General features: G+C 39.6%; 1 protein-coding gene across 1 annotated transcript; it reads right to left on the reverse strand.

Annotated features, from left to right (window-relative positions):
• Positions 1-11,364: 11,364 nt before the first annotated feature.
• On the reverse strand, positions 11,365-56,685 carry LOC119141585 (regulator of G protein signaling 7 binding protein). The gene is given in 7 exon segments (XM_037374044.1): positions 11,365-12,378; positions 16,605-16,662; positions 16,664-16,676; positions 17,364-17,511; positions 27,277-27,407; positions 53,164-53,330; positions 56,002-56,685. Coding segments are annotated over 7 exon segments (768 nt in total). The 5' UTR covers positions 56,161-56,685; the 3' UTR covers positions 11,365-12,286.
• Between the last annotated feature and the right edge of the window lie 15,404 nt (positions 56,686-72,089).

A 72,089-nucleotide genomic window follows, 5' to 3' on the forward strand; every position in this document is an offset into this window, starting at 1 on the left:
CTAAAAAATAATTTTCTAAGTTAATGCAGGGAATACAGGAGCTAAGCAAACTAAAGGAAGAAAAAGTAGAGACTACATGTTTATCTTCCATTGTGAAATGAACATATGTGTAGAGTACTTTTTGTTTAATAGATATAAACAAATAAGCTACTCCTAATAAGAGCGGGGAAAAAAATCACACACTTCACATTATTAAAGGATGGGTTTGTTCTGTGCTGGATGCTTTAAACAGTTCTTTTCTATTCCTAAACAAAGCCTTCATATACTGATTTTTTTCCCTCTTAAATTTTATAAGGGCATTGTATTAAGTCTGTTTCAGTAAAATGTTACTAAGGGAACTCAAAACCAGAAGAAAATTGGTATTTATGCAGTCTTTGAGGAAGAAAGCATTTTCACTCTAACAGGAAACTAGAAAAACTTGACTTTTCAATTAACAAAATGCAAGTTTATAAGGGTATAGACCTCACTAAATATTAGAGGATAAGATGTAAATAGAAGAAAAGGGAGCACTTAGAAGATAATATAAGTACAACAAATTTATATTGATTGTCCAGGAGCAGATTTAGGCTGGAAATTGGCAGACACTTTCTATACATCAAAGAACTGCAGTTCCAGAAGAGCAAGAAATACAACTTCGGAAAGACGGAGCTTGGTACATAAAATGGGTCAAATGAAGATGCAGTTGCATGAGACAGCAACAGACTGGCCAAAGAGAACCAGGTGGTCTTTTGGACTCAAGTCCCATTACTACTGGTACTTAAATACATTTAAAAAGAATGGAAGAAATAAAAATATCACACCACAGATGTTTGCAGATAATAGGAAATAAAGTGAAGTCTCAAGTAATAGTGAGGAGGAGACAGATAGTTCAAAGCTAAATGAGTTCAGACACAAAACCAAAAAATGTCCTAAGACTGGAAACGTGAAGCTAGATCTGGACAGCAGATTATGCATACGCTGGGAGCAGGTTAAATTGGAAAAAAAAAACAACAACACATTAGAGGATACAACCACCAACCAAGGAGTAAAGGCATACCTCTTACTTGAGATACGACTAAGGCAGTAACTAAGATTTTAAAAATACTACAAGGAAATAGAATCTCAAGCAAAAGATTTCTAGATTTAATATAAAAGAACTCAGCTGTGGAACAGTTTAAAGTCAGTGTTTCAACCTTTGCCACACTGTGATCCCTAGAAAGTATCTCCTGTCCACCTGCATTTAGCCTGGCTCAGCTCTTTTTGATGCAGAAAAGGAAGGTTCTGCTAGTAAAGGATATGTTTTGCTACCTGTCATTCAGTACCTTCAAGGTCCTGGAACTTAAAGAGGACCACAAACTTCCCAAAATAACGGTACAAATCTCTTCAGTGACTGAAGCAGCTCAGGACGGAGCGGGAGCAGAAACAGATATCTCCTTAGCTTCTCTTGCTTTGTGTCCATGAAGTTGGACGATAGGTAGGATACCTCTTACATAGGTAATAAGGAATGTCACCTTTATAAGACCAGTAGGCATTTTAAAAAGAGAAATCAGCGCATCACTGCGCTTTTATTCCTGAAATGGGATAAAAGTTGGTTACTGTAGTTTTCCCATTTTCTGACAAGATTTTAACATTAAATCAAGCTACAAGTGTAATTTGAAATTGTAATTTAAAACTTTCCTTACGATGGCATGATGTACGGGTTTTGCCTGGGACAGTTCATTTTCTTCCTAGTAGCTCATATGGTTTCCACATCTGAGATCTGTGACCACAAGCAGTTGTTTTTTGGCACCTTGTGGGGGGCTTGAAGGATAACAACAGGTGTGGTTGGGTACACACCACCACACCTAGTTCTGGATATGTTACACTGGTGTTTTTAAATCTAAACAGAAAAAGCCCAAACAGCAGCAATGCAATGGTGCTGCAGTCCCCAGCAGCCCTGTGTGAACTGCTTCAGTGAAGAGGCCTCCCCCCGGCTAGGCCAGAGGCAACACTGTGATTCTGCCTTGCAAAGAAGCACTTAGGTAAGTTGCAGAGGTAATCTCCGTGTACAGGCTGTGGCTGAACGACCTGGCTCTAGAGTATGGCCTGCAGAACGTATAGGTATATACTAACAGCATGTCCTAGCTCCCAGCCTTCTGCAGCCTGCAGTGAGCTTGCCAGCGTTCATGCTGTTTGCAGCCTCTGCGTGTCTTGCAACACACAAGCCCACCAAGGCCCCTAAATTCAATCGCTACGGAAAGCTGTTCCTGTTGCATTTCTCTAATCGCACCAAGTCTGTTACAGCCTCATCCCTGTTGTGAAAGGCTTACGCACACCCAATGCAGGGAGGGAAAAGCAGCGGCAACGGGCGGGCACCGAGAGGGAGGCGAGGGTCCGCGGCAGCAGCGCCGACCCCGCCGGCTGCAGCCCGCCCCTCCCGCCAGCTCTTCCCGCCTCCCGCGGGCCGCCACAGGGACAGGGGAGGTGCTGGTGCTGAGGCCCTTTCGGTGTGTTTCCCGCTGAAAGTGCGACTGGGTCTTCGGTTACTCTTCATCCTGAGGCGGGTTTATTCGCGTGGAAGCTGTGACTGGGGGAAAGTTTGTTCTGTATCTGTGCGTTCTGCTTCTTTGCTGTAGGATCCTATGCTTTATCATAGGGTGCAATCACACACAGAGTCACGGGGTGGTCAGGGTTGGAAAGGACCTCTGGAGATCACCTAGTCCAAGCTCTTGCTAAAGCAGGTTCACCTAGAACTGGTTGCACAGGTTCAAAACCCACATCCAGGTGGGTTTTGAATGTCTCCAGAGAAGGAGACTCCACTGCCTGTTCCAGGACACTCCACACCTGTTCCAGGACACTCTGGGCAGCCTGTTCCAGGGCACGGTCACCCTCAAAGTAAAGAATTTTTGCCTTATATTACGGTGGAACTTCCTGTGTTGTGGTTTGTGCCCGTGTCCCCTTGTCCTGTTACTGGGCACCATTAACAAGCGCCTGGCCCCATCCTCTTGACTCTCATCCTTCAGATATTTGTAAACATTGATAAGATCCTCTCTCAGCCTTGCCCAGGCTAAGCAGGCCCAGGTCCCTCAGCCTTTCCTCAGAAGGGAGATGCTCCAGCCCCCTCACCATCTTTGTAGCCCTCCGCTGGACCCTCTCCAGTAGTTCCTTGTCATAAGTTACTTATATTACTGTCATAGTTGATTAGGGGGTGCTGTCCCTCTTTATAAGGAAGCCGGTGGAGCAACTGGTTGCTGTTCTGGTGCCAAACCTCCTCTTGGCTGTGCCTGAGCGGCATGGTGATTCTCAGTGCAATGAATGTGTCCCTCAGGTATCCGAAGACAGGTTCAGATCCTGACAGTATACAAGATTTTGTCCATTTGCTTGTTCTAGAGAAATCTGGTGTTACTAAGAGTTCTGCAATGTGATTGCTGAAACAAAGTATTTCACCAATTGTTTCTGCTACTCACTGTTCGTCATAATTTGCACTACTATTATTTGGATATTTCTCTTCCACAAAAATGCATTTGTAATAGTTTTTATTTTAAAGCTTTTTCAGGTTCACACAAAACAGAATTCTGTGTCAGTCTAAAAGGATGTACCAGGGTGGCAGTGAGGTTGGTTCATAATATATCTGTTCTCATTCCTTCTGTGATCCAAGGAAAGTGTAAAAATGGTGGAATAGTGATGTGATCTGGGCTAGATAAAAGAAGAGTATCACACTTGAACTGTTTCTATTCTATGCAAGATAAGATCTGATCCCAGATACTAAGGATGATGCAGTATACTACATGTCTTTGGTGTGTTCCTTTTTAAAACCAAAATATCTAGCTGAATTCTGTATCTGGAATAAGGTTGTCTTGATTAGAAGAAAAGAATGCTAGAACAGACAATCTTTATAGAGAATGATAAAAATCCTGGGGTTTTGGAACACAGAAATACTCAAATGGCAGAAGACTGCTCTTTGCCACACCAACCAGCATGTACATCAAATGTTGTGATTCCACTAGGAACAGAAATTTTGAACAAGTCATCAGCAGACATGATTCCTGCAGTCTTTTTTAGTAGAAGGGGTTAAAATGTTTCATCTATAGGAAATCAGATGATAGTCTTCCTTAGAAATTACCAAAAACCGTCGAGTTGGTAGGAACTTTACACAGAAATACCTCTGAAATCTCTAAAACCCTGTTGTCTTCTTGTGGAAGCTGTATGACAGTCAAATGGAAAGACCTTCCTTCAATCACAGCAATGCTTAAATTGTAACACAGAAATGAAACATGGGAAATGAGCAATAAGGATTATAGTATAATTTACTAACAAGTATGGGGGTGATGTTCATATTGTGGCTGCCTATTACCGTGCACTTGCACTGAAAGAAGAGAATTCATGTAAGATTTTTTTGCATGAACACTGATGAGGCTAAAAGTATTGAGAAATAATATAGCAAATTTAACATTACATGTTGTTCTTGAGAGATGACACATTAGAAATCCTTCATATTTGATAGTTCACTAGGGAAGTATAGCAGTACTAGGACAGTTTGTCCACGGAGGCTGTGGTATTTTCCATCTTGGGAGGTTTTCAGGACTCAGCTAGAAAAAGCCACTTGGAATGGGAGGGAAGATTAGGTGATGAGGGTCTACAAACACCTAGTTCCAACCTTTAGCTAATCCCTCTTTCTATCTCTGAAAGGGAGCAGTGTTTGTGTTTCACAGCCACCCTGAAAAATCATTGAGTGATGCCAATTTGAATATTTCTTCTATTCAGTTCAGAAGCTTTAGGACTAAGAGAGAGGGCAAAATTATGTTTTATTTTTTAATGCAGGTAAACCGAGCTGTTACATTTGGGTGGTATTCTTTTTGTAATGAATTTACACATCAACAGCATATTCTACCTTCTAATAGTCAGGATCCCTGCAATATTAAAGGGTTAAGCTGTTTCTCCTGGTCAAGTAATCAAATACTTCAGTAAAATTCAGTGTGCTGCCACACTGTCATGACCAGGAAAAGCTAATACTACATTCTTGCTTAGGACTTGACAAAGATTTAGAATCTGTTGCAGTTACATTTCCCCATTCTTAAGCTCAATACAGGTTAAAAGGCCACTTCCTGGAGGGATTTTTTGTAATACCCTTATCAACCTCATCTGGGATATGGATAATCAGGTACCAAATGGCAGAGCTGAGCACTGCTTAAAGTTCCTTTGCAAATTATTTCTAATTTAGAAGTGACTAAGAGTCCCAAATCAGAGCATAAAATAGTTGCTCCATTCTTTGGTGTCCAGAGCAGACCCAAAATAAAATTTAGTGAGTCTTAGGCAAATTTAGGTGCCACAGACCAAAACTTTAATTCTGAAAATGATCGCTGATCAGGCACCTGAATCTGCGGTATTAAATCAGTTTCCATGTGTCTTATGTTCTGCTTCTGTCCATGACTATGAGTGATATGATTAAGCCGCTCAGTTCCTGTTTCATGCTGCCTTCAGGCTTTGAAGCTCAGCATATTTTCTAGGGCACCTAAGGACCTATTACTAGGATTCCAATTTCTACTTTGGGAGCCAAAGGTCTTAAGTTAGGCACTGCAATACTCAGTGCTGTGAGAAACGCATCTATTTTTGTCTTTAGTCCTGTGGAAGAACAGTCAGGTTAATTGCTTTTAAAAAGGAGACAAATTAAGGTTTCACTGACTCCTTTTGAAAACAGTCGCTTGTTCTTAGCTTTCTTAAAGGCTTCAACTCACCTGCCCTTGAAGTCAATGGTTTATTTCCATTAACTGAATTGGATTTTAAGTAGACATGCACAGAACTGTCAGTGATTCCGTATCAGCTGCTTTTGCTCTATCAACTATAGTAAATCAGTCGAAATCACTTTGGTGATAAAACTGTTTTATCATTGAGAATTGAAGAATGCTACTGTTCTCTCAAGCCATCTGAGTAACCCCAGGCTGTTAACAGAAGAGTTTGTCCAACATTCCTCAACTGCTTCTTCTCCTCTTTGCTATTCCCCAGTCTGTAGCTGGGATTCCACGACGCTTCGTATTTGAAGAGCCCATGTATAGGCACTTCTATACTAGCACAATGTTTTTCATGAAATGTTTGTGGAAGGTGTTCCTGCCCATGGCAGTGAGGTTGGAACTAGATGATCTGCAAGTCCCTTCCAAACCAATGATTCCATGATTCTGTGAACTACTAATACCAATTAATGCTGTGACATTTACCTGACACTGGTTCTAGTTACAGTGTAAACCCTATCAAGACTTTGAAATTTACTTAGGGCTTTATTAAGCCAATATGCACTTGACACAGACTTTGTGTACTGTTTCAAAAGCATCTATACATTTTATGCTTCCAGTCATGAATAATTCTGTGAAGTGTTTCTGGAATATATGTCCCCCTCATAAATGACATGTAAATAAATTTAGACTCAATTGTACCTGCATTTATAGAATACTGATACAAAAGCTAGTATAGTTCTACTTCTAGAGATACCTTGCATGAAAAATATGTTGTATTTAGAATTTCCTTGAAGAACATCATTAGGTACTTCTAAATCAAAGTATTTACCTCTTGGTGACTAATGCTTGTTGCTGGCAAAGTGGGAAAGTAGAAGCATTATTTCTTTAAAGTATGAAAATTATTTGGATCTCATCAAGGCCTCACAGCTTTTTCTTTTTTTTTCCTGCTGTTGCCCACTTCTCCATTATATTCTCACTAAATTCAAAGCCCTGACCCTTTTATGATCATGATGCTTGTTCATGTGTGAAGAAACTAGTGCACAACATAGTGTCATTGCACAACACAGGTTGAATTTTCTTTGCTTGCATATTTACACATTACCCCCAGGGTTTAAACAAGCATGATGTGGGTGCTTGTACTGCATTTATGTGGCAAGGTTTTGGTAGCAGGAGGGTTAGAAGGTGGCTTCTGTGAGAAGATGCCAGGAGCTGCCCCCGTACTGGACACAGCCGATGCAAACTGACTCCAAGATGGACCCACTGCTGGCCAAGGCTGAGCCCGTCAACAACGGTGGTAGTGACTCTGTGATGTCAAGTTTAAGAAAGGGTAAAAACTACTTTGCAACTGCAGCTGGAGAGAGAAGTGCAACTACACGAGAGCAACAACTCTGCAGACACCAAGGTCAGTGAAGAAGGAGGGGCAAGAAGTGCTCCAGGTGTACAGATTTCCCTGCAGCCTGTGGCAAAGGCCATGGTGAGCCAGGCTGTGCCCCTGCAGACCAGGGAGGTCCACAGTGGAGCTGATATCCACCTGCAGGCCATGAAGTACCCCATGCTGGAGCAGGTGGATGTGCCCTGAAGGAGGCTGTGACCCTGCGGACAGCCCGCATTACAGCAGGCTCCTGGCAGGACCTGTGATCTCATGGAGAGGGGCCAACACTGCAGCAGGTTTTCTAGCAGAACCTGCAGCAGGGGACAGGGGACCCACACTGGAGCAGTCTGTTCCTGAAGGGCCACGTGTGGAAGGGACCCACGCTGGAGAAGTTAATGAAGAACTGCAGCCCCATGGGAAGGACTCATGTTGGTGAAGTTCACGGCAGACTGTCTCCCATGGGAGGGACTCCAAGCTGGAGCAGGGGAAGAGTGTGAAGAGGAAGGAGCGGCAGTGACAAAGTGTGATGAACTGATCATAACCCCCATTCCCGACCCCCCTGCACCACACAGGTGGAGTAGGTAGAGAAACTTGGAGTAAAGTTGACCCTGGGAAGAAGGTGGAGGAAGGTGGTTTTAGATTTCTTGTTTCTTATTCCTTATTCCCTGTTATCCTACACTGCTGTTAATTTGCAATAAATCAAATTAATTTCCCTGAGTGGAGTCTGTTTTGCCCATGATGTAATTGAATTGTTATCTCCCTGTCCTTATCTCAGCCAATGGGCCTTTTGTCATTTTTTCTTCCCCTGTCAAGTTGATAAGGGGAGTGATATAGCAGCTTGGTCAGCACCTGGCATCCAGACAAGGTCAACCCACCACAGTGCTCAACAAAAAGCTCCATTAAGTTTGTTGTTGTGTTTTTTTAGTATTTCTCTTGTCTCTTCATTTTCATTTAGTTTACCATACTCCCACTGATTTTCTGTCTTCACATCTGTAGAGTCTTTATATCTGCTTCAAAGGAAATAAATTTTGGGCTATGTAATAAACATCTCCTACAGCAGTTTTAGCCTTACCACAGTCTATACAGCTCTTCAGACTCTTGAAAGTCCTTTAATTTATAGTTATGTATTTACCTTATATTGAAAATATAATGTATTTATGTTGTATCCCATCCCAAGTATGCCTGCTATGGGATGAATAGTTAATAAGTCACAGGAACAATCTTTTATTTATTGCATAAGTTAACATGCAGATTTTGCATGCCAGCTTTTGCATATTGGGTAAGTTAACAGGCACCCTGCAATATGGATTTACTCTCTACTTCTATATAGTGGCATTTTGCTTCTGCTCTGAAAACTTTACACTGTACATATATAACCAACTTTTTAAACAGGTATTTTTTGTGACATTAAATATGCATGAAAAGAAGAAAGGTACCAGAAACAAATGGTGGTTATAAAGAACTTGGTTTTGTTCTGAAAAGCTAGAGCTGAACAAAGTTTATGAAAAAAGAGTTGGGGGAACCTAACGTATTTGGTGGGTACAGAAATTTTGCTTCATGTTTCTCACCCTGCAAAAGAGTTTTGGTGCCTTTAACCTATAACATTTTTAACTAAAATGTTCAAACCCCATTAAGGATTTACAAAGCAAGTACTGTTTTCCTTGGTATTTTCCCTAAACTGTTTGCTTCCATGCATTCAGGCATTTATCAATGCCAGCTTGTCTTATTTTGTAATACTTGAAAATACAGAAATAAAAGAATGGTTTTAAATCATCTCTAAGTGATTTGTATACCATTTTGATGTGTTAACTTTTTAACTTCTGTCCCACATTTCACTGTTCCATTAAACTAAAAGGTAGTAATATCATCGGCATTTATCTTTCATGAACCTACACAACGTTCTGGGGCTTAAAAAGGTTCTTTTGTTTCTTTTTGAATTCTAGGGGAAGATAATCCTCTGCATTCCTAACTAAGCCAATCTATCCCTTAACACCTCTTCAGTTCAGATACTTACCAGGCCTTGGTTCATGGCCACTATCTATTAAAAGATAACTGGAGGACATTTCATTCACCTTTGATCATGAATATTCCTTAAGTGGCCATAAAGCCTGGGAATTACAGCATGTGTCCATTAGGACTAGTAAAAGGTATCATAAATGCAAGGGGTTTGAGAGAAGCTGCAAATTTCATTAGAGGTATGGCAAGGTTTCAAAATGAGTAAAGACTGAAATTTTAGTAGTCTTTGGTTCAGGAAGGAGAGACACAACTAAAGTTTCCAGAATAACAAAAGGTACAAGGATGTACATATGACGGTACATTTTAAAACACTGCAATCAAAAAGGACGTTAACGAGAACATAGGTAAATCTGTTTCCATCACAGAATATGCTGAAGTTGTGGAACTCATTGTGCTGAGATACGACTGATGTAAAAACCTTGCATATTAATTGACATGTATACATTTGTCTCACATATATTGCATTCCAATAGATGTGGTAAAAATACAGAGGTAGGAGCTGTCATGTAACTTGGCATGTTAACTTCTGTCTGATGATGTGGGCAGGTACTGCACTGGACATGCTTACTACTTAATCTGTCCATCTTCCTTTGAAAGCAGCTGTTCAAAAAAGACATCACATTGACCTGATACAGTACTTTCTGTGTGTGTACCAATATAATAAGATTTTAGAAGAATCACAGTTTGCTTGTGTGAAATTTTCTTTCTCCCTGTCTCTCTCATAGCATCACTGCATATTCAGCCTTGCATTCATGCACTGTTTTATTGGCACTCATGTCTACAGCATTAATAAAACAGTACCAGTCTGTCTTTTTAACTTACGCTGAACCAGAATTAATTGGTTAACTCTAATTACAGATAATCTCCCCAGACAATATTTTTTAATAGCCATTAGGCATCAGGAGTTGTTTTTCCAAAGTTTTAACAATTGCAAAACGTAGTGGACTCGTAGAGCCAGTCTGTTGTAGACTTCTACTGAAAACATGTCAGTGCTGCCATCTTTTGGACATTCTTTAACTACTTATTACAGAAAACTAGGATTTGATTAAGGAGGACATTGTTCATGGGGGATGGGGGGAAAATGTCAAAGAATTAACTTTGAAAAAAAGTCCTGCTGTGGATTTTGGTTCCATTCTTCTTAAAATGCATTCATGCTCACAAGCACAGAGCTTTGTGAGTGTGTAGGGATGTCCCCACATTAAATGCTATGTATGCTGAAGAATACTGTGTGACCTGAAATCTTAAAACGCATTGCAGTTACCTTTTTCTGTGCTAATTAAAGAATTCAGTCATGCATTCCTTAGCTGGAATTAATTTCGCTTATGGAAACACAGTTTCAATGAAGGCATTTTAGATTTATTGGTCCTCATTGCATTTGAAGTATTTATTGGGGGCCTGATTATTCAAAAATGTATTTTTTGTCTGGGAGACTGAAGTATGAAATGTGATCAGATCAGTCCAACCTGAAAAAAAACACAACACTGCTTTATCTGAGTGAAAAGAAAAATACCCTTCCAGAGAAATGCTGGACACTCAGTTACATAAATGTCTAAACCAGGAGTGGTATGGCTCTTCAAGAAAAAATCCTGCTTTCCCTTCCTGGGAATTAGATCTGAATTTTTATTCCTTGCTATAGAGTACACTAATATTTCTGACAATGCGAGTGTTTCCATCCTTTCTCAGGGAACAGCATTCTGGGAGAAAAACTGGCAGAAAAATCGGCCAGATCAAACTTTGTAGGTGCCAGATACAGTTCAGTGAATAGCAGTCTCTAACAAACTGCTTTGGGGAGCATGCTAATATTCTATCAAAAAGCCACAGAGAATTTAACTGTGTGGGTGTTTTCTGTGACAATGCGACAGCACCCCTTCACCCACCACTAAACCCTTATGCAGTAAACGGGAATTTGGTTCCTGTTGACATGCTGCATCATGGTGGAATGGCAGAAGGGCTCGTCACCTTCCTCATTTATTACTGACTACAAGGGTATGGTGACCTGCTCTCTACAGCAGTTACAGATGGTTATGGATTTCATAGTGTTGCAGTCTAGCACGAGTTTAGTTCTGGTGTCTTGCCTATCATCCTGAAATGATCAGTACCGTGAGTCTGACTCATTCATATCTACTGCTGCTACTAGCTGCCATTTTAGCATTTATATATTCATCCTGATTTTTTATCTTTTTAAACAAGCTCCTTGAAATGGAAAAATTATCAAAACCTTGCGTACTATTCAGAAAAAAAATCAGAAAAAAAGAGACATATTCCAGCAATACAACTAGAAACAAGACATTTAATTTAAATAAAAAACTTTATTAACAATGTAAAACTTTTAATATCTTACAGTCTCAGATAATTCTGGCATGCCCTATAAGAGTTAATACTTAGTGATATGCAGACAGCATGCTTTGAATTGTACTGGAAACAAAATGGGTTGGTGTTGTGTTTTACATTGTTTATTTTAATACACCTTCTTTTAATAAATTCTTTATTTTTCCAAAAAGCTTGTAGAGATACTATCTGCTTAAAAGGAAATCTGTTGCTTCTATGCATTGTACAGTATGTAGATATTATGATTCCTCTGTATTTACAAGTTCTAAGTATTTTCATATATGGTTTGTGTATCATAAATTAAGATATTTTTCTATGAAGCTTTTAAATTGAGATATAGTGGAAGACTAAATATGAATGAGAGCACAAAAAGCAACTGGAGATTTTGTGCAAATTCTGTTACAATATTGTTTAAATGTTTTAGAACTTTAATACTTTTGCTGTTAAATAGTTTTCTGTGCTTAAAGACTGTTAGAATATGATCCAAGTTATTTACTATGATACTAGTAAGAGTACTGTACTATGCACGAACTTTTAGCTGCAGTTCAAACAATAAAAAAAACTTCAAAATTATCAATTAACCATAATTCATGTGTCTTTTCTCCAAGTGGTTAAAAGTAAGCATGCAAAACATACTTTAAAAAGTTTTAAAAACATTCTTAGTTATGCTAGATCTATTCCACAGCTGGTTTTTGACCACCGCAACTTTAAACTATTAAAACCCTTATTCGGAAAAGGGGGATGGAGCAGAAGAGAAAAAGGAATAGGCTAGTGTAGAAAATGTACTTTATAATCAAGAATAGCAACGTTCATCTTTTCAGTGGTCAAATAATAGTGATTTAATCAAAGTTATGATTTTCCTGGTGCTTCTGTGATTAATCTTCTAACTTGAGACAAGACAACACAGTCCAAAGAATCTTCGCTTCCGTCTTCTTACCAATGGATACGGTGTCAAGTTTAGGAGGCTGCTATCATCTGTGATGAAAAAACCCACATTTTAATACAAGCATGTATGCATACAAAACAGTTTATATAATTTATGTGTCCTAAAAGCACCTGCTTGATTAAATAATAGATCCCATTGTTCTATGCAGAGAATCATGGAATGGTGTGGGTTGAAAGGGACCTTAAAGATCTAGTTCCAACCCCCCTTCCATGGGCAGGGACACCTTCCAGTAGACCAGGTTGCTCAGAGCCACATCCAATGTGGCCTTGAATACTTCCAGGGAGAGGGCATCCACTTCTCTGGGCAAACTCTTCCAGTGTCTTATCACCATCACAGTAAAGAATTTCTTCCTTCTATCTAATCTAAATCTACCCCCTTTTGGTTTAAAACCAGCACCCCTTGTCCTGTCACTACATGCCATTGGAAAAAGTCCCTCTCCAGCTTTCCTGTAGGCCCCCTTTAGGTACTGGAAGGCAGCTATAAGGTCTCCCTGGAGCCTTCTCTTCTCCAGGCTGAACAATCCCAGCTGTCTCAGCTTTTCTTCACAGGAGAGCTGCTGCAGCCCCCTGATAACTTTGCAGCCCTCCTCTGGACTAGCTCCAACAGGTTCATGTCCTTTTTTTGCTGGGGGCTCCAGAACTGAATGCAGTACTCCAGGTGGGGTCTCACCAGAGTGGAGTAGAGGGGAGAATCACCTCCCTTGATTGTGATCAAAGCCACGCTTCTTTTGATGCAGCCTAGGATAGAGTTGGCTTTCTGGGCTGCAAGTGCACATTGTCAGGTCATGTTGAGTATTTTGTCCACCAACAGCGCCCAACATGATCCTTCTCCTCAGGGTGGCTCTGAGTCCATTCTCCACCCAGACTGTATTGTTTCTGGGATTTGCCCCAATCCAGGCGCAAGACGTTGCACTTGGCGTTGTTGAACTTCATGAGGTTCACTTGGGCCCACCTCTCAAGCCCTTCAAGGTCCCTCTGGATGGCATCCCTTCCCTCCAGCATGTTGACCACACTGCACAGCTTGGTGGTGTTGGCAAACTTTTGGGGGGTGCACTCAATCCCACTGCACATGTCGCTGACAGATACTGAACAGTACTAGTCCCAGTAAGGATCCCTGAGGAACAGCACTCATCACCAGTCAACACTTGGGACATTGAGCCATTGACCACAACTCTTTGAGTGTGACCATCCAGCCAATTCCTTATTGAGTGAGTGGTCTGCCCAACCATGTCTCTCTGGTTTAGAGACAAGGATGTTATGCGAGATAGCTTTGCACAAGTCCAGGTAGATGATGTCCGTCACTTTTCCCTCATCCATCAATGCTGTAACCCTGTCATAGAAGGCCACCAAATTTGTTAGACACATCTTGCCCTTAGTGATGCCATGTTGGCTGTCACCAATTACCTCCTTATTTCCCATGTGCCTCAGCATAGTTGCCAGGAAGATCTGTTCCATGCTCTTCCTAGGCATGAAATGAGACTGACTGGCTTGTAGTTTCCCGAGGCTTCCTTATTTCGCTTTTTAAAAATGGGGGTTAATGTGTCCACTTTTCCAATCTGTGGGAACTTCAATGGACTTCCACAGCTTCTCAGATATGATGGATAGTGGCGTAGCCACTTCACTTGCCAGTTCCCTCAGGACCAGTGGATGCATCTTATCAGGTCTCATGGACTTGTGCACCTTCACGTTCCTCAGATGGTCTCGAACCTTATCTTCTCCTGCAGTGTGTGGTTCTTCATTACCCAGTCCCTGTCTTTGCCTTCTGCAACTTGGGTGGTATGGCTGGAGCACTTGCAGGTGAAGAGCGGGGCAAAAAAGTCATTGACTACCTCAGCCTTCTCCTAGAGCAAATAATAACCTGAATTTTGTATAGAAGAGTCTTACAATGCTAATTATCAGGATCTCCATGATAAGGTAATAGAAATTTTGGCAGGAAGAATACCAGTTTCATGATGAAATCTAAATGAAATGACACCTCCAGTACTGGGACACCTAAGCCACAATATTCTTGCATGGATGAATAATGTTAGGGTCCCAAAGAAACCTAAACATAAGTAGCTTGAGAACTTGTAGATACACAAGTTTGGGAATAGTGATCCTAAGGTTAAATTCTGGCTTAATTTAAACATTAAAAAAACAAACCAAAAGACACCCAGATGTTATTGGGTGGCTGTCTGTGCACATTAGGGAGATTTTCCATTTAAAACTGCAACACTGGAACATCTTGGAACATCAAGAGAAAAAGCACTTGTCTGGGAAAGTTAGCACAATATGCTCATCCTGTTTCTGGTTAGCCTTCTGCATTTCATATAAAAACTTTTAAAATTCCTACAAAACATGTATATTAGTGTCTATACTTATGTTACCTCAGGCACTATCAGCAAGCTACCTTGCAAAATCTTTAGAATTCACTTTGAATTTGAGCCATCTTCAGGCATGGTTTCAGGCCAGGAGCTATGCCTCATTATGTTCCTATTCTGGTTACATCAGAGGCCTAGTTTTGATTGTAGGTTCTAAACACTACTGTAATACAAATACTTAACTATAAGAACATACATAAGAGACCATTTAACACTGTGACTCAAGCTTACAAACCACATCAACTAAATTTCCTAGCATAGTAACTCCTGCTGTCACTTAAGAGAATTCCATACAAAAATCAGGTCTGTGAGCAGTCAGTAACATTATGTAAAGCTTTTGTGGACTTGCAATCTTAACTCTGTGCCAGCTGTTCCTGAAATCAACAGCAAAACAGTCATTCATTTGCTGAAAGCAGGATCAGGTCTTGTAAAGATCAGCTTATTCAATGGCATTCATTCACCTCATAATCATTCTCTTAAACAGTGCCTGTAATTCAAATACATGTCAAAATTACAGTCCAGACCATATTAATTACCTATAATGATGTTTGTTTGTTCTATATAATGTTATTTAGCTTTAACTAATTAAAGGTCTTGGAACATTCTGAAAATTTGAAGTGCTGTATGAATGATGATTATGACTGTCCATTCCTGAGACATCCATTCTCAGAGGTCATCTATAAACTATGATCACAGTTGGAGTCTGTTGGAGCTGCAAAACACCATTTATGATTACCTGATCCTGGGGCATGTCTCAGAGCTTTTAAACTCTGGCTGACATACTTCCCATTCTGGTGCACAGGTGACCAGTGATTTTCTGGCCAATGCTGAAGGGCAGCGTAGACACCAGACAGCAAAGAAAAATTCTGCACACATAGATACTGAATACATCTATGTTCTGAATTCAAGTATCTATATGCTTTATATCTTCCAAATTTGTCTTTTTGTTCCTTATTTCACCACATCATGCTTCTTCCTTCTAGGCTAGGCACAGACTTTATGGCATTTTTCCAGTCTCTGCAACGGCACATCTGTACCATAAGCAATCCCCTTTCTCCTTTCATAGTTTTCCATCAAGCCATCCTTCCATAAACTGTTAATTGTGTAATGAATTAATCCATTCTGTCTTAATCTCTTACGATATTATGATGAATGCTAGACTACTTAGTTACTTGGGACAAGATCTAGGACATACCAGCCATACTTAGCTGCCACTGTGCAAAGACTAGAGAGCATTTAAGAAATACACATTATTAAGAAAAAAATCAAAAAGGAAATATTGTTTTAATGCTGTTTACATGAAGAAAAGAGAGTCCCTGTAGATGTAGAATATTTAACGTCGCTGGGCCACAAAATGAAGGCCTATTGCTAAATACATGCATAGGATGGAGATACTACCCCTCTGTGCATTTGTATGAGATGCCTTATAGCTGGCTACTGGCCAGGAAAAGCAGGCTGTTAGCAAACTCAAGACACGTATCTTCTCTGCATAGAGTCAGTGTCATGTCACAGAAGCTACAAGCCTTGTAGGGGCAAAGCAAACCCCATCGCTCAGTAGGATCCCTATCATAGACTGTGCAATTTACACCTTCTTACCTTTGAAAAAGCAAGCGTCCTGACACAGGAATTAGTTGTGCTGCTGCCTTCATGTCACCAGGGAAAAGTCTATTATTTTATCTATAGACATTATATCTATAAAAGTCCAGAATACCTGATGTGAAACCTTGAGAGGCCAAAGTTCAGATACTAAATTCTGTCTAATGAATCACTAGGGAAGAGATTTCACTTATATTTTCCTTTTTGTAACTTCCATAAAAAAAAACCTCTAGATTTTCAGAATGGAAGGAAAACCTTAATTATCTAATTTTCCTTACATGAAGAAAATACAAAACCTACCTTGATTTTTCAGTGGTAAAGGCATAGTCTCCCTGAGTTTACTTAAAAGGTTTTTCACTTTCCCTCATATCTCTGTGGAAGCAAAAGTTGAAAGAGATACAATAGAACAGCAGTTGAAGACTGATGGGGAATGGGTCACAGTATAGCTTTATGTGCTGAAATACTGGTGGAATAAATACAAGATCTATTGGGCAAGTATTTGGTTTACATCCATGTATCAGATGAGGCATACCAAAATAAGGGCAGTAGATTTTAGCAAGGGGAACTTTCAACTTAATAAAGGAGTCTTTCAACTGCACAGTTAAGAGGTAAGAGAAGTCCACCTTCAGAAACCTGTGGATGATGTTCCCCTCCCCTCCTAAGGCTTCCACATTTGTAACTACAGGCAGAAACAAGTGAATGAACTATATTCTATGCTTCAATTTAGGAATGCAGAACCAGACAGCCCGCAGATTTCAGGAACAAAATCAGAAACAATCAATGTAGACAAAAGCTGCCTCTTCTAGAGAATGTGGCCCGCTGCACAATAAGTTTTCCACCCTTTGTTTTTGACAATTACCCTCTGGTAATTAGCCTACTTAAGAATGACACTTCTCTCTTGTCCTTCTTTTAGAAGTGGTTCTCAGATAGGTTAAATGTAACCTATGTAAATGTAAAGGTAATACCTTTTATAGTAGCACACTGGCTGTCTAATTGGAAAAGACCAAATAAACCTGAGACAGAAGCTTGTTTTATTTAGGGATGAAGTGCTACACATACCTTTCAGTGTTTTCAATATCTGTGGAAACCTGCCATAAATGCTGTTGAATATCTGTTGGTGATGATGATGTGTCTTCTAAAATAGGTACTTCAGAACTCTCCTCCACTTTAGTATCTAGGATCTTGGGTGGAGCACAAGGATCTTTTCCTTTAAAATATTTAAACAAAACATACATTCCCATTATTTATCAATTAAAATTATACTTAGATTCTATCACTGATGTTTTGATCTTGATCTTGCACAGTATAAATGAAGAGACTGATGAATGCAAACTCTGAATAAGAACTGTTCAGAAAGACAGCAGACCACACCGATCTGCTAATCAGAGTGCTGCTATATGTTACTCTTACCAAACAAAACTAAGTGAACTCCCACACAGTATGTGTGGACCTTAGAATTTTACGTAGTGAGTATTATGAAGGGTTTCAGTTAAACTCCAGTGGCTTACACGTGACATGAAATAAGAGTCAGAGAGGGCAAACCAGAACAAAGGAAGCAAATAAACTACAGCATACATTCTGAAAGCAACTTCAAAAACTCTGATGCTGAACAAACACGCAACCCATGCCTCCTAGTACTACAGCAATACTAAGGGAAAACACAAAACGTGCAGTTCTTTACTTGGTGATTTTAAAAGTGCTACATAGCTGCCACTACCACAACCCAATATGCATTATATTCTGAATTTTCATGCTTACACTTGCTTAATTCATGCTCACTATATGAAATGAGTGCAGTGTCAGACTTGAATGGGGTCTTCACAGATATGCCAGGGCTTTTGTCAGGAAGAGAACTGGAATAAAGGATGTGGACCATGACAGTAGAGCATGCAAGAGTTAAGTATTGGTGGGATTTTTTTGGTGTCCTTGCAAACCTCCTGTGGAGCTGTCTGACAGTATTCCTTTTCTGTAGTGACAAGTACAGTCCTGGCACCAAATAAATTTAAATGAGAAAATTCAAACTGGAGCGCATCCCAGATGCGTTATTGAGAAGTTAATTTTTTTCCCTTTCTGACTTATGAAATGGAGTGAAAAATCTCAGAAAGAAACAAACTTTCTAAAAATGGAGAAAAAAAGGTCAATGTTTAGCCAGTGGTATGAAGAGTGAGTAGCAAAATGTTTTTTCATCTGACAATTTTTGCAATTTGAAAAATTTTCACATTGGGATGAACCTGAGTAGTTCCTATAAGGTTTGACAAAAGAACAGAAAGACAAAGAACAGCTAATACAGTAGTGGTCACTTAGCCCATTTTTCTGGGACACTAGAGACCAAGGCTGTCAACAATGCTATATTACTTTTCCACAACACATAAAAGTATCCCACTATCAGGCTTGTAACCCTGTGTTTTTTTTTTAAACTAGGTCTTAAAATTCCTGGATCTTAAGAAACTCCTTTTGGGCACATTCTCTAGCTATTGTATTCTGGTAAATTATTCTTTGCCTGAAAAAAACCCCATATTCTTAGCTACTTGTCTGAATGCCAAACTAGACATTACTTACACTACAGAAACATAACTTTCTTAATGTTTTCATTACTCTTTGAGCCAGTAGCAAGCCCTTTTCCTTGCTTTGCCCCCAGCTAAGTCATCTATGATCCCAAGAGGTTGCATGACCTGACATAACAAGTTTGTCATCTATAAAAGAATGATGTTCAGCATCCTTCTCTGCTGCTTACTTTGGCACCCACTGCTAAATTCTGCTTTGCCAGATCTCTGTGAGCCACTTTAACTCATCAAATGGTAGAAGATTAGGCCAATAAAAGGAAAAGTAAAAATGTGACGTTTTCTGATGTTGCATTGATTTAAGTCAGGTCAGCAAAGCACCCTACATGTGTGAGAGCAAGAGCCGCAGGAGGATGAGGATCCTGTGGCCAGAATCAGTGGAAGGGGGAAAGAAAGTGAAGGCGTGATAAGGAAGGGGAGACAGAGAGGAAGGGTCCGAGATCTTTCTGGTGGTAACAGCTATTATGCTAACTCAATTGCTTGTGGAACAGCAGCCTAAACCTACTTTCTAGATTATATGTTTTTACTCAGTAGCACCTTGTAGGTATAACTTTTAATTTTTCTAGTTCTTAACTGCAGCTTATGCTGTTATTTGAAGGCAGCTCATATTGTTCAATTTTAATTGTTAATTTCTGTAAGTTTCATTATTTATTACTTCTTCCATTACAAAAAGCACACAACACACATACTGTTACCAATATATCTCAAAGACCACTTCTTTGTAAAAGAGGTTGCCCCAGGGAAACGATCTAATTTGCAACTAATATCTGAAGGTGTTACTGCTGGACTAGGTATTAGTTAATTCTCCCATTATTTTGAACTGTTATGTTGGAACTCTGACCTGACCTTCGGTGACATGCTGTCAAGAACAACCCTGTCTATAGATGCATCCTTCAGGGATGTGAAAGGTGTTTCAATGGAAACAATAAAAATGCTAGATGAAATAACAGTAAAGGTTCTTTTTTGCAACTTGAAAGCAGAAGCACTGAGGCTTAATGTTCTTTTGTTAGCACAAAGGCAAGGTCTTGCAGATTTTAGCAGAATGAATGGTGCAGATTTCAACAGAAGAGTTCTTTACCAGTAATTCCTGTTGTATATGAACAATTCATGAAGCCTTTCTTGAATTTCAGAGCATCTGCTCCAATCACTCGGAAAACTGTTTAAAGAATCACCTAGTCATAAAGGCTTTGCCTGACTAATGTATATGACTCAGACTTAACATTTCTACATGGTATAGCATGTAGGGAAACAAGCTTTTAATCTTCTCATCCTGTAGTGGCAGTAACGGGTAGCTTTTGTATCACACATTCTTAAAGTAGGGATATGAACCCTAAAATTTACTTTCAACTTACTCACAGACTTTCATTAATTTCAGTTGGAGTTTGATCATGCATGCAGTGTTGTCCGAAGTATCCACATACACTTGCTGTTCTTGCCAGTTGACTAGACAGAGTACTGTCTTCTAGCCTATGCTATATGCTATAAATCATCATATATTTTTTATTTAAAGGAGCAGAAAATGCCTTTGGTATGAAATTAATTTAATTAAATAATGCTGAAGATCAAGCTTGAGTGAGGATAAATATAAGGGCAGAAAATTGTCAGTTCAGTAAGGTTACATACATCATCTGTGACCACTACGCTTTTTGTGTCTCACCTGTTGTGCTCCTTACTGTTTCTGTGGCTCTGTGTTTGCTTCAGTTGTGCTACCTATGCGCCTACTTTTAGTAATCACCTACTTCGCAGAGAACACAATGAAAAAACCATCTATTATAGGTGCCTCAGAGCTAGTCAGATTTCACTGCAGATGAATTGAAAACATCTTTGAGGGGTAGTAACAGAATTAACAAAGCTGAGAGAAGCCCTCTCTCAAAAAGAAGGCAGCATTTGCATCAGATTCTAACTTGGCAATTAAGGATAAATGCACAGCTATAGATCACAGCTCAGGTAAATGAAAAGGAGAACATAAGAAGGGGAGTAGGAAAGAATTGTGCAGAAAGTAAAAAAGAGATGTGGCAAATACGGCTAACAGCCTGATCAACATTCCTGACTTATGCTTGGGACCTTCAGAACTCATAGACTGTCTCACTGGAAATATATTAAGGAAAATGCAACAGGAGCAACCACTCTGTGATATAAATTGTTTTCCTCCTTCCATGCCTGTTTTTGTTCTATTTAGTTTGGCCTCTTCACGGTGTCCACATGACAATGGGTGGTTCTCCGGATTTTTTCAATGCTTGTTTCTCCACACCTGTGTGCTTCTCTGCTCTCCCATATCTTATCCCTCTTGGTAATATGTGTAAGTGATTACACACATCTTCCAGTCTTTAAATAGAATTGAGATTGTAGTACATCCATTAAACAATCCTGCCTTTCTGCTTCAAAATTCTGAATAGCATGTAATTTAAACAAAGTCAAATAAAACAAAAATTCCTTATTGAATGTAGGGTCTATTTTTGTAATCTCCAATATAAGCTATCACAGGCTCTTACACACTATTTTAGGGAAATACATGTTATCGCCAAAACATATTGGAAAAACAGCAGTTATGCTCTGAACCTCTCATATGGCACATGATACACTGTTATCTGTGATTTGGTATCATTCTGATGTGCCAACAATGCAGGAATGAGTTCAGTCTGAATTTACATCACAAAGCCTAATGATTTTCCCATAAGACTCAATTCTCCCTTTCTTACTTAAGTATTCAGCTGGTATGATTCTGCCCCTCAGCTACATTTATTTAAGTCCACATGGGGACCACCCATCACAATTACAGTAACGGAACTGTGATTTTTTCTTCAAGGCTTCCAAATAGGCTTATGGTAAGAATAAACATATATAGGTTATAAGGTGTTTAAAGTATTTTGGCATCTTGTTCTGAGAAATTATTAAAGTATAAACATTAAGAAAAAACACACAGAAAAAAAGAAAACACTCTGAGGCCAAGAAACTGTAACATTCTCGGAATCTAATGTATCCTGGACTCATTTTTTCCCATAGATATTCAAATTCTACTAAAATGACTAGAGCTATGTGCAAATAACTGGCAGCAGGAATTACCTCTCCATGTGTGTACGGTTTTTTTCAGCAAGTTACAAACAATATAACAGGTTGAACTGATTCTGGACCATAATAATGATATCTTATAACTACGGTGAGCAGTGACTTATTTTGTTCAAACTCAGCCTAAATGACAACCAGTTTCAAACCTTGTCCTTCTCTGACAAGGTAGCTTTAACTAATTTTACAGCATGTTTTCAGCTCTGGAAAACACCTCCAGCTAATTTTAACTGTCCCCTCTTGCCTTTGAATTGTTATATGGGCTTATTCCCTTAACTACTACAATGAGTGCCTTGTGCATAGCTAGCTAATAGAATGATGGCAATCTCCAGTTTAGGGTTTTTTAAGACATTTTCTAATATATGTATTGATATAACCAAACAAGTCAATTGTATCTGTAAAGCATCCTAAGAAATGAATAGTTTCTATATAAACATTTATAGACATTAGATTTCCATAATGTACACTTTCACAGTGACATGCCATAATGATCCAATTATAATAATAATATTTTACAGTTTCTAACAATGAAAGGAATATGTCATTATTGTGGAAACACGAATCCGCAAAGCTCTTTTATCTGTTATGTTTACATACTAAAAATGCAATGAAGTTCTTTATAAGGTATCAGTGAAAACCTTTGACCCCAAAATATTTGTGGCTGAATACAGCAATGTATGCTGAAGTGTACTTAAGAACTCTGAGGTAGTTCTAAGTTTTCTCAGTGTGGGACCTTGACAACCTCTGTATTAATCTGGAAAAAGCATAATCACATTCAGCAGCTTCCATGGACAGAAATTATGCCAACTACTTCCTCTAAGACTTTGCTAGCTAAGCCACATTTTGATTATTTAATCCAAAGAATAGTCAATGTTGGGAACATGCAATGGCAATAAAGTAGACATATAACATTTAAAGGAATTGGAGCTGAATTTTGTAAACACTTCAGAGGGGTACCTAAGCTCCTTCGGAGTATCTTACTTTCCATGAAACTCTTAATTCAAATTTTAGTAAGTATTACTAGGTTTAAGAACTGTGACAGTGCTCCCCAAGGCACAAAGCTATGTAATTCAAATGATGCAGGGGAACAAATAAAAGCAAAACCAAAATTATGAAAGAAGCTGCAGGCCCATCTGTTGCTTGACAAAGTCTAAGATGATTCTATTTAGTGAAGTTCTGCCAGAGTGTGATAATGATGCAGAAGAAAACTAGGTGAACAAATGCAGTGAGAAGTTTCAGAAGATTGTCTGGAAGAGCTGGGACATGAGCTACCATTTCCCGTATCTGCCACTCCCCACCCCCCAATAGGTCTTTGCTGTAGTTATCTCCAGCAGGTATTTGCTATGTCAAAAGGGACAGCAAGATCCTTAAAACCATCATATTAGGGACTGCAGGAAGAGACAGGAGAGTTTCTCAGAGTGCTACTCTGAAAAATGGACTCTATATGTACCCAAAGTTCTCATGGGATCCTATCCAAGTTGTTTAAACTCAGAACCTCAAAATAGTTACTGACAAAGTATTTCTAATTGTCTGGTTGCTCAACCCAGAGACTCTTCGTGCTCAGCTGCTACTGAAAAATTATTCTATGAACACACAGCACTGCAATCTCAGATTCTAAATTAGCAATCCTAATCTCTCTTTGTTCCTTCCTTACAATGGGAAAAATTGCTACTACCTCACTACTCAAGGCTGTTCTGAAGACACTCCCATCAGTGTATGAGTTACTGAGAAAGGTCTGAGGAAGAGAAGGATTTTGCCTTTAGCACAGAACTGTGTGCAATAAATACATGACACTGAACAATTAGGATAAAAGAAAGATGTATGCACAAGTAAATGTTGCCAAATTAGTTAGCCAAGTTAGTTAGCTAGACTCTTGGGATTGTGGAAAAAGTAATAAAATACATGATTAGGTAACAAAAGTCTTGGTAACTACAAAAAGCTTGAATTAAAGCTACTTGAGCACATTTCACTGTGTTCTCTGCAAACTTTCTGAATGTTGAACTTTGCAATCATAACATATTTTCAGCATTGGGTTTTTGTGGTGTATGTGTCTTAGAAAAAATTTATTAGAGAGCACTTACCTCTGTTTACTTACTGCATAACACAGCTGGAAATATTAATGGCTTTTGGCCCCGCTATGACTGTTATATCTCAAAGAAATAAAACTATCAGACTTTTCTAGCAGAGGTTGTATGACAGCAGTAAATTAATCTAAACCACTGTAAATGTGCAAGGCCTTTCTGTACAGGAAGCTTGATATATACTATACAGTATATATAGGAATGTTTGTTCAGTAGAACAGAAAGATAAGAAAATATGAGAAGATCAGTGATGTGAAAGTGAAAATATTCAAAGCCCAGCCCTTCAGATCATCGTGTAGCATTTCAGGGAGCACTGGCTGAGTTTCTCTCGGGAAAAGAGCATCAGCATCAGTCCACTGCCTTAACTTTATCAGTTCTATAGTATGGTTCAATATGTCTGGTCAAGATACCAGTATCCACGTTACTATCTATTAGCTGCAAGTTGCTGAGAACAGCCTGCATGTCATTCTACCTGAATCTCTGCTGGCTCCCAAGTGAAAACATAAATAGGTGAAATCTCATGGAAGATTTAAAAAACTAACAAACCACTTACCCAACAGGTAAGAGGATTAGAAAATGGAAAATATTACATCCAAATGGAAAATACCTTCAAAAATGAGCTTTAAGACACAGGAAGAACATCATACACAATAATTTATGAATTAAGCAAATTTTCTAAGGGTAGTACTCTTCATACACAAGGAAAAGAATATTTTTTTAATATGGTCACTTGGTGAAAAACTAGACAGGTGAAAAAATAAAAAAGCTATATATGAACAGCAACACCATATATTTTATAATGGTGAAATTATCATTCCTTTCATTCCTAGAGATAAATTTCTGCATTTTGCCTACACTGCAGTTCCATTTGCCCTAAGTAAAGGAATTAAAGAAAGGTATGGGTTCATTCTACTCCTTGGAAAATAATATGTTTTGGCAGAACACAGAATAACTACGTTTCAAGGTCACCTAGTCTAATACCCTAGTGATAGCATGGCCAACTTGCATCAGATTGCTCAAGGCTCTTAGTGTTACCAGTATCTCCAAGGATGGAGATTACACAGCCTCTTTGGGTGCCTATTCTAGTATATGACTACCTTCACTGTGAAAAAATATTTAACACATAACTGGAATTTCCCTTGTTGCATGATGCTTTTACAATACTTCTAGGTGTTGTAAATACCAAGTATTTAATATACAAGAGCAATGTTCTATTGGTTCAGTTCCAAAATTAAAAATATTTGAATCTCTGTGATTATAGAATTTTTGCCTATTATGATTTTTTTTCAAAGAATGTCAGAAAAACTTGGAGCCAAGTCTCTATATGGATATAGGCCAAAAATTACTCTATTTAGCAATGGCAGAACAGCTACTATGACTTCTTCTATGGTAAGATGATGAACCAGTGTATATCAAAAGTACTGCCAGATAGGAACTAAGCTGGCCCATAGTGTAATGCTGTAATTCATCTTATTCAAGTTTAGACATCTAGTTGGTGTTTAGTTTAAGTTATTAATGTAGTCTCCATCCAGAGGTAAAAAGGAGAAAGAAGACATATCAGGGTTACTCAGGTCACTTCAGGCTACTTTCTTTTCTGCAATTACAGATAGTGGTTTGACAACTGTAGCCAATGCTAGGAAATGTAGCACAATAAAAAATTATGATTAATTTTAGCAGCTATTGGGATCTTGTTATACAATGTCTCTGTTACTTCTGTCTCTTCCTATTTTATAGATTTCTTTCCAACTTGAGAAAATCACTGAGAAGCTCAGTTGAGCAGTTAAAAAGCTCCAGTTCTTAACTTCATATCAAAAATACCAGTGGCTTTAGCTGTATCCTATAGCTAGATGTGAAAAAAACATTATGGGATCTTTCAACATGACAGGAAGTACGTAAGGTTCATTACAAAATCATCATCACAGTTCACTACAGAACTTTGTCTTGTCTTTAACTAGTATATTCTGCTGAGATATTATCTGGGGAAAAAGTAGTTAGAATCAGCACAGATATAGTTCCAATCAGTGTATGCCACCACTGAGTAACAGAGGTTACAATGCCCCTATTTAGTAAATTATCTGCATTTCTACATCTTCCTTTCAGTAGGTGGCTAATCATATATATAATCATTAGAAAGATGCATTTTCACTAAAGCAAGGACATCTCCTTTGTGTGTAAAAATACTGTATGAGGTAGATATTAGTTCTGAATCTAGCATCTAGTTTTATAAAGGTGGGCTGATTTTAGCTGTATTTATCTGTCTTATGCTATAAGCTGGCATTGCTGGGTAGTAAGGGATCAATTTAGTACTAAACCCATACCATATTGCTCCACAAAACACCTTCCCTCAAATATCATACCCAACAAATACCTCTAATAAAATGACTAAGATAGTTTGCCCACCAGTCTGACTAATGACAACTAAAACGTTTGGGACCACTCTTTTAAAAACTCAGACTTCTAAACTGTCAGGACATTAGTGATATGTACCTGATATGATATACCTCTGTAAGAATGATGATAATGAAACAGAAATACAGCTTTTCTTCAGTAGCTGAAAAGCTTCAGTGGTATAGTTCATTTTACAGTTTGGTGCTTGCTGTGGTTAATTGTGGCTGGCAACTAAGCCCCACACAGCTCCTTGGTCACTTCCCCCCGGTTGGGATGAGGGAGAGAATCAGAAGGGTAAAAGTAGGAAAACTCATGGGTTGAGATAAAGACAGTTTAACAAGTAAAGTAAAAGCTGCGTGGGCAAGCAAAGTAAGGAATTCATTCACCATTCCCCATCGGCAGGCAGGGGTTCACCCACCTCCAGGAAAGCCGGGCTCCATCACCTGTAACAGTTATTTGGGAAGAAAAATGCCATCACTCCCAAGTCCCTCCCTTCCTTCTTCTCCCAGCTTTAAATGCTGAGCATGACATCATATGGTATGGAACAGCCCTGTGGTCAGTTGGGGTCAGCTGTCCTGGCTGTGTCCCCTCCCAGCTTCTTGTGCACCCCCAGCCTGCTCGCTGGTGGGGTGGTGGGAGAAGCAGAAAAGGCCCTGGCTCTGTGTAAGCACTGATCAGCAGTGACAGAAACATCTCCGTATTATCAGCACTGTTTTCAGCACAAACACAAAACATAGCCCCATACTAGCTACTATGAAGAAAAGTAAATCTATCGCAGCCAAAACCAGCACAGTGCTTTGTCTTTCATGAATACCAGTGCCTGCCCCAAAGACTGTAATTTTTTAAAACGAGTGTCTGTATATTTGTGCAATTCAATACCTTTCCGATGAAACTGCAGTGATCCTAGCAGACATATGGACTTCAGCATTTCTGTTGTGTACATTTCTAAGCAACACTGCAACTGGATGTATAGTCTACAGATTTCAGGATGAATTTCACCATCTTCTGGGCTGCAGTAAAGGAGAAAAAAAAGTAGTTAAGAATAGGACTGGAAGTATGTTTTTCATAAACTTAACTGTTTCTGTAAGTGCTAACCAAGGATTTACCCAGTCTTACCTGAGAATTAGGTTTTCAATGCTTCTTCCAAAGGTACTGTCAATAGGGAAGCATATGGTAAGACTGAAGATTTAGGATTTCAGCCATTACATGCTCAGACATTCTTGTTATTGGTTTGCTACATAGTGGTGTTAAATGGTAAGATAACCCTCAAAACTATATTTTGTAACTAGAGGAACCTGCTTTTCTAAATAAGCTGAATCTAATGGTACTTCTGAATATTACTGCTAAGAAATGAAAAAACATTTTCAGCATGTTTTCAGATTTCTAGCCTATGAATAATATAAATGAAGCTTTCACAATAAAAAGATTGCTAACGTTCTTTACAGTGATTGACCTTCCTATGGTTAAACTGATGCTTCAAAAGACCCTCCTGCATATGAAGTAGAAGTAGACTTGTGGATTTCCACACAGGAACAAAAGCAATTTATCTGACAAATTATGTGCAGCAACACTAGATTGGGCTGCTATGGTCAAATAATTCCTTAACACCAGTCTAGGCCAAAGGCTTTGAGACCTACAGCAGACAATGTCTACTTTAACCAGTAAAATAGGTTCTTTCTGACCAAAGGTAAGAGGTGATTATTTGCATCTAGATCCAGGGTCCAGTCAAAATGTTAAGTCCAGGTCTTTTGTTAAGAACAAAGCTTAAAGACTCAATTTTAAGGAAAATCCTATCAGTTTGTGTTGATACAGTCCTACTGAAGTTCGGTTCAAATGAATACTGAATAGCTAAACATTTTAATTCCTCTGTTTGAGATTCACCATTATTTCTAATGAAGGAGACCACACATTGCCTAGAAAGCATGCATCTTCTGCCACCAATTTCAGTGACACCAAGACTAGACTTAGTCATATCCCAGGGTAAGAAAATAGGTTCGGTATAAGGTAGGCCATGATGCATCTGACTCGGTGAGTAGGAGAAAGGAGCAATCTTAAGGAACATTTGATGCAAGGACTTGCCATAATCTACTCCCAGTGAGTAAGAAACTGTGGTTTTCCAAGGCTCTCAAGGGTCCTCAAGGACAGGAGTCCCCCCAAGTGGCATCAGAACCTAAATGTGACCATGAAGGTTTCACAGAATTGGGAAGAACCTTCCTAAAAGGAAAAAGCAACCCTAGCACTTCCACAGCACATGAAGGAGGACTACTGGTGTTTGTACATGCCAATGAGACCTGCTAAGAACCACAGTAGTGGTAAGACGTACAATCAAGAATGTTTAAACAAGGAAAAAATGAAGTCAAAAAAGGAGAAAAAAAAAAAAAGACAAGGTTGGAAAAGACTGAAGATTGAAAAGAAATCATGCTAGACTTACATCAGGAGGAACGAAGGAAGATTGGTCCCACCTGCTAATTCATTACAAAACTGACTGGAGTACAAATTACAATTGCTGTGGTCCGTGTTACCTCAGGAGCAATAACATACACCTGCCCACCCCAGCAGCTTTATTTCTTTTGGCCAGACTATAATATGTGCACTTCTCTTAAGCCACATCTACATCTCTACTTTTAAAGTGAAGTCTCTTTTTGTTGACAAATTATACCATGCATGATATGCCATTTCCTGCATCTTGTCATAAATACAGAATAAAGCTATGGTGGCAGAACAAACAGCAATCACACTCGAGGATGTCTTTTCAGCTGCTTCCTATAATATCTATTCCTATCCTCAGTGATTCCAACTCTGAAAACATTTAATAACCTTAAGACCCTGAATAACTTTCCTGAAAAATTAAGATACCTGACAGATTTTGTTTATTCAGAATCAAGTCCTGTGCTGCGTATGAAAACACATATTTCCTAGAAATGGATCCATGTTGAAATCTCACATTCTTTTCAAAGGATAGGAATAACATAGATATTTTTTTAGTGAGTGCACAAGCAGTAGTGTAACAAAATAAAGAATTATAGTTCTCAAATGCTGAAAATTATGCTTAGAAGACACACAGCATTATAACACACATACATGCAAACAAAATGGCTTTGGGATAAACGGAACTTAATTTTTTCAAGACTGTACTTACCTGCAAATTCCTCAAGACACTTAGAAGCTCTATTTATTACAATGTTTTACACTTTTTTACCTTGCATCAAGTATCTAGTACTTTTTATCTTGCATTGATACACAGTATCTAGTCCTGGTTTCACAAGAGTTAAATCTTAACTTTCTCTGCAGTTGCGTGTGCTGTTTCTTTCATTTGTAACCTACCTATTTGCTGTATGAACTCAATCTGTCATCACTTTGCTGATTAGAAATGGACTGTTATAAACAATAACCATAAATTTAATAGCATTTATTTTCAAATTGGCAGATGGCAAGAAGGGGCTTTAATGTAATCATATTGGTGTTAACCAAAGCAGATGAAACACATAATGCTTAGATATAAATTTGGTTTAGTATAAATCAGGAGCAATTTTTCAGCAGCAGACTGTTATTTCTAAATTGTACCAGCATTTTCAAGGCCAGATCTAGTCCTTTGTTTTGCATGTACTGCTCCTAATGATTTCAACATTTTTGGTAAAAGAGTTACTACAAAACTGGATGAATCTAGAGCAGAACAGGATTCTGATGTAAAAGGCAGTTTCAGGAATTAATGTAACCTTACAGAATACATCTGACCAAACACAGCATAAACAAGCAACTAGCCAATTACAGCAAAAGTACAGTATATAAGGTTTTCTTCCTCTGGAATAGTATTTTAACTTTCTGAACTTTCGGTCTTATATACCCAGTTTTATTTCTCTGGTAGCTAAATCTAAGAACCATGCAATACATATTTAAATAATACATGGCCTCTTGGTGGCTTTTACTATCCTGATTTGTCCTACCTTTTAGCTTACAGGTAAGATTTTTTAATATTTTTTAGTGTCATGTATTCTTACATGTGCATTTAACACTGTTCTCAAGTTCAGCACCATGGAATTAAAGCAGTCGATGGAGGTAACAGCTTTAATTTCCCTCCATTGTCTGCATCACTTACTGTTGCAGCTTATTTCCCAATGAGCACACATAACAGTCATCTTTATCCTTACCAACAGAAGGATTACTAAAAGATTTAGAAGTGCAGAATTCCATTTTTTAAATTTTTCTTTCTTTCCATTTTTTTCTTTTTTTTTTTTTTTTTTTTCTTTCTTTCCATTTCCACTTTCCACATTTAGCACCCAGGCCCAAAATATAGCTCTTCAGACTTACTGCTTATTTCATGTAATACCCAAGTCTTGAGGTCCCACCAATATACAACCAAGCACACTCAGTTTCTGCATATTTCCTAGCTGCCTAAACTTTTCTTTCTGAGCAGGATTTCCTCTTTCCTGCAGATGAACTACTAGCAATGGATAAATGAATCACTGATTTGCCTATTCCACCTGCAGGGCATTGCCCCATCAATGTTCACACACTAAGTGGAAATAAAGCCACCACAGATGGTAATAATAACCTTTTTCTGCTCAGTGATGAGACCTCTTTCTGATAGGGAGATACAGATCTACTCCACTCTTTCATGCAAGTAAAGCTGAATCTGTGAAACTCCTCTGAAAGCTAGGATTCTCTAACCACAAGTCTATCACTAAAAGGACATGTATCATGGAAATATAATTTCCTTGTATCACAATCAGATAACACTGGATTATGGTTGTCCTATTTTTCTCTGCATCGTTTCAAGTGTTAGAAATACTTTGATTTTTTAGAAGTCATGGCCATTACATGAACTTTGTTTACGATGTTGAATCTACTTCTTCCCTTCTGGATGTCACTGGCAAAAAGACTGAGGGTCTGCACACAGCTGCAAGAAAATGGTATTGTCCTCATACAGCTATCTGATTTCTAAGAAGCAAAAATGGTGAAAACCTTTCTTTAAAATGTCTTTGGTCTTATTGACCACATTTTTAATTGTGCAGACTAAGAAAGCAGATATTATACACAAGATGATTGGCTCATAAGCCAATTAAAATTTATCAGTGACTTCCTATTCACAAATGAGCTGGAAAAGTAATTGGAAAGCACAGTAATAGGTATTTTAATTAAGGTTTTTTTGCTGCTGTAAATCTGATTTATTTTTCTTGTAGGCTATATTAATGAATATCATGAGAATAAGAACTAGAAATGTCTATGATTGCAGGAGGGGGCCTGGAAATCAGGACCATGGGTGGCAATCAGTTAGCTGAGGGGAATGTGCTCGAGCTCGTAGGTCAGGAACCCTGGGAGGACGCGGAGTGTGAATAGGTAACAATTAACAGGGTGAGTCATGCCGAGAGAGGATAGGGGAGTGGGGGATGGATGGTGCCAAGGAGAGGTAACACCTTGCTGTTAATTGATGACTGTAAACACTTACTTAAAGTGTCCTTTGTTTGTAGTTAACCGCCAATCGGGGATTGCCTAGTATGTAATGCCTAGCTTAAAGAACCAATCTGTTTAAAGCGCGCAGCTTCTGAAAACATATATAAACTCGTGATTGTGTACAATAAATCGACATTTGCTTGCATCAAGCAGCCCTGTCTCTCCATCGCAGCATATGATAGATGTATTTTCCCACCCATTCTTGTTTTTTCAAGAATATGGAGCATCTGTAATTGAACTGCAAGCAAAATTCTTCTCTTGTATGCAAATTCAGAGTAACAGCAGTGTTATCCAAGCAAAATATTTTTAATTATCCACAGTTTATACAATAAGAATTATTTCCAGGCTACTACCCTCACTGATTGTCTCAAACTGTTTAATTAGTGCTTAATTACAGTAATGACCACAAGAATTCCGTTAGCTTGCAACTGAACAATGTTCTTCTATGCATGCATACAGGCCTCATTTTCATTTCTGAAAGACACATGCTCTGATGACGATGAACATAAAGACTTCTATAATCCCTGAAGTACATTCTGTGTAGTGGTCTTAAAATTTCCCTTACAAGTGTCAACAATTCCCCTCCACTCGGTAATTTTTTACTTCAATACGTTCAGTCTCATGCCACGAGCAATGCTGAACAGGGGACTAGTGGGACTAGAACGCTGATTATGGTATGTTTCTTATTAAATAGCTTATACCCAATTTGTATTTATTTACCAAAAAAAAAAAGTTAATGCAAACTTGTATTATTACCCCCCAAAGTCAGCTACCTCTGTTTTAGTCAGTCCAGCTGATTTCTATATGAAAACCACTTAAAGAGAATCTCACATAACACAATCTCATACAACTACTGTGCTAAATCATGTTCTCAACAGAGCTAATAGCTTATGTGCAGCTGGCCACATGGGAGCTAGCACAGCACTGAGTACTGGCCCATGAGCCAAAGTCCAGCTCCTCATCTCTGGCTTCTGAGCACAGCTGCCACGAGGCTGTGAAAATAAACTGAACTCGCTTCCTGCATCCATTATGGAGCAGAAATTTTCTTGCTTCTTTCTATCCACTTAGGTAAGATAAAGAAGTTCTGGTAAACCTTAGAGGATCTGAATATGCAGTTTGTGGCTTCTTGGGGATACTTCATCTGACAGGGGAGCATTGCTGCCTTTCACAAAATGAATGCAATGAATGGCTCATATAGGAAGCGATGAAAGATAGAATTTATGGAATTCTACGCCTCTGAGTAAGCCTCTTGATTTGCCAGTGAAGTGGCAAGACACATGTGTTCCTATACATGAGGAAGGGGGAATGGTGAGATGGGTGTACATGTGCTTATGCAAGTATTCTGCATGCAGGGTAAAATTTATAGGTCCATACAAGCTGGCATATTGCATAATAACTGTCACATGTCTCTCCTGCCTGATCTTCACTAGAAAAAACTAGTCTTTGATTTTCAAATAGAACTATGAGAATGTGTTTACATCATACAGAGATTTTTTTGTTTTGTTATTAATAATAATAACTGTATGAAAGAAAGTCAGATGGTTAGCTTATTAACACTAACAATGACATTTCCTATCATGAGGTCTGTATTATTACTTACTTGACCAAGAAACACTTGCTGATGCCTAGGGAAAACTAGCAGATCATTTGGCTCTGATCTTCCTTCTTTCTGTCTTTGCTAAATTATGCTGATGGTTGTATATTAAATACTTTCAAATATCATGTCCCTCCCTTACTAGGAATTTCTGTAGTTGTCACATGGACACTATACCACCAGGGCGTCATAAAGGGTAGAAGTCCTTATTCAAAGACACCAACACTACTCAGTTGATAAGAAACTCGTGCTACTGTGAGCCACACTTCTACAGTTTCAGAGCTCTGATATCGACATGTATTAAAAGTAGTTACAAAAGAGCAAATTCTGGTTTATTCCTTTATATAACAGTAGCTTAAGTTATGCAGTTTACCAGGCTGCTATGAAAAGTAAAAGTACAAATTTTTGTAAATACAACTTAAATCTAAAACATTACATTTTCATACTTATAAAATTGAATGGTTATGGGTTTTTTCCCATAAAAACCTGCTTTTTAAAATCAGGTCATGTACAACTGAATATGTTTATGAAGCACTGACAAGGGGTGGATTTTACTTTCCTTTGTATTTTCCTAAGCTGATATTTAAAATAAAACCTAGAGAGGGAGCTCTTATACCAACCATATAGTATCCAGGATATAGAGTGTATATAGAGTATATAAGAAAGGTGAATGCAGCTCTTTGGAGAGTAATTTTAAAATACACAAACCCCAAGATTTAAATGCCCCTCCCTAACAAGAAAAGGTAGAATGAAAAATCCATTCAATTTTTTAATTTTTTTCCAATATAGTTGACATTACTTTATTGTACTGCCAAAATGTTGGTTACAACTGAAAAACACCTTCAGGTTTTCCTGAATTCCCACAGGTATCCAGTATTCACTGGAATTAGTGAAACTTAAAGACTACTAAAACTGAACAAAGATTATAGTCTAATTCTGAATTTAACTTAAAAATGTTAGTCACACATTTACAACAGAGCTGCATTTTACTTTTACTATCAACAATATTTAAAAATACATACTGACGTTATTAGCTCTGGCTAAAAAAGTAGCTAGTTTATATGAAGGGTTTGATACACCATTTTGTAACATATTTTTTTTTGACAAATTCTATGCTTAACTAATGAAAAGTATGATTTTTATGAACAATATCAATAGTTCTAAAATGTTATGAGCTGAAAGAACTGCCTAGACATAGCTACAGGAAAATAAAGGTTTGGCAAATCCAAAGTGAAAATGAGTTCATCAGATTCTGCCTTATGCCCCATATATGTACTTCCCACAAAAAGGAATGTAAATTGGCTTGATAAACTGTGGAAAATCACTGTCCACAAATACTATGCTGCTGATCGTCTTTTAATCTAGTATCAGGCACACTGCAGTTTAGAAATATATAGCAACTACAAAGATGATCTGGAAACAAGACCTACCTCAGACATTATGGTTCTTCTGCTAGAATGAAAATGTGACAAATACTGCAGAGATGAGACACTTAATCCCCTTATAGACACTGAAGGCAAGAGGCCACTCTGATTATAGCTTAGGTGCAATAGCCTACCAAACCTGCCTCTGCTTTTGATCTTAAACACATCGCTTACCTTTATTCACTTAACCATTCATCTTTAAAGGTAACAAAAGACTTGCCAATACATTTGGAATGTAAGTAGAAAAGTCATCCAACAATATTTTCTTCTAAACTGATCTTGAGAAAACATTCTTATTTGTATTCCTCTCATGTGCTAAGATCTTTTTTTTTTTTAAATATGTCTTTCAAACAAGCTGCTGCCAGTTTCACTTCACGTGGGTTTTCGTTTTTGTTCTCTACTAATGTGCTGCAATACCATGATACAACTGCTATATCACATCCCAGTCCAGCCAGAGGAAAAGCAGGGATAGTTCCTTCTAGTAGACCCATAAATGGTTGCAATGTTGTTTCTGTTAAAACAGATTGCTGTTTTGAAGCCGTTACAACAGTACTTTCAGTAACAGAAGACATGTAATCAGATTTTGTTTAGTTAGACCAGTGTAAATCTCCAATTACCCTGACAAGGCTGATAGAGCCAATCTGGGTATATGATAATACAAGCGGAATAAAAGCACAGGGCAGTGACTTATATTTTAGAAATTTCTAACTGCCAAGTTGATGGCAACTTAGATATTTCCATGCTAGAACAATTGAGCCACAACAGTAGGAAATACACTTTTCTTATCTACACAAGAAAACCTCACTGACTTACACAGAAGTTACTTGATAAACCTGCAAATTACAGTAATTTTCAATATGGAAAGGAAAAAATACAGCATCACTTATATTACTGGTCTTCTATTATTTTTTTTATGTTGAAGTTCCAAAATTCTATTGAAAGCTCACTACATGAGACAATGACTACAGATGAAGTAACCTTACTTTTAAAAAGGATTTTTAATTACTAATTAATAAATACTGTGATTCTTCCACACCCCTGAGTTTATGTTATCAGGGGAACAACTATCACACACTGTTTTTAAAAGCTATGCATGTACTTAGAAGTGTATTCAGTATTTGCGGTATTTCTTGAAATTATTAGAATCAAAGACCAGAATTTTCTAGACTTGTTCCCTCAGAAGTGAATTTTACTGGCTGGCTGAACTCAGCCATGGGCAAGAAATAAATTACCAGAGGACTATCCAAACGATTCAAGTAGAGAACAAAACTGATTACAATCACTTGGTAAAGCTTCCTGGGCTTGAGTAAAATAGCACTAATATTAAGCAATTGTATTTAAACTCACTCCACTTTAGGCAAGACAGTGTGTTGGGTGTAGGTGGTAGCAGCAGGGTGCCGGCTGTGGCAGGAGGTCAGGGGCTGCCCTGTGCTGGACATGGCTGGCTCCAGCCAGTTCCAGCTGGTTTCAGCTGGTTCCAGACGGTTCCAGCCAGCTCCGTAGCAGACCCACAGCAGGACACAGCTAAGTCCATCAGCCATGTGTATGGCACCTCTTTGAAAACTTATTTTAAAAACCGGCAGAAATCGCCACAGGGGAAGGGGAAGAGGGAACAAAGAGTGAGAAACAAGGTCAGAGAAAGGAGGAGGGGGTTCTCCATGGCAGAGCAGATCTTCCCTGCAGCCTGCAGGGAGGAACACATCAGAGCAGATGGATATTCCTGAAGGAACTGCCACCTGTGGAGAGCCTATACTGGAGCAGATTTCCCTGACAGGACTGCAGCCTGTGGAGAAGCCCACACTACAGCAGAGCAAAAGTGTGAGGAGGAAGGAGAGGCAAACCCTTATGGGGGTGACCATAACACGCAAACCTGCCCCCCCCTCCTTCCTGCACTGCTCAGGTGGGGGGAGCCGCTGGAGTGAAGTTGAGCACCGGAAAGGGGACAGAAAAGGTGTTGTTTTAATGTTTATCTTTTTGCTTCCCTTTACCCATATCAGTAATTATTTTTATTTTAATTGGCAATAAGTAAGATTAATCTTCCCCAAGCCAAGGCTGCTTTGCCTGCAAGGACAGTCAGTAAGCAATGTCCCTGTCTTTATCCCTCTCTACCCGGTGTTCTCATTCCTGTTCTTCCTGTTTTCTACCCATACCCTGCTGAGGAGTGAGTGAGCAAGCAGTTGGGTGGGATTTTGGCTGTTGGCCAAGGCTAAACTACCACACTAGCTAAGCTTAATATCCCGACAAGATACTTCTAAGCACTCAGAATTCCAAGCAAAATTGTGTATCTTCAATTATGCTTTTGAGTTATTTTAAGATTTAAAAAAACCCATAAACGCAGGGCTTAACCACCAAACCTGTGCAGAAGCTAACTCTAAGCCTCCTTTTCATCTTTCTTTCCTTCAGCTGGCTGTCCCTGGCCTTTACTTTAGGGAAATCCATAAGACTTCTGCACTAGCCAAAAATGAGCTGAACAGAATCTTTCTCCCTGCACATTATCGGGCACCCTGTTGAGATGAGGTCGTGTCCAGTTAGATGAAAGGAATCTTTGGGTGAGTGCTCAAGTCAGCCTTGCTTAGCTCTAGCTTCAGCTGGACAAAAGATCTCACTTCCTCACTGCCTCAAATTGTATGATACTAAGCAAAAAATAAACCCAAACTGCAACACAGACCTTTCAGAAAAGGTCTGTTAACCAAGAAAGAGTCAGATTAGTGGTATATGTGAAAATTTTCATGTTTCCCAAAGAAATTACTATTCAGCATCCTGCCTTGTCAGCATCAGCAAGTTGTTCTCAAATGAATTTCTCTGATAAACAGTAGTGACAGCACAGATAACCACCAGGCTCAAGCCCATTATACCTCCATACTGCCTCTTAGAACTTGACGGCAGACAGCTGAAACTCATGCTGCCTATGGATTTCCCCTTTCAGTTAAGTTTCTAAGTTCTTTAAAATGTCCCTTAATCACTTACTACTTATTAATAAATGATTTATAAACTCTCCTTCAAAAGTCTGCAAAACCTGTACTCCTGTGTAGTTCCTCCGGTGAACAGTTGGGAAGAGAATGTTTTGGTAACTATCAAAACAACTATCTTGTGGGGTGATCTATGATACTTGTTCTGATCTGTGTGGACAAGTAGGGTCAGACTTCCCAGAAAGGCTTGAAAATGAATGAAATGCTTTGGGTATTTGGTGCTGTAGGATCTAGGTCACAACATACTAACATACTGGATTTAAAAGGAATTCTGCTGCAGGCAAGTGATGCCATCTGCTGTTGACCATACACAGGACACTAAACCAGATCAGTGCTTTCATTTATACTTCTCTTTTTGATTTCTTTCTGTCTCTAGTACCTACTTAAAATACAAATTTTAATATAATTTTTTTTTCAAAGGGCATTCCATAAAGCATTTGCGTGATCTGGATACTTGTTATTTGTAACTTAAGATTTCTGGTTTTCTGTGTTTCAAAATAAGAAAAACAGAGCAGATGTGAAGAGATGGTAAAATGAGAAGCAGTAAGGAACAATGTATTTGCATTTCCTCAAAAATATGACAGAACACTTTGGTCTAAGGACTACTGATGGAAACTAAAGGAAAAATGTTCTGTAAGCTTCACTGGGATTTGGATGGGAGCTATATTGCATCAACAATTACTGAAAAGATCCATGCATTCTCATACCTTTTCTTTGTTTTTTGCTAGTCAAACAATGTGACTGCTACAATTCTAAACTGGAAGGAAAGCAATCCCCCAGGCAGATCATTACTAGGTTGCTCAGAATAAGTTAGTATTTGGGATTCTGAATGTATCACATGCTTCCAGGAGTGCTTTGAATAGGTCATTCTTACGCGCTGGTGTATGTTTTTATCTTTTTAAACACAAATATCCACATACCTCCATATAATGGTATTCCAAGTGAAAAAGAAATTGTGGTACAGTGTTAGTAGAAGTATTTCACACAGCCCTACCAGATATTTCACAGACCAAATCTGTACGAGTAGTCAAGTTAAAAATCACAGCTGAGAGACTGTGAGAAAACTTGAATGTGTCAAAAAAAAAAAAAAAAAAGGAAAGAGAAAAAAGATATAGATTAGCTTCCTGAATTTAAATTTATATATGGAGAAAGAAATTTTTAAAACCATCTGTTGATAAAATGTGTTCAGGAAGCAGTACTTTAGCATAAAGAACTCTGCATTTTTTTCACTTCAGGTTTTTGAATCTTGCTCTAGTCTCCACTTGACTTTGCGAACTGGTGTTACTGTTTTTTCCTCTCTGAAATGCCTATTTCTGCTTGGGAAACAAGTATGCCTCCATGAAGTCTTCCTTGGGCATCCAATATGCTGTATTAGCAGCTGTACAGACATACCACTCATTTCCATATCTTGAATGATGTAAAATGAATATCAAGGCTGTACACACACTACTTCAAGCAGGTCTGCAGCTAAATTAAATGCCCAGCCTTTGAAACTTCCATGACTTTAGGGTCCTGGTGTTATTCAGCCTGCAGGAGACTGGTTCCTCAGCACACAGCCTCACATTGCTCAGTCTGTAAAGGGCTATGGTTAGAGCTGTCGTACTATCCCAAAGCACCAGCTTCTTGTTTTCTTGGATTTTTTTTGGAAGGGGATGTAAATGCATATGGGTGGACAGCTCTGCTTCACCACAGTAACAGCTCCAGAACTCACAGAAATAATTGGAGGCTGCTATATAAACAAGGCACTTTTAAGGATTTTGCCACTTAACCATTTGCCATGCTGAGGAGGTTACCAACAGTACATTTGCAATGATCTGTTTTGCCATGAGGGAGATACAAAGAGTCAGCATCTCTTTGTTCACCCAATAAATGCAAACTTGTTTTCTTCTGCAATGGGAAAGCAGTTTCTTCAACAACTTTGAGCACATAATTTAATATCATATGACAGTATTTGAACTCTTATGCCAAATCTGCTGGCAAGAAATGTTAATGCAGAAAATATTCATATGAAAGACAAGAACAGCAAGGTAAAAAATGAAACGTAAGAGAGACAATGAAGAACTACATTGAATACAAATTGATTATGTAGGAAATCTAAATGTAGATCTGCAAATGTATCCAGTGAAAAGGAAACAGTATTCAATAACAACCAGCACTTCAGTATATGTTAAATTTGAAATGTGAAATTATGCATAATGTTATTAATAGTACTGGAAGGATTCCTGATTAAGGAATGCTTAATTTAATGCTTTGTTCTGATGAGACTGAGACCTTAATGCCCAGGTATGGTTTCAAATATTTAATTGTTACAAAACAGAACTATAAAGCAACTAGAAAAATCAGAACAGATTTTACACACCTTATAATAAATTTGGATTTGCTTGGAATTTTCCCTGTGTAAACCTAAAAATCTGAGATCTGCTTTGGCTGGAGACTGATCTTGCAAGTTACTGATGCTGATGCTGAGAGCAGCTCTCCTTTTTTGTTTGGTACTCAACATCTTACTAGAGCAAACCTCCATGCACCAAAGTTTATGATAAATACGAAGTCTTTTCTTAGATGACTCCGCAGGAAGTCTAACACTTGGCAGGGCACAACAGAACATGGGTTGTGAGAAGCACATGCACTTTATTGCATGGTCCTGGCACAATTAACTTAGCAACTGCAGTGGCTGATTTCAGTGAGGGGCACAGAATCACAACTGGTTTTTTGAATTAGAGAAAAGTGTTTCAGAATGTTGAGAACTATTAAGAATTGGTAAAAATATTTCCATTAACAGGAATAATAATTCAGTCCAAAACATAAAAAGGGAGTTAAGAAATCACAAGCAAAAACCTAGTATATGTGGAATTCTAAGAGCCCATGCTGAAGTCTTTTTCTAACACACAACTTCATTATCTCATGTTTTCACTTCTTATAAGATATATGAACATACTGCTAACATAGTCTGGATTTGTAAGATTCAGTGAGAATCAGAAGTAATTTTCTGAAAACAATATAACCCAAGCTATACAGAACCAAGGTAAACAGAGTCTCTAACACTAAAAATTGCAGCCATCTGGGATTTCTTAATGAAATAGTATTTAAGAGATTTATCAGGAAAGAAGCACTTAAAACTCATGGCTAAATTCTCAGCTTTGACATCAGCTATGTTTCAGTAAAAATCTAGAGAAGAAAATTACTGAAATATGCTGGTGATACAGATCTCAAAGCAGTGGGCTTAAAGGAGGGGCATAAAGGTGCTCTTCTTGACTGTCTTGGTTATAGATCGGCGCAACTGCAACTTTTAATTGGATCTGTATTTTTTGCAAAATTTTGCCAAGAAAGAAATTTTCTTTCAGAAATACTGAAATGAAAAAAATAATTTGGATTGGTCTAATAATGATTTTGAACCAGGTTCTCTGGTACCCCTGATTTTTCTGGGTATAGGATCATTAGCATGACACGGAAGACTCATAATTAGCAGCACTTGTAAGTCTTTTATATACCTCTTAAAACTTAGTTCTAAATCCCATTTTAAACCTATGTTTCCAGATATAAGTTAGTATCACTCAGGTTTTTGCTCAGGAAGTGCTTATTAACTGATTGTACTTGTGACATGCCAAGACACATACAGGCGTTACTGTGTGCTGTTGTGTTAGGGCCTACAATTCCAGCAAATTGGCATTTGAAATAATTTTTTGATTTTTTGAAGAAAGAATTTAGGAAAACAGTATGATAAAAATGTAATCTTACATGTTTTATTTAGGAAATACTATAGCAATAATAAAATTGTCTGGGTAAGAAGTGGGGGCAGGGGCGAAGAAGGTGGATATTCTGGTGAGTCTGTTAAGACCACCCAACCACGATGAAGAGGCAGATGAAACATTCTACAAGCAGCTGGGAGAAGTATCAGGATTGCTAGCCCCTGTCCTCGTGGGGGACTTCAACCTACTGATGTCTGCTGGAAATACAGCACAGTGGAAACAGTCTAAGAGGTTCCTGGAATATGTGGAAGATGTCTGAACACAGCTGGTAGGTGAGCCAGCCAGGGGAGATGTCCTGCTGCGCCTGCTGTTTGCACACAGGGAAGGACTGGTGGGTGATGTGGTGGTCAGAGGACATCTTCAGCATAGAGATCATGAGATGGCAGAGTTTTTGATTCTTGCAGTAAGGAGGGGAGTCAGCAGAACAGTTACCTTGGGCTTCTGGAGGGCCAACTTTGGCTCTTTAAGAGCCTGGTTGACAGAGTTCCTTGGAGGATTGTTCTGAAGGGCCAAGGGTTCTTCAGGAAGGAACTCTTAAAGGTGCAGGAGCAGGCTGCTCCCATGGGCTGAAAGACGAGCTGGTGGGGGAGAAGACCAGCCTGGCTGAACAGAGCTTTGGCTAGAACTCAGGGAAAAAGGAGAGTTTAGCACCTTTGGAAGAAGGGGCAGGCTACTTTGGAGGACTATAAGGATGTCGTGAGGTTATGCAGGGCAAAGATTAGAGAGGTGAAAGCCCAGCTGGAGCTCAGGGTGGCCACTACCATAAAAGATAACACAAAATGTTTTTACAATTACATTAGAAACAAAAGGACGGCCAAGGATAATCCCCACCCTTTACTGGAAATGGTGGGGAACATTGCCACAAAGGGCAAGGAAAAGGCTGAGGTACTTCTTTGCCTCAGTCTTTAATAGCAAGACCAGTTACCCTCTGGGTACTCAGCCCCCTGAGCTGGAAGACAGGGATGAGGAGGAGCAGAATGAAGTCCTTACAGTCCAGGAGGAAAGTCAGTGACCCGCTGCTCCGCTTAGATGTGCACAAGTCTATCAGGCTGGATGGGATCCACTTGAGGGTACTGAGGAGCTTGCCAAGCCGCTCTCCATCATTTGTCAACGGTCCTGGCAAACTGGAGAGGTCCCAGAAGATGGAGGTCAGCCAGTGTGATGCCCATCTACAAGAAGGAGGACCTGGGGAACTACAGGCCTGTCAGCCTTGGTGCTGCAGAAGGTTATGCAGCAGATCATCCTGAGCTGACCACATGGCACACGCAGGACAACCAGGGGATCAGGCCCAGTCAATACAGGTTTATGAAAGGCAAGTCATGTCCTGCTTGACCAACCTGATGCCCCTCTATGACAAGATGACCCTTTTAGTGCATGAGGGAAAGGCTGTGGAAGTTGTTTAGCTGGACTTCAGTAAAGCCTTTGACACTGTCTCCCACAGCATTCTCCTGGAGAAACTGGCTGCTTATGGCTTGGACGAGTGTACTCTGCACTAGGTTAAAAGCTGGCTGGCTGGCTGGGCCCAAAGAGTGGTGGTGAATGGAGTTACATCCAGCTGGCAGTTGGTCCCAAGTGGTGTTGCCCAGGGTTCAGTAGTGGGGCCAGTTCGGTATCCTTATCAATGATCTGGACGAGGGGATTGAGTGCACCCTTACTGAGTTTGCAAACGACACCAAGTTGGGGGGAGCACTGATCTGCTTGAGGGCAGGAGGCTCTGCAGAGGGATCTGGACAGGCTGGACTGAGGGGCCAAGACCAGCTGTATGAGGTTCAACAAGGCTCCGTGCCGGGTCCTGCACCTGGGTCACACCAGCCCCACACAGCGCTACAGGCTGGGGCAGAGCGGCTGGAAAGGGCCTGGTGGGAAAGGGCCTGGGGGTGCTGGTCGGCAGCCGGCTGGGCATGAGCCAGCAGTGTGCCCAGGTGGCCAAGGAGGCCAGCAGCACCCTGGCTGGTATCAGAAACTGTGTGGCCAGCAGGGCTGGGGCAGAGATTGTCCCCCTGTACTGGGCACTGGTGGGGCTGCACCTTGAATACTGTGTTCAGTTTTGGGCCTCTCACTGCAGGAGGGACATAAAGGTGCCAGACTGTGTCTAGAGAAGGGCAATGAGGCTGGTGAAGGGTCTGGAGAGCAAGTCTTTAGAAGAGCGGCTGAAGTTGTTTAGTCTGGAGGAGACTCAGGAGGGATCTTACTGCTCTCTACAGCTATCTGAAAGGAGGTTCTAGGCAGGCGGGGGTAGGTCTCTTCTCCCAGATCATTAGTGACAGGACAAATTAACAGTTAATCGTTGGACTTAATCTCAAAGGTCTTTTCCAGCCTAAGTGATTCTATGATTTGAATATTATGCCTTTCCTTGAAAGACTGAAATATGTTGTAAAAACATTAAATAATACACAATATTTTTTTGAGATAATAACCACCGGTACACCTATTTAATACGTGAATCATCTAAAACATCAGCCAGAAGCTGAACGAAAGATTTTCAAGATTTTTCCCAAAACAAAAAAATATTCAAAACATTAATTCTTCTCGTTAATCATGTTTATTACAGTAATGCCACATATGTAATGGTAAGTGGATTCCACAGGGCTTGTTGTAAGTACATTCAGTTCTCTGCCCTCCAAAATTCCTAAATAGTTAATGTGACAAAGCAAACGTGATATTAATTTCATTACTGTTTGGAGATGGGCTATGACAAAAATAAGACAAGAAAAAAAACCACTGAAGGGATGACAAGGGAGACGAGGGTATGAGAAAATCCGGAGTGAAGCGAAGGTAACAGTGACTGTTTAAAAAGTCAACACTTAAATTCTGTAGGCTTCTCAAAATCCCCACAGTTCCTGCTTCTATAGATATACCTAACAGCTGGATCCTCTGGCTGATTACTCCCTGAGAAAATTGCTTTTACAGAAGACATCTCAAAAGCTTTTTATGTCCAACAGTGATAGCAGATATTCTGAAGGAAGGACAAAACAGGGCACGAAGTTAGGAGAATGCTTGCAGAAACACTGAATTGTCTGAAAAAGGTCAGCTCTGATTCTGCAGCATTTCTAAAGTGACCTTGCCCATGTTATTCAGTTCCCAAATCTCCCTGGTTCCTGTGTTGTTCTTCTTCACTTCAATTTCTGATGTAAAAGGTTTGTACGGTCAAAATAGGAGTGTAAGAGTGGTTATTTCAACCATTGCTACAGATAAATAGGGTTACTTATGACTGGAGTACTCCATTACTGCTGAGTTAGATTTAGAGAAACAAACTGCCTGGAATCTAACTCTAGTGGAATGCTGCTTGTGCACAGCAGAGAAGGGCATTCCAGTGCAGGACTGAAAATACACCGACACCTTTTCAGTATCCTCTTCCAAGCTGGAGTTCCGGACCCAGAATGGAGTGCTGAGTGCAGAAGGCATGTCAAAATGGAAGCCAAACCACCCTAAACCTGCAGCCTACTCCAAACCTAGACCACGGTACTGTGTAGATGAATTTACAGTTCACCAGGTTGAGGATGCAGAATGCTGAAGAATACTCAGCATGTATGTTGAGTTCTGAATCCCTGCTCCCCTGCATCTTTATGTGTTTTATCTGCTTAAAACACAGAAAAAAAAATTATGGGAGCAAGGACTATGATACAAGATCTCCTTACCACGAAGGAAGTTCCTTAACAGTCAGTCCTCAGAGTTTACCTGCACTGGCAGTGCTTGAAACGCAAGCACAGTGCAGACCCCTACACCATTTCCCTCCCTTGTGCACAACCCTCTGCCTGCTGGGTCAGATGATGGCAGCGTGCCCCTTCCTTTCCCGCAGTTACCTCACAGCTTAAGGTCATGTCACAGAGGAAAAGCTACATTGCTCTATGCCTGTCAGGGAGAATATCACTATTTGTGGTGACCCCTGAGCATGGGGCAGAGTCCCTGGCTGCCAGGCTGGGACACAGCTTCTCTTCTGTAGGGGGCCCCTCACACGAGTGGCAGGCTTACCTGTCTTGCTTACCCAGCATGTGCCGTCCTTCAGTGTCTTGGCAGTGGCAGTGCTGCACTGGAAAGTGCTGTGCATGTGCCAGTGGAGCGTGCGGTGAAGGAAAGGGGCAAATAAGTGACTGACAAAGATGATATCTATACTACTTCTAGCTTCCACTTTCCCCTGACCGTAGTCTGGGCATTTTTCTGGGAGGCAGGTATAACTGGTCTAGAAATTAAGTTGGCTCACCTTCAGCTTTGTTATAAAAGAAAGTGGCAGGTGCCACTGTGTTTTGTGAGGAGTCCAAAACTGTCAGTGTGCATCAGGCTCTGAGGATGCTCTGACAGCACCTCTGAGATCAAGCTCGTCAGAGCTTGGACAAGTAAGAATGCCTCACTTCTGCCTGCTGATTAGGTTTACTGTTAAGCAAGGTGCTAAATTCTTCCACTTTGTCAAAACTAAACTACACTGTGTAACTGCAGATGTAGAACTTCCAGGATTTACAGAAGTGCTGTTTTGGACACAGAGAAGTAAATACTAAACTCACTTTTAGGTATATTTGTCCTTTACTAAATCCAGCCTCCAGTTATGAAAGACACATCTATAAAGGGAGATACTAATACCTTCTATCTTCTAAGTCCCAACTACCTATTAAAGCACAGTTCCAAAGACAAAGGTACAAAGGAAAAGTGAGTCTATAGAGGTTAGCTATTTTGAGAACTTTAGCTTTAGTAAGTAACCTTGTTTTCTCCTCCATTATTTGCTTTCTGGATTCGCCTATTAAAACTTGGAAGTATCTGACTAAAATTATTTTTCAACCTGCAACTTAAAGTGAGTAAATTTTATTCTCAACAACAGAACCCACCTGAGCTCAGTTCCATAGAAAATGGTCTTAGCTTTTCAGTATCCCTTTCCACCATTTTAGATGCACGTGGCTTGTGTAATTAAAGAAATTTTTGCAAAGGAATCCAGTGAGAATACTTGTATGTGCACCTTATTCTCTTGAGAAAGGAGTAAGCTACGGTATACTCTGTGCACTATTGTGCACTAATTTGCCCATGAAGAGTATGTTCACTAAATACCTGTAACTGAACTTACTTCCCAAAACATTCCCATGAAGAACAACTCCCATTAGTCAAAAATGTGATTTGAGTCCACTGGAACAGGTGCAGTCCCTGATACACAGTAGTAGGTCTGGAGTCACTTCATGACTTAGAAATCAGAATATATCAGAAGATATTCCAGACAAAGTGGAACTAACACAGTAAGAATTTGCCCTTAGAAAGTGGTAAGCTCAAAATCACAAGAAATTTGTAACCATTTAAGAAAGTCACAGTAAATGTTTACAGAAGCTGAATGTAAAGGTTGAGAGAAAACGACATTTTGTACAATAACAGTGCTCAGTAATGAACTTGCTCCAGATCCCGAAAGCTCTTCTCTGAAGGGAGATAAAAATTTCCCTGACTCTTTTCATTTTGGACAGTCCCAGTTAAGCCACTGGGACAACTTGCTGAGTAAGGTACTATTCAATGACTATAAGAACTGTGGGACCTGGCCTGCCAGACTGGAACAACTTACTGAGATGATCTTAGTATACACGTGTGAGTGCAAACGGGAAGTTTTATATTTCCAACAGTTTTCAGAAGCAGAGAATCTCCACATTTTGTACTTTATAGGATTTTTAAGGTCTTACTCTTTAAAGTATCTGCAGTATTTTGGCAAATAGCCCCATATGAATTCAGGCGTTGTTATGTTATTGGTATTACCATGTATAACATTATTGATTCCTGCACTGAATATCAACCACTTTCTTTGTTTTCTTACATGTCTTCACATTATTTTTAATATTTAATTACATTCTCATCAGGCCACATACTGTTATCATGGTACAACCACTGTGAAGCACTTACCTTGCTCTTAACTTTCATCTGGCTGTTGACACAATGCTAACTGTAACCGAGGTAGGATACAGGGGCAGTGCCTGTAATTCAGAACTCCAGGGATCAACATTAGTACTCACTCTCCCCACTCTGACATGTATGTTTAGAGTACAATGGCAGTTATTGTAAAGGCATATAGGGAGGGCAGAGATTTCCACACGTGCTGCTTGACCAGTATATAGCTTAGGCAGAGCTCTAGCTTGTTGCTCTGTCTGCTGGCATAACCTTGTTTTTGATTCAGGATTATAAATATTCTTCCCTGTTGAGCTAAGTGTTGCTAAGTTTTTTCTGCTCAACCATACTGCCTGCCAGCAGTGCTTTATTTAACATTTGAAGCTAAACAGTTGAAATGGTTTCTGTTATGTCTGTTTTAATGCAGCTTTCATTAAGTTATAAGCCTGAAGTCTCCTTTTCTCTTAATTTATAAAATATTTTGGAGCAGTCTTTTTTGTTTGCTTGTTTACTTTAGAAAGCAGATAATAATTTTAAAGTGTCATAATTTGGGCAGAATTCAGACAGTTTAATAAGAATTTGGCCACAACTGGCTGTCAATAGAAAGTTTGAACACAACCTTAGGAATTTATCTAATATTAATTAGGTTTGAAAAATCACCCTCTATTGCTTGTTGAAAACATCAGAGGTCTACTGTAGTTGCAAAGGAAAAGTAGAGATTACCTAAACCTATGTACTTTAAAGCAACACTACGGTAACATTTTTGTGTACTGCAATAAAGACAGAAATACAATCAGGACATGATTTTTTAGGTCTACTTCTTTAACTTTTCCTGAACTCAGGGGAAGTCACATTAACCACTGTTTTATAAAAGTAACATATGCATCTCAATGCCAAATAAGGTAACTTTGTCTTGGAATTTTCCTAATGAGAAGATTTACAGTGACTTTTTGCTACAGGCCAGAAGGGACATCTAGAGCTAACGTAGTGCTGTTCAAAGCAGTGACGTCGTCTGCAGCAGACGACTGAAGACCACATCCAATTCAGTTCTGAGTATCTCCAAGGATGGAGACTTCACAGCCTCTCAGGGCACCTCTTGCAATGTTCTACCAACTGTGCAGTAAAAAAAGAGGGTTTTAAAAATGTTTAAATCAAATTTTCTGAATTTCAGTTTGTGTCTGCTGTCCTTTCACTGGATACCACTGATTAAGAGTCTGGCTATGTCCTCTTTACACTATCCCATCAGGTATTTTTACACACATGGATAAGATCCCCTTCCAAGCCTTCTCTTCATGCTAAACCAATCCTAGGTCTGTTAGCATCTCCTTCTATGCCAGATGTGGCATGCTCTTAATCACCTTCATGGCCATTGACTAGACCCACGCCAGTATGTCCCTTTCTCTTTTCTACCAGGGAGCCCACAAATGGACACAGTACTCCAGATATGGCCTCAGATCAGGAAGGATCAACTCCCTCAACCTGCTGGCAACTCCTCCTAACGTAGCATAGGATGCTGTTGGCCCTCTTTGCTACAGAGGCAGTGTGCTGGCTCATGTTCGACCTGTTGTTCACCAGAACCCCCAGGTCCTTCTCTGCAAAGCTGCTTTCCAGGTGGTTGGCCTCCAGCCTGTACTGGTGTAGGGATTTATTTCACCTTAGATTCTGGACTTTGCAACACCAGTCTGAAGAAGAGAGGACAACCACTTTCAAAGCTATGTTCACACAGATGTACATTGCCACGCACCCCTGAGCTCCTCACTGGAAACTGAGCTCCAGTTTCATTTTATGGAAAAAAAATGCCACTGTCAACATACATATCAGACTGTCACAGAGATACTGCCAGTTCTAGTTTCAGTGTGCCAAGTGCACACAGAAGTACTTGCATTATGTAAGCATATCAAGTGCTTGAGAATATGAAAGGGACGTTTACAGAAGTGTGTACACAGTTGTGCAGACCTGTATCTTAAAATACAGTTCTGAGTCATCTTACTGTTTACATCCCAGACTCATACTTCACCAATAAAGCTGGCTCTCTATTTGATGACTTCTAAAATACCACTACTTTTCATCATCCCATAAAGAAGACCCCCTTCCAAAACAGAGATTCACACTTCTTCCACCCATCTTCCTATTGTTACAAGTACTCTTCCTTTCTTTTCCTTCAGAAAAAATAATGCTGACTCATTTTCTTGCTCCTTTACTTTCTCCAGTTTCGACTACGACATCTGAGACTGCAAGAGCCCACAATGTAATTAATTTGAGATATTTCTGATACATTAATACAGCAGAAAATGTAATAAAAGGACCAACCCTTACACACTTTTGTCAGATGACAGGTAACTAAAAATCACTAAGAATTTTTAGTATCAGTGTGGTGAGCAGGAATTGACCTGAAGTCCTGAGAAAATCAACACTGAAAGAAGAGTTTATTTTGACTTGCATTCCTAAAAGATCATCAACTAGAACTAGTGTATTTCAATTTAAATTATTTTTATTTCTAATCTTTAGTCCCTGAAAGCCATGATAGTGTTGGTAAATTCAGGCATGCATCTGCTCTTTGATAAAATGTCATCTATTTCTAAAAGGAAAAATCATAAGAGAGCAAGTTAAGAAGAGGATGTAATAGCTATGAGGCCCTATTAAGCTGGAGGTTGAATGTGAAGTTTCCTTTCTCAATAATCTTTTCTTCATAAATTAATTTGCAACACTTCTAAACACACCACAGTGTAAAGATGTCATTATTAATCCTCAGCATTTTCTGAGTAGAAGGCCTTCATATTTAGACAAATCCTGAAATCTGTGAAAACTCGTTTTTGTCAGGTTTGATTTTTCAGATGCAGCCTTTGATCAGGAAACCCCTAAATTACTGATTGCTGTGCTGTGGCAAGTATACTGGGGAAGGCATCATTCTATGTGTGGCCTGGTTTTTATATGACTTTTTATGAAATCTCTGCTACCAGCACTTGTCAGCTTTGAGCTAGATGGGGTGATATGGTCTAATCCAGTGCAGACTTTGTAAGATTTTGTTTTCTTGTTACTTCCTTATCTTTTTCATCATCTCCTTTGTTTTCCTTTCTTTCTCTGTTTTTAAAAAAATGTAGTGGCTTCCACTTCCTCCATTTCCCTTCCTTTTGTTGGCATATCAGTGTATACTTTTTCTACAGCTAGGTCTGCAGTCTTATCTTCTTGTTCATGTTATACCACTGTTCTACACTGATGTCCGTCCAAAATTCCAGAACTGATATGCCCGTGATCAAAGTTTTTTCCTCCTCATGTCTTCTATCCTGTGTTTAGTTCCTAATGCACCATCTTCATCCCAGCATTTCTTTCCACTCCCACATTTCCAAGATTTTCTTCCAGAACTGCCTTTCTCAGCTCTAGTGAATCCATTCCTGTTTCTTTCCTTCCAAGTCTTTGCACTTTTCCTCTTTGTTACCTTCCCTAGTCTTGTAGAACAGGTAAGTTAGGAACAGGAACAAGTGCCTTGCAACTGCCTGAATCAGGAATGTATTTAAGAGCCTCAAATCCTAATAAGCATAAAATTAAGCTGTCTGCTAATTTTCCAAGGAAGATACCAGCACAAACAAGATTAATGAACTTAATGCTATCCTAGATAGTGATGCCAACTTCTTGAAAGGAAAACAGCTCAGGTCACTTAGAGACTAACTGAACATTACTGATGAGCTTAACTAACAGAATGCTGATATGTAATGAAATTTTACAGTCTAGTAACATAATTAGCTAATTGCTATCATTCTCTCTGGGTGGGAACGCAACAGGCTTTCTTTAACAAGCCTTGGAAGACAGAATTGGTTCTGTTACCCAGAAGTTCACACAGTGTAGTGCTAAGCATTTTGAACTAAAGCTGTGAACTAAATGAGCCTTTGTCCCATATGCTGACTACCAGTGGTTTCTGAGCAATACACTACCCTCTTGCCTATTTAATACTGAGGATGAATTAATACATTCCTGTCCTTAAGTATTTTTCTTCCTGACACTTTTTCTTCCTACCAAATTAGATTCCCATTCCACATCCTATGCCATGGGCACATCACTCTTCGTGCTGAAACAAAAGACTAAACCTCTGAGACCATTTATTACTCCTCTTCTTCTATTTCTTTTCTACCATGAATCCTTTCTGCACCTTCATCTCCCATCTTTCCTCACAGATACACCAACCAAGTTAAGTTGGCTCATACGGCTTTCCTCAGCTGTAGGAGGGTGGGGATGTGAAGCACATCTTGTAAAATGTCTGTCAAACCAAATAAGTAATTTCCAGAGGGTTTCTAACACCTACCAGTTGTTACGGATATCACATCATTATCACAGTTATTTTAAACAGTTTTAGATTAGCTAAATGTCAATCTCACAGCAACTGCACAACCTTCAGGACATCTCTGTGTATATGACAGGCTCCCAATTGTGAAACGATTACTTAAAAAAACTCCACACTTCTAAATGAGCATGTATCGATGTTTTTCTTTATGGTAAAGAAAAAAAAGAGAAAATACAAGTTAGGTTCTGCTATTCAGATATATTATTTTGGTTTGTATTAGTCTCCCTTTTGAGTCTGAAAGTGCACAAGATCAATTTCACTACTGTTTTCTTCCACATTTTTAGTGCACTGGTTAAACAGAACTGTATCTTTTGGTTGGTTTGTTTGTTGTTTTTTTTTTTTAATTCTCAGAGACTTTAGTAACTTAAAAGCACATATTTTGTTTGAGGAACCAATCTGAAGTCACAATATCAACTTAAGAATCTTTGCACAAAATCACATCTCAAAACATTGACAGTTCTTCTAAAATGACCAACTAGTGTTTTCTTATGTTTAGTTTGTTACTGCGGTCTTCCCTTATATACGAAACCTATGACAGATTTCTCATATACTTTGAAGTGATGAAAGAAATTTCAACAGGGTTTAGGCAGAGCTGCAAAAAAATATATGGTGGATGAGGCAGGTGCAGAAAGTTCTAACAAAGTATAGTCAGAGAGGCACAACTCAGGAGGCACATGTGTTAACACAAATGCCCCGACCACCATACTGTGAAGAACGTACAAATAATTAGGCTTTGTGTAAGCAGTGAATTCCCATTTTGTAAGACGCAGCCACTTATGCTCGTTTATCTTTTCCTCAGGTATAGTCTCAAGTATGTGATGATACATTCTATCACCCTGGAAAGGAATGTATACGATGCCATATCAAACAATACATGAAAATATTATATGCTGGCAAAGCTTCAGTCCTTATTTTAATACAAATAAGGATTTAAATACAAGCAGACTGTAAACACAAGTTTTCACAATAGTATTTGTATTCCCCTCCCTCAAATAATTTTCACCTAATTATTTTTTTGCCTGATTTTGTTAAGTCTCTAGTTGAGCTAGTTGTCTCTAACTATTCAAACAGGTATATCCAACAAAGGACTGGGCTGAAAGCCATTGCTATGTCACCCTTGAAAGGCAAGGCTTCTCACTCGATACAGAGTAAAATCCTGTTTGTCTTACACAGAAGCACCCACTGAAATCAGTAGGATACCATCTTGGTAAGAGGACCAGAATTTGACCCAAAATTGCACTATCATAAGGATATGAGCATTCTATAAGAATTTATGGTCATATGTCTCTATGCCTAAAACAGAAACACAAGTTAATGCTTTTGCTGCAAGTTCCCAAATTGTAGTATTTAGCAAAGATGTGCATATGAGTACAGCTTTAATTAAATATAAGTAGACTCCTACCCAGAAATTGCTGCTAGCTTTTGATGAGCCTGATAGGCCATCTCACATCCTCGGGTTCGAGTTTTGTGCATTTCTGCATGCAGAGATGGACAGGTGGCTGAGACATCCCCAATGGAAATGACCAGCTCCCGATACAGAGCCACCTGGGTATTGAATTCCTGGACAAGCTGAAAAACAAAGAGGATTTACTTACATGAGACATTTAACTACACTAGCGAAAACAATGAAGTTTTTTCAAAAAATAAAAAAACCCGTCCTATCTAGGGGCTTGTTCCTGCTGCTCTCAATTTCATGGCATACAGGATCAAGAGACCAAGATTTAAGAAATGACTAGGGCCTCCTCGGCAGCTGCCTCTTCTGTGAGCTAGAAATGTTCCTTTGCAGGAAAGTAGTGTTTCTGCTTTTAATCTCTGAAAGTGTTCAAGTTATTAGTCTTAAATATTACGCAGACAAACACCCAGCTGTTTTACTAGTAGCATAAGTTTATTTTTTGTTATCACAAAAGACAAAAATATCTCCAGAAATTATTACCTTTGCTCCTCCTGCTTCCTGATTAACAGCACAATTAGCCATTGGAATGTAGCATTTGCTTTTACATTGGCGATTTTGCTAATTTATTTTGTAACGATTTCTGTTCTGTCACTGGCCTCTAACCCAGATTGCAGAGTTAACTGCAATAACCCAGATACGAAGTTACTCTCTGAGAAGGCAATAGGCAGATAGGCACTTTCCAGTTAGGATTCTAGAAAGCACTTTTTCCAATGCATGGGTGGGAAAAACAGACAAAGAAGTAAATAAACACTTCAGCCTTTACAGAAATCTAATATTCAGCAGATACACATGGATGCTATTGGATAAATGGGTAACTTTTACTGTGATGGAAAGTTCATTATTGTGTAATTCCACTGACCACATATGTGGGATTGTATTTTAAGCAAATGAAGCATTTGCTGTCTTTTGAAAGAAAGCATATCAGACCATTTGCTCCACATGGTGGCGGGGATGGAAGGCTGGGAGCAATAGAACAGGATATTTATTTATGTGTGTTTTGCTAATTTGACCTTAATTTCCTAACTACAAAAAACCAGACAAGACTAACTAATTCTGCAGCCACCATTACCATTGGGAGTTCAACATATCCCAATATGCAAGCTTGCTAAAACCTGGCTTCTAGCAGATCTACCAATTTTTAAAGTCAAGCCCTCAAATACTCATACTCAGAAAACAAATGAGTTGCTTCTCCTGCAGTATTACATTCTGACTCTTCATGGATGCCACTGTAATTACTCCATATAACTGAGAACTAGTATTTGGACCCATTTTTGGTCACGCTTAAATTTCACTGTAACGAGTAGCCAATAGGTTTCTCTGCTTCTGGAGCAGCGAAACAACCCCAGTGCATCCAGTACACCTGTACCCTCCCACCCCCAAACCTCAAACAAAACCAAAAGCACACCCTAAACAAAGCTCTAGGCACAGTATTTGCTAAACCTGGCTTCAACTCTCTTACTCTGCAGCTTAAGAGAATGCACGAAAGCAATGGAGAGAAATAAAAAATAGTACTATGTTGTGTCAGAGCATAATTATACTGCAGTAAGCAAAAAGCGTTTCATCCTGCAGCTGGTAACTGGTTGTGCCAGACACATTTTGCCAGTTCTCACTTGACAACCCTTGTCTGAACCAGACACATTCAGCCACCTCAGCATTGCCACGGAAAACAAAACCACTGATGTTGCAGCATCAGGACAAAGAACAAGAAAAAAACCCCATCACTGGTTTTATCTCCCAGCTCTTACTGCGCCTTAACAACCCATCTGTAAACCATATTTTATTTCTATTCAGTGGATTCTACAAACCTAGCACTTGTTTAACTAGCCGCATGATGCTGTCAGCAGTGAGAAAAAAGGCAGGCCCCAGCAGGACCCACTTGTTGGGCGTATTTATGGAGCCACTGAGGCAGCTTTTGTAGCAGGTACATTTCCAACACTACTGGACAGAGCTTTAGCGGGATCCAGATTTTGCAAGTAAAGTAGCTGCAACTTCATTTGTTTTCTACTTTTTGTCACTGGCTAGAGAAGCAATTCTGGGGCCCAATGTCCAGCTGATTGTAGCTCAAGGAGCTGGACATGTGGTATATGGCGCTGGTTTGGAAGAAAGTGTCAGGATCCAAACATTTTTAACACGAATGGAGGAAAATGTCACACCACAACGTGACAGTCCAAAAATAATATGGATGCAGGTGCTTGACAGTTTTACAACTGCAACCAGCTGCTCTGGGGCAACTGGAAGCAGGTACCACGTACGCCAGGGACAGAATTTCAGGGCCGCAAATTGTGAGTCCTGTTTTAGAAGGGTTTTAGAGCCAGAGCGTGGTCGCTGCATAAGACAGCAAGCAGCGAGTGCAGCGACCTTGCGGAAGCAACTGTTTACCTATTTAGGCTCCAGCGAGCACCAAATCTGGGGGGAGGTCTGGCCGGATTTATAAAAAAGCAAATCCAGCTGCTTGGCAGCACCACGAAGGTGGCGCGTACTGGGGCGATGGCTCCGGGAACAGCAGGACAAGGCGCCCGGCTCCGGTCCCCGTCCTGGCCGTCCCGCAGCGTCCACCCGCCCGGCTCCCCGCGGGGCTCGTCCTCCCTTCCCTCCTCCCCTCTCCCGCGTTCGAACGGCCACGAGTGAGGCGACAGGGCAGCACCCCGCGACGGGGACCGCAGTTTTAAAAATAGTGCAGCTGCACGTGACGAGAATAGGCAAGCTGGCGGGAGGAGCGGCACCGCCGCCAGCCACGGGAACGCTGGGGAACGATGAGAATCAAGGCAAGCCCCCGGTGGTACCCACCATCTTGCAGTCGTCCAGGGCTCTCTGGGTCTGGTAGGCGCTGTCGGAGCCGCTGCCCCGCCGTTCGCTGTCGCGGCCGTGCGGCGAGGTCTTGCTGCCCTGGAAGATGGAGGCGGCGGAGCGGGGGCGCTTCCTGCGCCCGCTCGGTGCAGAGCTCATGCACACGCATCCGCCGCGCGGAGCCGCCCGCCGCGGGGACCCGCGGGCGCGGGCAGCGCCTTCCCCCGCCGCCGCCGCCGCCCCGGGGAGGGGTGCGGGCCCGCGCCGCTCGCCTCGGCCCGGCCGCACGGCGCCGCTCACGGCAGCGAGCGCGGCTGCTGCGGGCGATAGCCTGGCGCCTGCGGGAGAGCCCCGGGAGCGCCCTGCGGCATCGCCTCCGCTACCGCAGGGAGAGGCGGAGGGGCTGGCGCCTTCCCTCCTTCAGCAGCATGTCAGTCCCCGCGGAACCGCCCCGCCGGTGGCATGCTCTGCCGCCCTCCTTCCAGCAGCCGGCGCGGGGGGGGCCGAGCGCGGCCGTGCCCGGCGGAGCGGGGCTGCCTCCCCCCGGCCGCCGGAACCCGCCCGATGCTGCCGGCGGGGGAGCCCAGCCCGCCCCGCCACTCCGCGCTCCCGCCTCGGCGCCCGCCGGCAGCGGCTCCGAGGGCCGGTGGGGCCCGGCGGCCTGACGCTGTCAACAGCGTACCGCCCCCGCGGGGCGGGAGCGCGGGCGGCAGCCGCCCCCCGGGTCTCGCCGCGCCCCCCGAGCCGCCGCCGGCGGGGCCTCGCTCCCCGGGCGCCGCGGGAGGCGCGCCGGGGCCGGGGCGAAGCGCCCTGCCGGTGCGCGGCCCGGGGAGGGGCCCGGCAGCGCCTTCCCTGCGGGCGGCCGGCGGCGCTGCGGGAGCCGGCGGGGCAGCGTGCCTGCGGGCGGCCGCGCGTCGCCCGTCCCGCCTCTGCCGAAGTTGTCGGCACTAATCTTCGACGCGCCTACCAAGGAGATATTTTTGTCCTTAGCAAAGGCTTGGCTCGCTGCTCAGACTTGTTTTCTGCCGCTAGAAAACGTCCTAGAGAAAAATGTTCGGGGAGTGAGGTGCAGCTACGCTGTAGATCGTACTTGTGCCTTATAGAAAAGATTAAATAATAATCCGTTGGAGAAGTTGTTCCCGCTGTGCTCGCCGGTGCGCTTGCAGTTCACCAGGCTGATGCTCGCAGTCGCCCCCGGCCCTGGCACCAGCCCCTCCAGCAGACGGCTGCGGGGCTGTGCCGGCCCCGTGTCCCAGCCGCTTTCGCCGGGGACCGAGGGGACCGCGCTGCCCTGGGGCAACCTGTGGCCGGGGCCAGCTCCAGCTCCAGGGCTGGTCCTGCACCTCTCCGTAGCCGGGTAGCTAATGGCTGTTCAGCTCACTTCTGGTACAATTTTAGTTCCTCAGGACATTAAATAAAAGGGATTTTTTATGTTTCAGTAATGTTCTTGATACCAAAAGGATGCAAACGCGCCACACACAGAAACGCAGTCTTCCTGAGGAGCTCGGAGTATGCCAGCGATGGCACTCTGGCAGGTTGAGAGCTTCTTTTCAGGCTGGGCTGAGCATCACTGTAACACAGACACCTGGTATCTACTTGAGTCCAGACATTGCCTATTAGTCTACTTTGAAACTTTTTTTAGACATTTCTTGCCGTTTTCCCAGAAATGGAAGCTACTGATGCATGTTGATGGATTTGCAGCGCTTCCAAGCATTGCCATCACTTTAGGTAAAACTAAAATGACCTTGTAATTCTGATGCTACTGTTGTAAACATACTAGATCTTCAGCACCCAGAGCAGCAAGAACTTGGAGTTTGCAAGTGCTATTTTAAGGGCACCACTTTGGTTGGTTGGTTGGGTTTGGGGTTTTTTGTAGGTTTTTTGTTTGTTTGGTTTTTTTTTTTTTTGTTCCAGACTTTATTTTATTACTCATAGGAAATGAATGCTTGAATTTGGTGCTGCATGAACACAAGCTTTGAGCCAGGGCATCATATTGCTTCTATATACAGACAAACCATAGCCTCATGACAAGGAAAATATTTTTAATACTGGCAAAAAGCAAAATCAACATGTCCCCACACCTACACAGAACAAAATATATATTTGTAAAGGGAAATTAAAACACAGTACTATGCCATGTTAATGCTACTGTTTCAGTCGTTGGTTATGTATCACTTTAGCCATATGTTTTAGTCTTATTTCAGTGTATTTCTAGTCTTATAGCAACAATAAAATGACACTGATTCTAAAACCCAACAACAATAATAATAAATCTGCCATAGAGTGCAGCATGTTTGCTTGTACATTACCTGTCTTGGCTGAATTTCTGGTCCCTTGAAGTCAATGACAGAAGTCTCGGTGACTTTTAAGAAATGTTAGAGCTTAGTTCCTGTGGATATATCTGCCCTGTATAAAGCTGAGTCACAGCTGAGTTTTGCCCTTCAGCCAACATCTGGAATGGTTTTGAAGTCCCAGTGACCTACCCTGTGTTTGCTTTGAGTATTTGTTTCTTCAATATGTCCACATTTAGAAGTGGATCTGGTGATTCTTTCTGGTGATACCAGTAATGTATAAGACTGCATGTTTTCTGAATTCTTCCAGCTGATCTCTGAAATCATCATGGAATGTGATGGCATCCCAGGGTTATCTTGGAGAAGCAGGAGTGACAGGGAACAAGTCAGTCTGGGACATGTAAGATGCAATGATTTTTATAGGTGTCCCAGTTCTGCGGCTGGGGAGAAAAGCTCCAAGCTAAGCCACCAAATGCTATCACAGGGTGGGCTGCGGGAGCAGTAAGAGTCAGTTTGACAGTATAAAAGACCAGGAAACAAAATGCTCTCTTGAGAAAACAGAGGGTATATATGTTGCAACACTTTCCTGCAAAGACAGGCATGATTCTGTCCTCTTGTTCAAACTAGGATTCCTGTCACAAATGGCCTTATGCTAGCTTCGTCTCCTGATGTTTAATGGATTGCAACAAGCAGGGGCTTGTTGCTCCCTCCCGCAGCATCCTCTCAAGACCATAGGTAGGTGACCTGGAAACAAATTCAGAGAACACTTGACCCATTACATAGTCAAATTCTTTGGCAACTCCACAGCTCATAATTAAATAAAAATAAATATGTAGTTTTTGCTATACCAAGCCTATATTGTTATCCTAAAAAATGAATTGAGATAACTTTTTGCTTGGGAGTTTCTTTTCTTCTGTTTTGTTGTAATCATTGTCTAATCCATTTATTTCTCTGGTCATTGGCATCTGGTAATATTTTCCAAGAGAAAGTAGAATGTAATGGACTAGATAAGTTATGAAAGAGATGCTGGTTAGCTGAGAAATGTGAGGAGATGTCTTTGGAGGAAAAAAATAAACTGGAAAAGAGACAAAGGAATAGAGAAGGTGAAAAAGGCCATTTCTGTAGAAAGAGGTAGAGAGAGAGAACAGGAAATCATGACACAGGCACTGAAGAAATAAAGTAATTCTGCATGATCTCATTAGGACAGAAAACCAAAATGCAAGTTTTAAAGCTAGATTGAAAATGAATACTTAAGAATAACAACAGAGACTTTTTCAGATTTCTTTAAAATATTTTTTGAAAGGAAGTGAACTGCCTTTCTAAGTAAATATAGTATGTTTTAAACAAAGCACAAATTTATTCCCTGGAAAGGCAGGGTCAGATCAATGTCTGGAGATGAAGTGCTCCGTTTTTGTACCAGGTTTACTGTGGAGTAAGACGGTTTAACCCTCATAAACAGTGGTGTAATAACGCATTTGAGAATATCAGCTTCAGTGGGCATTTCTTTTTAGTAACTATTTCCTACAGGCTGGGATATTGGGGAAAGGAGTACCACAGGAGATACTATTCTGGCCTGGCTCCTTAAATAAGTCTTTTATGTATCCAAGGTGTTGACCCTCCTACCTTCAGAGATAGTCCAGCAGTGCCAGATCCCTGCACCCCTTCTCCTCTGCCTGTGCTCTGTTCAGGGCTTAGCAAGCCAAATCATTTTGTAGCAAAGATTGTACATTAGTATATTTTTAGTGTCTACTAGTCTAACACCAATATATAGAAAAATATTATAGTCTCTTTAAAAGTCAATACAATGTTTTTGACTCCAAATACAGTAATTGAATCTTTTTTTTGAAATGTCTAAAGATAATTTATGTAGATACTCCTCAAAGCAAAGACATCTCTGTCCTGTGAAATGTATAGCCACAGTTCAACACAGACTAGCAATATATTTGATGAGATTGTAAAGAAAAGTAATATTTTCCTAAGTTCTCTTGTGTCAGTCTCAACAATTTCCAAGTTTACTAAGAAAACCAATGTCCATGCATTGTATTAGCAGTGGAGATGCTGAGGAAGAGGCTTATTTCCCTTGCAGTCACTGAAAGTTTTTAAAAAAGGCAGTGATTAGTGAGTCTGTCTGCAGGTCAGCCCGGTATAGGCATGTTGCTCCTGGTTATGAATGCATGAAACAACATGCTTGAGCTAGCAAAAATGTCAAAATGGTTTAGTCTGTTTTACCGGTCTTCTCTGTCAGTGTTGCAAAAGACAGTTTTATAACACTTAAGTCATGTACTGAGGGTACTAGAGATTATTACTGTGAGATTTTAGGCACTTGAAAACTATTGTATTCCTTAAATCAGAGAATGAAATAAATTCTATATCAGATAATCCAGGATATGTTCTCACCTTCTCTATTTTGTGTACAACATGTATTTAAATGTGTAATTTCAACATGATTTTATATGGAAATATCTGTGGGAACACTCAGGTAGCTAGATAACTGTTTCATATTTAGGCAGATTTGCCCAGCACATTATAGGGTTTAATGATAAAGAGATCTAAGAAAATAGCCCATACAACAGATATTTTTTGCTTTCACCTCTGAGTGGTGAATTTATTAAAATAAAATTTATTTAATAATTTATAAAGAATTATTTTTAAAAAACATAATACTACTAAAATAATGCTAATGTAAGCAGCACTTCTGTTATGAGAAAAAAACAAATGCCTACTTCAAAAAAATAAACATTAGCATAACAAAACTTCGAAGTGCAGAAATTAAGTATTATTTCTGAAAAGAACAAGGCTAACATTAGTTTCTGATTATGAAGGTATCAATGGAATAATTTGCCTTTAGTTTTAGTGTAGTGAGTAGAATACAGAATGGTTGCAATAAATAAATCTAAATTTGCCTTAATGTTATCTTTTTACGATAGAGAATCTTGCATAAATGCAAACCCCACGATGAATGGAAGATAAAAAAGACCACTGATAAATCTTCCTGTAAATGTCTGTAAAAAACCCAAGAAAATTATCTTTGAGGTCATAAAGCATAAAAATGGAGCTAACAATTACAAACTAAGTTTTATGATATCATTTAAATTCCTTATGAATCAAAAATCCCATGACAAATTTTGTAAATGACTGGGTAGTAAAATATTAAAAGAAAGTCTTAAATATAATAAATCTGTACATTATTTATGGCATGGTGAAGATTAAACTCTTAAAGTAAAACATTGGTATTATTGAAGTAGAATAGGAAGACCTATGGAAAAGAAAAAACACGGATTTGTGAGGAGCTGTAAGACATGGATGTTTAAGAAATCAGTGCCTATAGATGTTATCAGTGCTTTGCTGCTTCAAAAATGCAATGTTTGGCATATAGTGGGTTGGAAACTGCCAGATGAATGCATAGAAGGAATATGTGGGGTTTGTGGCTTTTTATTAAAAGTATAAATTGCAATCACCTGTGTATTCAGAGAATGTATACTTAATTAAAAAACCCCCAAGTATAGTCTTTTGAGGATCTGAGAATAATGCATAAATACCAAAACCAAATAATCTTCATTCCCTTTAGTCCTACAGCAAAAATGCCTGGCCCAATACAAAGACCCTCCAATACATCTTCAGGAATGTTTTAAAAATTCGTATGATTTATAGAAGTGGAGTAGATAGCAAAAATTGTAGTCATAATCATGTCCATGGTTGTTCTGTAGACCCATGTGGTTACTAGAAATAAAAGTTCTATACAAAATTCCTTGTTTATTCAGCATGAGAAATGGTTTGCCACTGTGTCTATACTATCTTCTAGTCACATGGCAGGCGCTCAGCAATGAAATAGCAAGTACATAAACCATACCAATGAGAGGAATCTTGCTAGTAGGATGCATGTGTACATTTTTAAAAGAAATATTATTTTTATAATATTTTTGCTATTCTCTTCTGAGATTTTAAAAAGCAAAAGCTTGGTAACATTTAAAGAAGGACAATTCTTTTCAGATTTCAGAAGCAGGTCAAGGATAGTAAAACTTCACTGCTTCACTGATTATCACAAGGAGTAATCCAAATATAACTCTCAGAGCTAATAAATTAATGAAAATCTGGAAACTAAATCAAACTGCACAGTCAGGCTTAGTCATCTTGATAAAATTCTGTGTTATAAGAAGATGAAAATACAACTCAAAATTAGTAAATTTATTGGAGGCAACAGTACTCCAAAACCTCCTCTGTTTGCCACCTGAATTTGGCCTTTGTACTGGCTACTTCTTATCTTGACTCATTCCTGTCCTGATAACTATTCACTAACTGCATGCTTGAAAGAGATACTGTAGTCCTACAAAGCAAACTTTGAGTTCAATTTCAGTTATTCTGTTGTTGCACATTTATGTTAAATGGTCAGAAGAGATACAACATTGATTTTTGAAATTATCATTACTTCACTTTGGAATTAATGTTTTATGGAAAGGAACAGAAATGGATCACATCCCCTTAAGAGCCATCATCCTGACTGTTACCCTGCAGGTTCAATACATTTTCACATTTAGAAGATTATTTTAATAACCACAATTTCATATTTTCTTTAATGAAAGCTTAAATCACATGGAAAATTATGTGGTTTCCATGAAAGTGTCGTTACAGCTCACCACAATGACTTAATGTACTTTTGGTACATGGTAAGTGCAGCACAGTTCATTTTTATGTGAAAATGCACTGTGGGTTGAATCAAATGATCAGTGATTTCAGCAGGGAAACCTGAGCTCTTGTTCTGCCTTAGAAGCTTTTTAGCCTTGCCCCTCTGAGTAGCTGCACTGAAGCCAAGCCATTCTTAATATACTGCCAAGTGCCTTTGTTGTACTTGTCCTTAATCAGCAATCAACCTGCTTTAACCAAGCCCATCAACCTGCTAAATTCACATTTTTGTTTCGTTTCATGGGTATAATTTTCAACTGAAAACAAAGAAACCCAAACCCGTAATTGTTCTTGATGAATGCTGGGCACTTCTGAGAATCTGGCTATGCATGTGTGACATACAAGGATAAGAATGAGGACCTTCCTTTTTTTGCTTTCCTGACCTTCAAATATTACATTTTAAAAAAAAAAATCTAGAAAAGGTTTAAGAATGATGGTACTGCCTGATGTTATTCCAGGGACATTCACTGAAAGCAGGGAGAGTTTTAAGGAAAACTAGAACTAGGGAATTTAAGAATATGAGAAAAAGAATATGAAAATCAACCAAAAAAAAAAAAAAGCATGTTTATCCACATGGAAGCAAATGAAAGATCCTCTCACCCCAGTATTTTAGAATGGTAGAATGGTGGCTTCTCAGAAGATGCTGTCTGGGATTTTCAGTTTTGTTGTTTTATTATATGCACGATTCTGCAAACTATAGTAAGTTGAAGATTGCTTTAATTTTCTCTCTTTACCTGTGCAGGAAGTTTGGTAATACTTATTGTAGTGTGGTTGTGCTGGTTTGCTGCTGCAGGCTTGCAGTTTTACCTTGTTGCTTGCTTATTGAGGTGATGGAGAGATTTATGGGTAAGAGAAGTGGCCTTCTCCTTGTGGTGGCAGCTGCATTGCTTGGAACTTGCAAAACACATGGATGAAGGTTCTGGCTGGCACCCTCCATCTCCTCTAATTCTTCCTCTTCCTTTCTGCTTTGCAGGTGATGGAAATAAGAACCTTTTCTAATAATTCTGACTTGGGCTTTGGATGATAGTGAAATAAACAGTTTTATAAGAGTCAAAAAATAATTAAACATGATTATGAATCCTGAAGAGGGAGGGTTTATGGAGACATATTCACCGGGACCAATGTTTCTGAAAATGTATTTCAAAGGCAAAACCCCCAAACCAAACACCAAAGCAGCTCAGTTTTAATGTATCTTACTTAGATGGAGAAAAGGACACAGCATGTGGGAGTACTTGCAGAGATTTGGAAAGATCTAGCATATCCTTGTCTTGAAATATGTTTTTACAATCCCACTGAAGCTGTTGTGCTGCCAGTAAAGATCTAAAGATTTGAGAATGTGTGGGAAAATTACTTGGGGGGTAGGGGGGCTGGGAGGTTGGAATTAGAGAAAACTGGGACCTAGTAGAAGCATGGTATTACAGAAATGTTTTTAGGGTAAAATGCAGCTATGGCTTTCAGGATGGCTGGCACGGACGGAATCTCCCTGGCCACGGCTCCCTAACCACACACCCTGCCGTCTGAGCACCTGCTGGTGGGAGTAACGGAGGCTGGAGCGGAGCGGAGACCCCGCGGCCGGGCTCTGCTGTGCTCCCTGCGGGAACGGGAACTCGATGGCACCACACAGCTGATACGTGCATAGCGGTTGTCACACCAAGAATACATGAGAAGATGTCCACTGCGGAGCCGACCGTTTTTATTTTCTTAGATGTAATTATTACATTTATTTTTTAGAAATTATTAAATTTAAATTATTTAATTATTAAAATTAAGTAATTTCCTTAGATGAAACACTCTCATTGCAACACCAACGCACACCTCCATCCCAAAGTCACCCGCCTCTGGGGCACTGCCACACCTCACTGGGCAGGCGACACCAGCCCCTAACAGAAGTGTGTGTGACTGGAGTCAGTCAAGCTCCACCTAAATGCAGAGAAAACGGACTGGCCCTGAACTGGAATAAGTCCAAAGCGGGGGGCGACTTGTTATCTAAACTCACGAATTATCACATGCTGTTTTAGTGTTTAACTATGTGTTAAACGAATGTGTGCACAAAGTTTAGGTCAAGCTGACTCTCTAAAGTTGTTGAAAGTGAAGAAGGAAGGGACTTTTAATCAAGGGAGTCAGCCTTGGGAAGGACGGGAAACAAACAATGGATGGTGAAAAGAACACTGTTATCTAAGTTATGCAGAAAGAAGCTTTCAAGTGAGGAAAGCTCTGGCCACAAAAGGAGACAAGCTGATAGGTGTTGCAACCCCCCCACATCAACAGAAAATTAGTTGAAAATAGGACAGAGGTAATTGTGGCAGTGGGAGATTGCGACCTCTGACTCAAATAGCCCCCCGAGAGAGGGCAAAACCCCATTTGGGGAGCACGCGTGTTAGCAGAAAGCTTCCGTAGTGCTGTATGAGGATGCGCGCTGATCTGCATTAGAAGCGAGACACTTGTAGCCAGTCCTGTGTATGGTCAATGAATGTGCAACGTACTGTGAAGTACAAAAAGTGGATAAATGAGGGGAGAAGTTAGGGAAGACTCCATCGTAATTCCTGGGATCAGTCGATGGGCTGAACCTGTCTTGTCCCACATAGGGACACCTACTGGGTAAGAACTTGATTCTGTGACTAACCCATGCTAGCTGTTACTAAGTGTGTTGTTTTAAGCTCATTTTACAGTCAGTGTATTATCACTGGCAACCTTTGAACTTGATTCTGTCACAAACTCGTACTTTGTATAATAGAAGTCTTCAGCTGAAGTTCATTTTGTATAAATCTTCGGAGGTTTGAGTAGTTGTTGCAAGGGACTTGACCCAGTGATGCTGTCTGTGGCGGTCCCTGTGTATGTTAGTGGAATCACCCTGCGATACAGTGGGCTGTCAAAACACAGATAGACAAACTAGTCAGACACAAATGTTTCATCTTGGGAAACTGACAGGCTGATCACATATAAAGGGTTTCAGGAAACCCCTCTTCTTAATGTGACAGAATGTATGACTACTATCCTAAAAATATAGGACTGAATTACTGTATAAAGGCAAAGAAATAAGTGCTTGGTTTCAGTGTTGTTTCATGGATTTGCATTTTTGTTCTTGCCTTTTCTTTTTTCTGTTCTTTTTAACCTTGTCCTGTTGTTTCTTTGCTTTAATTCTTTCATGCTTTATGCCATACAGTTTTTTAATTGGCCTGTTTTCATCTTCTGTTTGTTTTTCTAGTCTCATATTATCCTTCTACTCTATAGTTTGTCCTTATTTTTCTTATTCTGTTTCTCACTTATTTCTCTGTTGTCCTCATTCCCATCTGTTTTCTCTGTGTGTTCAAAGAATAGGTTTGTGTTCTGTTCTTCTAAATCACAGTTGGAACTATAGTTTGGAAGTTTGTGTGTCAGATCTCCTAATATAAGCAAAATTAAAAACTTACCCTGCTTAAACTAAAACGCATGATGAGAGGAAGATTTATTATATAAATGAACTTTAAAATTACATAAAAATTCATATGCAGACACAGACTACAATATACAGTAGCCTTACAGGGCCAGATCCCTAAACCTGCCTTTGTTCATCACAAATGACCACAGCAGACTGGAGAAATTGTTTGGAATATATGCTACAGATACATATATCTAAATATATATATATATGATGGATTAATATCTGCTTATATACTATTTCTTCCCCTTCTCCCTGTGGAATGCCAAAGCTAAGGGAGGACAAAATTGTTTGAACAGCTCAAGGTGTGATCAATGGGTGACTCTTAACATGAGGTTAACATCAGTGTGGTTCAGCAGAGGCCTGCTGAGAATCCAGCTCTGTTCAGTGTTTCCCGTATCCCTCAGATGACAGTACTGGGAATATGTTTATAAAATCAAATGACATGAATGTGAAAAGGATAGCTGCTGGAACTTAGACCGATGAGAATTCATTGTGATCCTGACAAATCAAAGATACCTTCTGATAAAATGTTATGAAATTGCGTAAGGGAATGTGTAAGATACTGCACTTTGTTTTCCAGCATACAAAGGTAAGATTGGTGTAGGTAAAACCCTGCAGAACAGGAGCCAGGCATTTTTCTTGATATGAAGGTGAAGCTATTAGTAAGAAAACCGCTATCACACAGGAGGCAGAATTAGCATTACAGGTAGGAAGATATGTGAAGTAATTCTACCTAGTATTTACTCAGTCTTGGCTTTACCAGTTGATAAAGACCTATCCAGTCTGGTGCCTTGCACTTCAAGCAAGATGTAGGGCACTCAGAGAGAACAGAAAGGGAGAAAACACTGTAAGATGGGCTAGAAAACGTGAACTCCATAGAGACTGGAAGTATTGGAAGTAGATGACTGAGGGAAAACAGCAGTTCTCAAGTACAAAACCTGCTACAGCATAAGGAAAGGAGTAATGTGGGGTTTTTTTTCTGGCATCACAGAATATTATTTATTCTGAAATATATAATAAATTTCAGCAGAAGGATTCAGGTTAGATTGAAAATTCTTTTTAATGTTAAGGATAGTGAAGGACTGGATTAGTTTTCCACAGAAGACTTTAACTGAAGGTTTTTAAGAGAAGTGTAGACAATCTGCCAGAAATTACCCACACGTTGTTAATCACCCCTTGGGATTGGGAGAGAAATTGGATTATAGACTCCTCAAGGTCCTTTTCAACTCTGTTCTTCTTAGACTTTTTGGGATTAAAAAAATATTGTCAGCTTCATAAGAAATAATAACTTATAAATATTCCTATAGGAGGTAAAAACTTCTGCTTTTGCAACCTTCCCTAGTCTTATGAAAGGGTTTCTCACTTCATGGAAGTTTATTTATCAATTCATGAGACAGATGCTTTCTTCCAGTGTATTTGCTACTATTTACTTCAGCATCTTTTCCACTTTCCAAGTTCAGTACTGCTGGAAGCAACATTTCTTAACATTCAGTTACTGGAAATCCTTTTCCCAACAGAGCACTGGCAAAGTGATTTAATGACAGCAGTATCAGTGGTACTGAGTATTCCAGAAATTTGTACAGCTTTTAAAGAGAAGGGTAATAAAGAAATGGGGAAGAAACAAAGGACAGGAAAAGGAGAAATACATACTGACATGAAGAAACAGTGGAAAAAACTAAGCAGCAACAGAAAATGCTTATGAATGATGAAATAAAGTGAAATGGAAAATGTTAAGAAAGCAGCTATTTAGGAGTGAAGGTCAAAGTGAGAAAACGCAAGTCAGTGGGATGCTTAAAAAGAGCAAGTCCACATTTTCCTGTAGACTTTCTCTATTTTTTGCTCGCGTTCTGTTGACACAACACCTGCTATTGACATTTGAAAAATAATGGAGTGTTCTAAGCATTGTTCATCTGTTTTATTTGTAAATATTTTCAGTTATTTTGAGGAAATGCCAAATGAAAACTTCACTAATTCAGCAATGAAAAGGAAGATACAAGTATGAATGAACAGCCACAAAAGTGTTTCAAGTGGGCCTGGTTTTATTTTGTTTTTTCCTTGTAGACTTGCAACAGGTATAAAAAGTTCGATTCCCTGAATCCACTTAGTATTTTTAGTGGAGACTGCTTAAATCCATCACCTTTATGTGTAGCAAAAAAGGAAAATACATGATTCCTACTCTAAATGTGCTGCCCACTTGCAGTCTTTGGCAAATGAATCTAAGGTAAGTTGAATTTCGTAATACCTGTATTTTGTTGGTTTATTCCCAGTTGTGGGTTTTCATCTGCAGCTTCTTGAACATAAGTTGTGTTCTTACCTTAATGCAGCCTGTGGTCTTTGCATTGTCAACACAGCCTGAATTCTTGATGTGATGGGTAAAAAGACATTGTTTTGATCCAATGTCTGAAGCAGTGCTCTGCAATCCTCAGCATAGACCTTGTCGCAGCAGGACAAGCATGTGATTTGTGTAAATGCAGCATCTTTGTGGCTGTACCATTCCCTGTTAGAAGTGTACTACAGTACGTCTGTGCTCTGCAGAGCCCAGCCTCATAGGATACATAGGCTGTAGGGCATTTACTTTTGCAGACTCTTCCCTAAAACTCCTCCTACAAGTGGACAGCCTTCTTCAGGAATGAGAGAAGAGACACAATTTGCCTCTAAGACTGCAGAAGTAAAAGGAAAATTGTATCCCACAAGTATGAGGCCATAATATAAACTCACCAATCAGCAGTAACTTCTTTGAGAAAGAAAATGGCTCATCTCTACTCTTAAGTGCTTCTTGTAGCAACTTTAGGACCATTACTGCAGGTAAATCGAAGACCATTTAGTGCTATGTGAGATTCTCAGTTTGGCCTAAATCTGCTTTGAAAATTCACAGGAAAACCATCCAAAGTGTGCTTTTTAAGGAAATAATGTTTAATAAACAGAGTAATTGACTCTTAGTTGAGACAGACTTTGCTTTTTTGGGGGGCAGCAGGTATTCAGACTCCAAAATGAGATTGTGACAAATAGTTTCAGAACTAGTAAACAACAAAACTGGCTACCAAAAACAACAGTGCGGTAACCCAGAAATAATGCAACACAAGCTAGTTTGTTTGGCAACTGCCTGTATAAATAAGGCAAAGGTCCTTTAGGGTTGCTAAGCCAGCACAAAGCTTCTTATGGGCCAAAAAGGGAAAACAAAAATATGTCAAATAGATGATTCTTTGTCATTATGGATTTTTTGTTTTGTTTTGCTCTGCATTTCCTAATGTATCTGTGGATTTAGTTGGGTGGAAGGATGACGTCAGCTAGTCTTTTTTCAGTCCTTACTATTTCTGGTTACTCTTTTGCAAAGCTCAGAGGCTAGTTAATTTTTAGGAAGTAAATCTAATTCCTTATAATGAAATTTGGTTTCCTGCTGTTGTTTTACATATAATCCAAAACAAGAATGTGTACAACATGAAACATGAAAAGATGATATTTTTCAAAGAAACGTACCATAATTGTATCCAAAAAACGTGCCTGTGTACACACTAACATCATATCCATATTATTAAATAGTACTTCTACTCATGCTAGTATTATTTCCATTTTAATTGGGATTTTGCCCTTAGCAATTAAATCCTCTGCAGAAGCAGCTTAGCATCCAGAACCTGCTAGGATAATTCATTGAAGAGGGACATTTTCAGGGACTACACCAGTAGCAGATCCAGGATTTGTACCAAAAGCCCACTTAGTGCTGCCTTTATGTAGGATTCTGTAACATACACAGATTTGAGAATACTGTGGCCAGTATTTCTTATGCCTACTGTTGTCCTATTTAATGGTTTTTTGTAGGCTACTGATAGTGTTGGGTTTTTTTTCCCTCCATATTATTTCACGTTCAATACAGAAAATAATACCGTACTAAGATGAGAGATTTTTTTTTACCTCAGCTATCTGGCTGGGCATTAAATGCAAACTTTTCCTTGAGCCTTTATAATATAATGCTCCCATAAGAATGATTTAGGACTGTTTCAATTTATATAACTTGTGAATTGAAAGGTGAACAAAAATGTCTTTACAATTGTGTATCTAGCATAGCTGCAAAAATAAATTGAATTGATCCAGCTTTTTTTAAAATAAGGGGAAGACAGTCTAAGTCCCCCTATCGAGTCTGTTTTAAGGACAAGCTGAAGTTTATATTTCCTCAATCTCTAGCTTATGGGGAATGATAAGAAAAAGTGGCACTTGGCTAAAATTTAATTATTTGTATTAATTTTTAACAAGTATGTTCTGAACTTACGTTTAGGAAACCATGCGTTTGATTTTGGTGTTGGATATTGTGGATGAGTATGTACAACAAATGCAGTTTTCCAGGTTTCCTCTGCAATGTATATGACAGATTTATTTTGGAACCATTAGGTCACAGCACAATAAAAATAAAGTAGTTAAATGGAATAGTATAAAAACTGGATTAACAAGCTAGATATCTCTGCTACTAGAAACAAATTAACCTAAACTATACAGGTTATATCAAAGCAGCTAATGAAACATCTGTAAAACTTAAAACAGAAGGAGCAGAACTTCTCACAGTTTATGACACAAATGAAGTGTCAGACTTGTACAGCATATACATGGAGTACATCTGGTACTAGTTGGCCGTGACTGATTATGAAATGAAAAAGATTAATGAACACGCATTATGGAAAAAATCTGAATTTATAATTTAAAAAAAAATAAAAGAAACTTTGGTTAATTCTTTCAGTATAATTTTCAAAAAATTGATGTTCTGGGAAATTCAGAAAAACATTTATGTATAAAATCAGTGATCAGTATGTATACTCAGAACCTTCAGGTGGGTGTGATTTTCTTAATTAGTTATTTAAAAAATAAACAGCTAATAAGAATTAGGTTAAAATTTATTTAAAAAAGCAATAGTTTTCTATGGCCATATCACTAATATTGGGACAGAAAGCATCTCCATATTCCTGGATTTAGAACTTTACCATGCCTGCATCCTGACTCTGTATCTGAGTGTGAATTTAGGGGGTGGGAAGCTGTAAGCGCTCTCTATTCTGTATTATTCTAGATGCAATTAACTATATGGTGTTTACATTGTGGCCATGGGATTTTCCTGCTTTTATAAATACAGTTTATTTTTAACAGGAGTTTGTGAACTTGCCCTTCTATCTTGAAATGAGATCTGTATTTCTTCCTAACACAACTTGACTGGCTTCAGTAAACTTAGACCACAGAGGAATGTGGCCTATTTTTTTTTTCCAATTATTTAAGTTAAATTTTTAATGGAAGGTTACTCTAGTGCATCCATGAGTTGATTACTATTAAAATACATTACCTTATAAAATTAGTTTTAAGATCACCTATGAAAATGGCATTTAGAAATCTTGTTGTTTATCCAGTTTGATCCTAAAATATTACTGTATCTGCAGAACATAGGAAAGCTCATAGTGGAAGACAGTACCCTTGACATCCCTCTGTGTGTTACTTCCTGAATTCTTGAGAAAATCAGTTTATAATAGTATGTGAATTACATGTCATATGAATTATATGAATGGTATATAGATTAATATGAATTAATTTATCCTTGACATAGCTACTCATTCAACAGGCAGAAGCAATGACAGAGTGAAAGAATGCAGCAATCAATAACATTCTGTTTTATGGATGTTGGGATTTTCTAATTGAAAGATCACCATCCATAAGAACCTTCCTTT

The sequence above is a fragment of the Falco rusticolus genome, chromosome Z (assembly GCF_015220075.1).
Source record: "Falco rusticolus isolate bFalRus1 chromosome Z, bFalRus1.pri, whole genome shotgun sequence".
Classification (NCBI taxonomy): Eukaryota; Metazoa; Chordata; class Aves; order Falconiformes; family Falconidae; genus Falco; species Falco rusticolus.